Source organism: Crotalus tigris, unplaced genomic scaffold (genome assembly GCF_016545835.1).
Source record: "Crotalus tigris isolate CLP2741 ecotype Arizona unplaced genomic scaffold, ASM1654583v1 scf7180000019070.2622420, whole genome shotgun sequence".
In the NCBI taxonomy this organism is placed as follows: Eukaryota; Metazoa; Chordata; class Lepidosauria; order Squamata; family Viperidae; genus Crotalus; species Crotalus tigris.
In genome coordinates this window covers 654,374-707,789 of record NW_024097360.1, presented here as the reverse complement: position 1 = coordinate 707,789, position 53,416 = coordinate 654,374, and the positions used below count along the sequence as shown (strand labels likewise).

The 53,416-nt window shown below is 40.5% G+C and overlaps 1 protein-coding gene across 5 annotated transcripts; it reads left to right on the top strand.

Annotated features, from left to right (window-relative positions):
- The first annotated feature begins 10,771 nt into the window (after positions 1 to 10,771).
- Positions 10,772 to 31,305, top strand: ANKEF1 (ankyrin repeat and EF-hand domain containing 1). 5 transcript variants are annotated; one of them, XM_039359457.1, is made up of 11 exons: positions 10,772 to 11,729; positions 15,396 to 15,546; positions 15,905 to 16,291; positions 16,438 to 16,637; positions 18,249 to 18,398; positions 20,074 to 20,197; positions 21,864 to 22,689; positions 25,823 to 26,049; positions 27,934 to 28,172; positions 28,980 to 29,123; positions 30,883 to 31,305. In XM_039359457.1, exons 3-11 carry the CDS (start codon positions 15,946 to 15,948, stop codon positions 31,042 to 31,044), a joined length of 2,418 nt encoding a protein of 805 aa, XP_039215391.1. In that variant the 5' UTR covers positions 10,772 to 11,729; positions 15,396 to 15,546; positions 15,905 to 15,945; the 3' UTR covers positions 31,045 to 31,305. The 5 variants fall into 5 exon arrangements, with proteins under 5 accessions (XP_039215391.1, XP_039215390.1, XP_039215392.1 ...); XM_039359458.1 differs by lacking the exon at positions 10,772 to 11,729 and adding an exon at positions 12,287 to 12,399; XM_039359456.1 differs by lacking the exon at positions 15,396 to 15,546.
- Positions 31,306 to 53,416: the final 22,111 nt, after the last annotated feature.

Genomic DNA, 53,416 nt, shown 5'->3' with positions numbered 1-53,416 from the left:
CTTACAGGCTTCCTAAGGCACCTGCAGAACCCCGTGAAGGAAGAAGACATTAGAATGAAAGCATGATGACTTCCAGTTCCGATTCACGGTTACTGCGGTCATGCGATGAGACTCGTCTCTTCACTGGCCCTTTTCCCTTCGCCGGTAGACCCCGAAGGGGGTTGAAAGTCACCCTGGAGGGGCAACCAACGATGAAGAGGCTTGCTGGTGACTGCGGGAGGGTGGCAGCTTCTCCCGTGGCTCCAGCTGACTCCTTAGGGCCGACAGAGCAAAGATCGTCCTGTAAGATGGCCGATCATCTAGCTGCACCAGCCGAAAGTCACAAGAACACCTAGGCGTAAAGAACCACTGCAGATGATCCGGGTGAGATCCTTCCTTTTCCTCTCTTCACCCTATTTTTCTTTTTGCCTGTAAAAAGCCCTCTTTGAACTATTTCCTTCCTTTAAGAGAGCGGCGTTTGACTGTTTGGGAAGAAAAGCTCTGAATAAAAGGATAGAATAATTAACTTTAATGCCTATATTCTATTTTTAACTGGGGTCCTGAAAAAACTCTTTTACAGAGCTTTTTTTCTATATAAAAAAGGAAAATTCATTTTATTGGTGTCTGGGAAAGAGTCTATAACCCACTGAGGACAACCTGTGGTGAAACTTAATACTGCAATTGCCTGCATCTGTTTGGAGATGAGGTTGGTCTGACCTTCAAACTACTATAAAAGGGAAAAGATTAAGAAGTTTGCAGCTGTTAGAAATTGTGGGGGTGGACATTGGTTAATCCTGATTAAATATAGCCTCCACTAAAACATAAAAGGATTGCTTCTAACTATTATTGAAATGGAGAAACCAAATACAACTAAACTGTAAACCTATATTGGAAAAAATCCATGAAGCCACGGAGCAAGTATGCGCTAAAATAAAAGAGATTACTACAGAAATAAAAGTCAGAAACCTCACTACAAACCTCCAAACTGACTTTCAGACTTCAATTGACTACTCCATAGGCCAAAATATACTAGAAGAGGAATTAACTTACGTTAAAGAGGAATCTATATCACCTCATAAATGTCCTATTGAGACTTTTGAGGACCAAAAGGTAACCTTAATCAAACTATACCCAACTGCAAAAACAACAGGAATTGATGTACAAACATGACTTATTGAGAACAATGATAACTTTGATAACCAACTATTAACTATAAAACTAGATAAAACTGAATGTTTTATTCAACTGAACCAAACTTTGAGACTTGAACCTTTAAAGCAACAAGGGTCTAACTACAATGGAGTCAGGCCTTTAAAACAGAGGATGGGATGTTTTTCATTGACCCAAATGACATCACAAGGAATAAAGGGAGATCTATCTGCTGAAATAGAGGATCTGTTATGGAAACTGGCTTGGCACAAAAAGAAAGCCAGAATAAGACTGAAAAAAGAGACTTAAAACTACATGTAATGGGTCAAAAAGGTTTTGTAGAGACACAGATTGCTTTAAGGTTTAAGATTTAGAATTAGAAGTGAGAGGAAAACTTGTGATTAGTAGAATATATATCTGAAATAGAATAAGAATGTACTTTCTGAAATAAGATGTTTATTTTATCTATGAAAACTATTTTGTAATGGAACAAGAACAAGAAAATGGAAGAGGCTTCAGAGATTTGGACTGATTTAACAATTAATTGAGTATGTCAAGTTAGTAAGATGATATTTTGTGTAATAATATGTGTTTCTTAGATATGATAATTATTTGAATGAGATTTAGATTTTACCTAATGGACTGAAAGGATTTTGTGTTTTGTTTTGTTATAGAAATAGATTGACTGATAGACTATATATACATACAGTAATGTTTTTTATTTTAACTAGGTTAATTATTATGTAGTGGAAGAAGAAATAAGAGAGATTTGTGAAAAAAATTATGATTTATTAGATTAAGAATTAGAATATATCTGGAAATATCTGAATGTTATTGTTAGAATATTATGTATATTTTAGAAAGGGTACCCGAAGTGTTAATAATATGTTTATTTAAGATTAATTGGATTATGGTAATTGTAAATAAGTAAAGCTTAAAAACAGGATTTGGATTTATATAAATATAATCTTGAAATGGACTATTTTAAATATGTTATACTATTTGAGGGAAACAGAGAGGGAACATCTAATGTATTAATTTGAGTTATATATATATATGACTTTGTTTTTTGATGATTGATTACCCCATCACCACGGTGTTTCTAGAGCACCTCGTTGTAAAAGTTAAAAAAACAATAAAACTTGTTTAATAAAAAAAAAGAATGAAAGCATGACAGCAAAAATCTTACATGGTTTGATTATCCCAGAAGGAGCCATAGGAAGGCTATACATGCATTCAGTCAGCAGGGTCCTATCAAGTGGAGAAAAACTCACTGGCTTTCTTTGCTCTCTGAACTGTTCTCAAATCAGCAGAGGACAGCTATTGCCGAATAAATCATATGCTAGAGAATGGGCTATTATAACCTTGATTATGAGATGAAGACTACTCCAATTGTATTCCTGTTTTTATCTAAGGCATAAAGCAGGGAAAGACCTTTGCATATTTAGAGCCTCTTGCTCTGTGTTTTGACTAGATGGCCTTATTTTCTCTACCACTCTGGGAATGAGAAGTGAGATTGCATGTAATTTAGGAAAGGTGCATTTGTCTATGCATATGTGGATATTCATGCACTCCTTGACACTTTCTGTATTCATAGATGCAAGATGTATGATGGCCTTTGCCAAAAAGTGGAGATAAATAAATGCTCTTAGCTAGCTGAAAGATACTATGGCATACTTGCACACAGTTGCAAATGTTAATACAATTGCAATACGACCATCAAACACATCAAATTATATATGATCACTCTGTTCTAAAATCCAGAGCACAAAAATAACCACAGGAGCCTGAGAAGCTGCTTTATGTTTTTAATGTATAACTGTACAAAGTGCCATCTTGTGGAAAAATAATGTATTTTTTGTGAATGAATTTAAGATTGTAAATGTTGAAGGAGAAAAAAAAATGGTGGGTTAGAAAACCTGTGGCTTTCTAGATATTGTGGAATCTCAGTTCTTATCAGCCTAGCCAGCATAATTAGTGACCATACAAGTGATAAGGAGCCCAACAACATCTGGAAACTCACAAGTTTCTCACTCCTGTATGTTTGGGGGGAAAAGAAAGAGAACTACATTATTACAATTCTGTTGTTATTGCTGCTATGTATCCTCTTTGTTGTGAGAACCTTTTTCTTTTATTACCTCTTTGTTATGCTTCAACAAGTAAACATCCTGTTGATTTAGAAATTATGTTTTAATAAGAGAAATGTGCAGAAGATGGGGAAAACATAAATAGCACAGACACTTGGTTAATAGAGAAACAATGCACAAAGGGATTTGTATTGAACAGCTAAAACATAGCTTTTAGATAGGGTTATTTATTCCTACAGAATATCTAGGTTCCGTTAATATTAGTGTACTTTAGCATTAAAATTATTCCTAAACCTGCCTCCTTGGCAGGTAAAAATTTTCTCAGGCTTGGACTCTAAGCCTCAGTCAAACAGATCCTTCCATCTGCTCCTCCAGTTCTCCAAGTTCCTTCTTTCTGCTGGAGTCCTATGACCTGAGAAAACATTTCAAAACTGGCATCTTTCGACTGATAGTTCCATGCATTAATCCAGAGCTGTTCAATTTTGGCAACTTTTAAGACGTGTGGACTTCAACTCCCAGAATTCCCAAGGCATCACTTCCCAATTGCCTGATGGACTGAATGCTTGATTGATGAAAAAATAAATGCTTGTTCTATTTCACAGTCATGTGGTTGTGCCATTCAAATGCAGTGCCTGACCAGGGGAGGTTTACCTAGAGAAAAAATAGTCCCTTTTCACCAGATTTACAGAAGCATAGACATTCTGTAATACTTGCATTTTTAATAGTGTAAAATATAGTAGTCCCTCGGGATCACATTTTCCTTAGCAATTTTGTAGCTATAGGAACATTGTGTTACCAGTGCATAATACGCTCCAAGGTAAGAATTGGATGAAAACAGAGCAAAAAAGAAAAAAAATTCATATTATATACAGAAAATCTTTTTTTTTTTAAAGAAAAAAAGGATGGAGTACAAGTGAGTTAGCTAAAGGAATGCAACAGAAATCAGATGCTCCATAAATAGGGGTCCTTTTTTCATGACGAATGTACTGTCTTTAGCACCATTGTAACATTCAGGAATTCAAAAGTAATTTCCTGCTGCTGCCTCCCTCATTCATTCATTTGCTTCAATCACCTCCCCCAGCTTTCTCACTTGTTCAACTCACCACTTCCTCACCTCTTCTGTTGCTGCTATCACTGTCATGTTACTTTGCATATTATTATTATTTTTTTGGGGGGGGGGGAATCATTGGAAATGTAAATGTTGGATAACTGAGTTAATCAGAGGCAACCCTTGGTAGCATAAACCCAGTGAAGACATAAGAATGGAAGGAGTACTGCTCTATCATTATTTTAATGCCCTGATTGCCCATTGCCCATCAGGCAATGATAAGTTTACAGTAGCTGCATGGGGTTTTTTAAATCATGGGAATATTTTTCCTGGAAATTGGAATGCCTCTGCTTTGGCCCTAATTGGATGGTAAATGTAGACATGCACCATCAATAACACGTATTTGAGTTCCCTACAAGATTATGAGATACCGCATCACCAGTCCATCCCGAAGGGTACTAGTAGAGCCATTTAAAATCAGGCAAAATACTGCCTGTGTTTGGCTGCTGTAATTTTCTAAATATAGGATTATATCTTGGGTTTTGCTTGAAATTGCCATTGTAGGATTTCAGATAACATGTTCCAGGCTGTGGCAATTTCGTTCTCAACTTGGATCTTCTATCATATACTTTGCTTTGAAAATTTTGAAATTTTGTTTGCTGCTAAAGAGATGTGCAAACATTCTCTTTTGATTTAGGTCACCTGCAGAGCAGCTTCTTTATTCTCAAAAATTTATGCACTTGTTTTATCAGGATTGTATGTCATTTGGTTTCTGGTGGCCTTGGAAGGCTTCCTTGTTTGAATTCAGAAGCATGGACCAAGACTGGAATAAGCTTGTGCCAATTAATTGGTGCACACTGACATTCAGTCAAATGCCAAACAACAATGAATCTTGAGTAAAATAAAAAGTTTCTTTGTGTGTTTTAATTAATGTATGAATATATTTCTGTGCTCACCTATAAAAGGTATGAAAAGCAGGACAGACATGGTTGAGAGTTGCAACAAACTGTCAAGTACAAATAATTGAATGATATGGGGGGGGGGGAAATAAAGGCAGCTTGTGACACTCCAGATATTGTTTATTATTTATTAATCAAACTCATATACTGTCTGGCTCTCATCATTTCCCAAATAAGGAAAATACAATAATAACTAAATAATAATAAAACAAAATACAGGTTGTCCTCGACTTACAGCAGTTCATTTAGAAAACATTCAAAGATACACCGGCTCTGAAAAAAGTGACTTATAACCGTTTTTCACAGTTACGACTGTTGCAGCATCCCCATGGTCACGTGATCAAAATTCAGATACTTGGCAACTGACTCAGATTTATGATAGTTGCAGTGTCCTGGGGGTGGGGATCATGCGATCTACTTTTGCGACCTTCTGACAAGCAAAGTCAGTGGGAAAGCCAGATTCACTTAACAACCAGGTTACTAACTTATCAATGGCAGTGATTTGCTTAACAACTGTGGCGAGAAAGGTTGTAAAATGGGTCAAAATACACTTAATAAATGTCTCGCTTAGCAACAGAAATTTTGGACTCCTATGAGGACTACCTGTACAAAGACCTGCAAATAGAAATAGAATGACTGTAGCCAAAGAAAGTAAAGATAAGACCAATAGTAATGGGAATTTTGGTGTGCAACCCCAAAGTATCTGGAGCATCACTTGAACACCATTGCCATTGACAAAATCACAATTAATCAGCTGCAAAAAAAAAGCAAGCTTTACAGCTTATATCTTGTAATAACACCTTTAATACCATCAAACTACAACACTATCCTATCCCAAGTCCTTGGGAAAGATTTGATAAGTGGATAAAAATGCCAAATCCTAGCTAAGCATCTAGCTGACTGTGTGATGAACCATAATAATAATAATACCAGTTGTAATAGGCACCTGAAGTGCAATTCCAAAACATCTGGAGCATCATTTGAACACCAGCAACAATGTTTTTTTTTCAATGTTTCTGGCTGATCCAAGACTGACACACACCTCTGGGTGTGGCTGGTGCCTTGAGGGCACTCTCCCTGTCTTTTAACTTTGTATATTTTTGTATGTTTGTTATGGTCTTTTTTCTATTTTTTATTTTATTTCATTTTATAAAAGGAAGTTAAATACAAAACTCCAAAAAAAAATAAAAAAAAACCCACGCAATCAATCAAGACATTTAAAAAGTGCATTAAAAATACACATACACATAAATGTGTATTAATAGAAAAACTGTTGCTGGTCTTCAATTATCCCCCATAATCAAATCCTGATTAATACATTACTACAATATTGGTTTCCACCTCTTGTGAAAAAGCCCCAATTTTAAACTAGTAAAATCTATTTGCAAATTATTGACCTGTCATCTATCTACTATATTAATGACAAAATAGTTAACAGGAAGAACACTAATAATAATAATAAAAAGACAAAAGTTAAAATTTCAAAACCCTCTGTTAACCAAGTGTTATTGTAATCAACTTATAGAAAATTTGCCAGGATATCTTACCTATCCCAAATGGTCCTTTTTATTGGAAACTATTCAGAATCTCTTATGTAGTGAGATGGGTAGTGTATAAATTTGATTAATAACGTTTTCAAAATTAAGCTATTTTTTTTAATGTTAAAGTCTCCACTCACATACTTTTCATGTTAATGAAAAAAGGGCAAATTTAACAAGAATTAAAATTCTCAAAAGTAGAAAAAAAAAAGGAAAGGAAAGGAAAAAAATCTATTAGGTTTCTGATTTTCCCCTTTTGATACATCTGCTGTTTTATAAACATTGGAAGTATCTGCCTTACTAATTTTCATCAGCGTTTCCTGATCAAGAGTGTCTCTTCTGAGTGAAGTTGGAAACCAATCTTCTAGAAAGCAACTTCTAGTAGTAATAGTAGTAGAAGTAATAAGTAGTAGTAGTAGTAATAATAATAATAATAATAATTAATAATAATGCAAAGAAGCTGAAGAAACAGTGGACCACCTGGTAAGCTGTTGCAAGAAGATTGCACAGATTGATTACAAGCAGTGGCATGACAAAGTAGCAACAATGGTGCATTGGAAGATCTGCAAAAAATATCATTTGCCTGTAAGCAAAAACTGGTGGGATCATAAAATAGAGAAAGTCATAGAAAATGATAAAATTAAACTGCTCTGGGACTTCAGAATTCAAACAGACAAGCACCTGCAACATAACACCCCAGACTTAACAATTGTCGATAAGAAAGACAAAAAAGTCTGGATAGTGGACGTGGCAGTGCCTGGAGACAGCAGAATAGACGAGGAAGAACTGGAGAAGATAACAAAATACAAAGACCTACAAATAGAAATAGAAAGACTGTGGCAAAAGCAAGCAAGGGTAGTACCAATAGTAATAGGCTCCTTGGGTGCAATCCCAAAACAACTGGAGCACCACTTGAACACCATTGGCATTGACAAATTCGCTATTAGTCAATTGCAAAAGGCGGCCTTATTAGGAACTGCTTCCATCCTGCGACGATATCTGTAATACCATCAAACATCCACATCTGCCTATCCCATGTCCTGGGTAAGGACTCGATAGGTAGACAAAATGCCAAATCCAGTCTGAACATCTGGCTGACTGTGTGATGATCCATAATAATAATAATAGTTGGAAGGGACCTTGGAGGTCATTGAGTCCAACCCCATGCTCAGGCAGGAACCCTACACCATTATAGACAAATGGCTGTCCAGTCTCTTCTTAAAAACTTCCAGTGTTGGGGCATTCACCGCTTCTGGAGGCAGGCTGTTCCATTGGTTAATTGTTCTAACTGTCAGGAAGTTTCTCCTTGGTTCTAGGTTGCTCCTCTCCTTGATCAGTTTCCATCCGTTGCTTCTCGTCCTTCCTTCAGGCGCCTTGAAGAATAGCTTGACTCCCTCTTCTTTGTGGCAGACCCTGAGATATTGGAACACCGCTATCATGTCCCTCAGCAAAAATCCATAACAGTAAACCCACTCAGCCCAATTAAGAAGCTAAATGCTCTTTATTTTGTATCCACAGGTATTTTTATAGAGATCAAAAGAAAACCAATATATAACCCACTGCAGGAATATAATGCTCCATGTGTATTTATTTGTTTGCTTAATGCATTTATAGACACTTTTTGTCCAGCAAATGTGTAGTTTCATAATTCTCACAGGCCCCTTAATGACCTAGTTGTATGAATTTCTAATCCTGAAATTCTCCTTTTCTGCTCTAGATACACAGATTTTAAGTAGCTGCAGGATATTCCAGTAGATCTTTGAGCAAGCTGGCATAAGATTCTATTTCTTTGCCTGATTTTTACCCTGGTCTCTTAGCGAAGTTCACAGCGAGAATTTAGCCTGATAAAAAGATAGCAGGCCCTTATTTTAAGTTTGTGCTCCAATCTTCTTTTCTCTTTCTGACCCATATTTTTTTCTTTTTCTATTACTTGGCTGTTTATACACAGTGGTATGCAAATAAATAATCCACTAACTTTGTATATAAGAAAGATGAAACTGAGTATTTGTCTAGGTGGCTATTGTTTTTCACTGGTTTTAAAAGCTAAAGTAAGGGCATGCAGTATATATTGTGTAGCAGCAATAGCAGTGCATCTCAGTCAAAAATAATGCAGAAGAGAAAGGAATGTAAGATGAAGCTGGATTTAAGCCAAGTAGTGAGGAACTGGCCAATGAATTAACAGCAGTGCCAACATTTATCAGTAATCCTCTAAATGTAAAGATAAAGATGCCCTCAAACTGAATTCAGCTCCTGGTGATTTTATGGGTACATTTTTTCTTTAACATGAAAGTAGCTTTTTGTTGTCTGGGGATATTTTTTTTTTTTTTGAGACTTTTCAGCTTAGAGTTCTGAGATTTCCTTAGTATCTCTCATCCAAATATTAATCAGACTCAATCCTTCTTATTCGTCAGAAATATTCCAGAAACCTGGCCTTTGGTAGGCAAAATGTCAGCACTGGAGAAAGGGGAAGAACTTTTGCTGATCAATAACTTGTAGATTAGATTGTGAGAGGCTGAGCTTCTAAAAAGCCAGAAATTCAAGTATCCACTAAAAAAAAAAATCTTTCCATTGTTGATAGCAATTCAAACTTGTCAAGCAGGAACCCTCTGCAGTAGTGTTTCTCAGCTTTGGCAACTTTAAGAGGGGGTGGATTTCCAGAATTCTGGGAGTTGAAGTCCATCTCTCTTAAGGTTGTCAAGGTTGAGAAACACGTTGTAAAATAATTGTCTGTCAACCTGGTCCCCTCCAAATTTGTAGGATTTTTAATTTGTGGAATTCCTAGCCAGCAAGGTTCTAGAATTAGTTGTCTCCATACAACTGGTGAGTCCTTTGAAGTCATTCTAAAGCTTGTGGTCAGCCTTATGATTGTGATATGTCCCCTCCCACAAGGCAGGGGATAAATAGTTTTGCCTTAAGTCATCAACCTACAACAGAACTCATCCAGTTTATTTATTTATTTATTTATGAGAATTATATACTGCTTTAAGTGCAAGTACTCTCTAAGCGGTGTACACCAGTAAGCAATATATATATATATATATATATATATATATATATATATATATATTTACATTCCAGCTTTTCAAATGAAGACCTCTATCAAATGGATCATCTCTTTATTTTAACTGTAATGGGGACTTCTTTTAAATGCTTTAAAACTCTTCCAGTTAATTTTTCAGATTTTTTTTTAATAGGTTTGACGCTAAACTCTTCCATGCTTAATTATCCAAGACACTTATATACCAAGGCTCTGTATAAAGTGCTAGTAAGTGGTAACTGATACCTTTATAAAGGGTAAAAATGATTTCCACTGATATTGTACTTAATTTGACAAAATATATAATAGATTGAAATTATTACCAGGTGGTTTGTTTGTTTTTGTTTGTTACAGGGTGATCTTTTGATAGAGATTAAGTAACCAGTCTTTCAAAAAACCAGCAGTGGCTTGTTACTAAAAGTGGGAGCCAATCCATCTTCTCAAGTTACAGTAAGGTTGGTCAGCAAATAAACCCAAGTACCTGAAGGTGCTGAAGCACGTCTTTCATTTAAAGAAGGATACAGAGTTCTTTAAAGATACGGAGTTCTTTAAATATGTTTTTATCCAAAGATATATGCCATTCCAGCCTCCCTTGCTGTGCAAAAGACTGATGGAAAAACATACACCACACAAGATCATTGATTGAGCAGTGAGCTTGTTGTAGGTATGTTTGCTGACTTCGGAGGACACATAGTTGAAGGCAAACATGGAAAGAAGTCCGACGTGCTCTTCTTGTGATAAGTATCACAGGAGACCTTAAAGGATGTGAACTTCCCACAGGACCATGGGAGAAGATTGATATAAGTCTCTTTGTCTCCAAAGGAAAGATCATTGTAAACTATTGTTCCAACTTCTAAATCTCAAAACGATGTGTGTTCAAATTACAGCAGGGAAAACTCCCCGTTATTTGACTCTCCTTAATTAATATCAGAGTACTTTTTTTTTTTTAAAGTGACCCTTTCCTTTTCTCCTCTCACATCCCCTCCTATGCAGGCTGGAATCTAATTGGTTGCGCTAATTTATAGACCGTTTACATCGCTCAAGTAACAATTAAAGCGATCTAGCAGGCACCTCACACACGTTTCCAATTCACTTTGTCGGAGCGCCGGAACGCATTTTTAAACGTTGCCCTGTGTGTGTGTGTGTGTGTGTGTGTGTGTGTGTGTGTGTGTGTGTGTGTGTGTGTGTGTGTGTGTGTGTGTGTGTGTGTGTGTGTGTGCGTGCGAGGAGACGCGAGCTGGGATGAGCTATGCCTTGGATCCCGTTCTCCTTCGAAGAAAGACGTGGATTACCAGAAAGGAAGGAAGGAAGGAAGGAAGGAAGAAAGAAAGGAAGAAAGGAAGAAAGGAAGAAAGGAAGAAAGGAAGAAAGGAAGAAAGAAAGGAAGAAAGAAAGAAAGAAAGAAAGAAAGAAAGAAAGAAAGAAAGAAAGAAAGAAAGAAAGGCCACATTTTATTCCGTGGTCCCCACTCGCAATTGTAGTTTGAGGTTTTTCAACCCGCTCTAGTCTGAGAGAAGCAAAAGTCTTGGATCGCGAGCCTCGGTCCAAAGACCCCCGCTGCCCTGAGCCCACGCGGCCCCTCCCCGCTCCTGGTCGCGGGTGGAAGCCTCATTCCCTCGCCCTCCTCCCCCCGGTCGTGATCGCGGGGTTGGGATGACTTCAGCTCGGCACCCCGGAGATCGGCAGGGCTGGATCTGGCTACCATTGTTACGCATGTGCCGGCGCGCCTGCTTTCTTCCTCGGTTCTGTTGCTATAGGAGCTCCTGGCTAACAATCTCCTCTCGCCTGAATCCTCCGGGTTGCGTGGGCTCCGGTGGTTCCCGCCGCCGGGAAAACAGCCTCGGCTCTCCAGGCTGCGGCACCGCGCCTTTGGACGGAGTCATGCGCGACGGCGGGCCGCCCTGCTCTTCTGGAGCAACGGCAACATTGCAGGTAAGCTGGCTTGCGAGCAGGCTGAACGAAATGCACGGGGAGAAAAGAGGAGGAAAACAAACGGGGCAACAATGGCCGTTAACTTAGGTGATGTCATCCAACCTTCTCCAACAGGGCGCCCTCCAGAGGGGTCTGGACAACGTCTCAACGTCCCAAAGGTGCTTTTTCAGGAGGCAACTGGACTTTCTTGTTTTGCCTTTGAAGACGTTTCGCTCCTCATCCAAGAAGCTTCTTCAGCTCTGACTGGATGGTGCAGAAGGGAAGGATTTATACTCCTTGCAGACAGCTGATCATTTGCATTCATTTAGAGAGTCATTGAGGCCACTTGGAGGTTTGTCCTCAGGGTCACCTAGCCAAGAAGGCTCCACACAACTTTGCACTAAGGTGAACCTGAGGACACAGTTAAAAATCTCCAAATGGCATCAAGGACTCCCTGAAAGAATGCAAATGACCAGCCTTCTCTGCAAGGAATATAAATCCTTCCATTCCCCACCATCCAATCAGAGCTGAAGAAGCTTCTTGGATGAGAAGTGAAACATCCTCAAAAACAAAAAGTCCAGTTGCCTCCTGAAAAAGCACTTTGGGGATAACCATGACCTGGATGACTGAGAATCTCCATAGACACAACGTCTCAACATTCCCAACCAGGTGGGGATGAGGAGACCATTAGGTGAGTGCTGAAGGATAGATATGTCTATGCATGCTGGTGGTTGTCCTCCGATCTCCTCTTGGTGGTGAAGGATTGATTTTGGCATATGGCCTTTGTACAGTGGTGGGATTCAAATATGTGAAAAACTGGTTCTCTGTGTGGATGCTGCTTCCGGAAGTCCATTCTGGGCCTGGGCAACAAAAAATTAGCTACCGATTCTGCCGAAGTGGTGTGAACTGGCTGAATCCCACCACTGCCTTTGTATGAAAAAACGAGAGTTCAGGTAGCTGAACGACCTGCCTTCAGAAGTTGTGAATGCTCCAATACTGGAAGTTTTTAAGAAGAGACTGGAGAACATTTGTCTGAAATGGTATGGAGTTTCCTGCCTGAGTAGGGGGTCAGACTAGAAGATCTCCAAGGTCCCTTATTCTATATTCTGTATTCAGCTAGCGAGTGAACTCTTGTGTTCACAAAAACACATCCTGCTTCATCCTTTTAAACTCTCCCAAAGTCCTACTCAGTTTTCTAATACAAAATGGAAATGTGGGCAAGTGCAGGCATTCTCAGGCATTGTTGTGTGAATAGGCCTGCACTGTGTATCAAGCAGCAACACATAAGTGAACGTGAAACTACTTAGGATGCTTGCTCCATCTTATGAAAGCTTTGTTTATGATATTGGACTTTTAAACATGTTTGCTTTGCGGGTTGAGTTGACATGCTTGGGATTAAATGAATCTGCTTTATTTAGATGCCTTTGTTTTGTTTCTCTGGGTTCTAAATTGTGGAATGCCAAAAAGGCTTTGGAATCTCTAGAGCTGCATTCTACATTCCACTGGTTTGGAAGTAAATTCTGTTGAAGGCATCATGACAACAGGCATTGAAAACAAGGCACTGAAGTAGGTGATCACACCTACTTGTTATAGGGTAGCTTGATTAGTGGTCTCAGGCCATTCATTTCCTGATGTAGATAGGAGATGAAAGATTAGGGGATAAACTGAATCTTTTTCAGAAGTGGTTGTCTAGACATCAGTGACTATTCAAAAAAATCTGAGTACGTTTAACTTTTCCTGGTTATTTGAGCCGAATTTGTGCTTCCTTAAGTTTCTCCCCAAGTCTTTCTCTGGTTTGAATTCCTACTAAAGTTATGTGAATGGTTAAGCTGATTTTTAAAAATGAGTAGAACGTGTTAGATTGAAAACAATAACAAGCCCACCTAAATGCCATCATTTTTGTTATGTGCTACAAGATATAAGCTCAGATTTGAAGGTCTGGGAATTGATGGGTTTGACCTTTATAAAATGTAGTTATTACTCAAATTACTTACAATTTGAAAATATACACCTCTGGAAAGGGGCCAGAAAATTGGTCAATGAAAATAAGGTAAGATGCTAATAGGAACTGGACTGGAAAAAAAACCTTAGAAGTGGAAACCATCTGTTAATATCTATTGCTGCTCTGTGGTGGATAAGGTACATTGTTTGAACTTATTATGCCCTTTAGATACATATCACATAATTTTGTGATGTTAATAGTAAATAAATCACTTTTTATTTTATTTTATTTAATAAAATAAAAGTGATAGCCACAGTAGTAGTGGCTACTGGCTAACGGACTTGAGTTTTAGCACGCAATGGCCTATACTGTCAGATTCATGATTTCCACACCATGGGGAGGGGAGGATATATTAACTCATAGTATCTACGCGAGACCATTTGAATAGCTAGTGCACAGAAGGTATGCCAAGTAGCCTTTTGTGCTTGTGACAAATCTGAGCTGGGAGTACTGTAAAGACTTCAGAAAAATTTACAAGACAGAAGTGTTTCAGAAATAGTTTCAGTGCCATCACAGTCAAGATATTGTAAAGCTATGGCATCTATAGAAAAAGACACCAAAATTGACCAGGAAGTTAGGAAGGACTACGGCAGCTGCCTCACAAGGAAAAGTCACACCTGCTTTAAGATGGGATAGACAGGTAGATCAATGCTTTTGTAGGTGCATTGATAGACAGGTAGATCTGGGATAGACAGGTAGATCAATGCTTTTGGAGGCAGAATCTGAGCTGCCACACAGCCTTTCTCACACCCATCCTTATTTCTACATGCAGTGTTTATTTGTTGAAAAGCCTTATTCTGCAACCCTTTATTTAGAAAAATTCCGTAAAGTTCAGCTTTGTCCTTATTTTGTTAGGTTGACTTTAGCATACATATAAATGGTGCCTTCTCCTGAGAGGATTCAGGGTTGACTCAGCCTTCCATCCTTCTGAGGTCGATAAAATGAGGATCCAGATAATTGGGGACAAGATGCTGACCTCTGTAAGCCACCCAGAGAGTGCTGAAAAGCACTGTGAAGCAATATATAAATCTTAAGTGCTATTGCTATTGCTATATTATTGTGAGGCCCTAGATCAGTGGTTCTCAACCTGTGGGTCGGGACCCCATTTGGGGTCGAATGACCATTTCACAGGGGTCGCCAAACAATGCAGTCCGCCATTTTTCTCCCCTTTTCCTTAGCTGTGCTACTCCCTTTTATTCTATTGGCTTTTGAAAGCCAATAGAATAGACTCTCTTGAATAGAGTCTAATTCTATTGGCTTTCAAAAGCCAATAGGAATTGTCCAGGCTGTCTCTGCCCTGCTGAGCCCGCCAAAAGTCCCATTCTGCAAACGATGCTGCACCAGTTGAGTAGTCCTCGACTTACGACCGGTTGAGTAGTCCTCGACTTACAACTGGTTGGGAGACGCGGCATTAAAAAGGTTGAGAACCACTGCTCTAGATGTAGGATTAAACGCTGGGCAAAGCTTTCTCTTTCTAGCAATGAAAGCAATGTTTTCTCACTCTTCTTTAATTGATGAATCCAGTGAGAACCTAGCAACCCCACAGTGCTCCAGCGATGCTCTGACAGTGGCTTGATGCCTTTGATCTTTGCTGGCACCAGAACTGGAGGATCTAAAAGCTAACAAAAAGGGAACTGATTTACCTTAATCTCACTCTTCTTTCATTGCATCCTTGTGTGCCACAGGAGGGAAGGAGATGCCAGGAGAATATCTGGATAAGGATGTAAACCCATCTCTTGGGGGCTGAGCAGTGCTTCAGGTTCAGAAGGAAAAAGATGCTTCAGAATGTCCACCGGTGCACAAGTAACATCTATTGGCAACTCCTTAAACTAAAATGTACGTTTCATTGGGAAAAGACTACAATTCTATAAGGCAATTTTGTGATCTTGGGAAAAGATGCAGCTGCTTTAAAGGGTTGTAGACTGAGCAGTCCAGCACACTTCAAAGCATCTTTTTTTTTCTTTGAATCCAAAGCCCATACTCCATTCTGAATTCACAGAATAGAAATTTCCCATCAAAGGGGTTGGGACGATAAAGGTGAATCTTGAAGAGCTTAGAATGAACTGATTCCCTTTTGTTTCCTTCCTTCCTTCCTTCCTTCCTTCCTTCCTTCCTTCCTTCCTTCCTTCTTTCTTTCTTTCTTTCTTTCTTTCTTTCTTTCTTTCTTTCTTTCTTTCCTTCCTTCCTTCCTCAGGATCCTTCTTTAAGGGAACAGTTTTCCTTGGGGTATTGAAAATGTCTTTGGCTGACAAGAGGCTTGAAAACCTCCAGATCTATAAAGTTCTCCAGTGTGTCCGACAGAAGGACAAGAAACAGATTGAAAAGCTCACCAAGCTTGGATACCCTGAACTCATCAATTTTACCGAGCCAGAAAATGGAGACAGTGCCCTTCACTTGGCTTGTGTGGCCAACGACATTGACATGTGCAACTTCCTTTTGGAGCTTGGTGCTCACCCCGATGTCCAAGACCGAATGGGGCGCACTCCCGTGATGAAAGCGGCGGAACTTGGCCACGACCTGGCCTTGGATGTGCTCGTCCAGGCTGAAGCAGACATGACCATAGTGGACGCAGAAGGAAAAGGTAAGGCGCATCCCACCTCCTTTTGTTTGGCGGGCGGATTTTCAGGAAGATCAGGCTGAATGCTTCAATTCCCTTAGTGGTCGGTAGTTGTGTTCAGCATGGTGGGCATTTGCCTTTTAAGCCATAGTGCTATGTGCTCTTTCCAGGAGTGCTATTTTATTGCATTCTGCCCACCAAACGGCACTTCCGCTGTGTTCAGATGGTCCTCGAATTTGGAGCGGATGTTAACAACTGTACTTTTGAGGGGAAGCCAGTTTTCGTAGAAGCCTGTGAGCAAGCCCACGAGATCAAAGAGATATGTATGACATTTTTGGAAAGAGGAGCAGACCCCAATGCAACAAACCCAGTAAGAGCATTCTTAACGTTTTAAGCGGGTACATTGGACACTTCCGGCATAAAGCGGTTTTGTTCGGTTAGCTGGCTAGATTTCTTTAAAAAAAACACAATACAATTTCTTTTAAAAGGAGCAGGCTCTATCTTATAAAGGTCAGCCCTTGTTTTCCTACATGGAGGGCAATAGCTCATCCAGCATAGGCTTCCTAAGACACAGCAGTCTATTGGAGAAAAACGAGGCAAAAAGTGCTCTTGTTTGTAGTTGTGTGCGGGTCTAAATCATGCCCTAATTATACTATATCATCCAAGACTCTTAATGCTGTCTTTGGTATTCTGCATACTACGTGGAGTGCTTGGGATGAAATTGTAAAACATTCAGAATCACTTCATTGAAAATGCGGTTGGTAGAATTCAGGACCACTACCATTTTACATGGCAAACATGTAATGTAAGCATTCCTGTTTATAATGTTCCCACATGTAAAGCAGAATCAATTTCTCAGCGTTTGGGAAACAAATACACCAAAGAGAAGGCTGTAATACAGATAAGGGCCATTTTGATTTGGAAAAATGTCATAGAAATATGGGTTGCAGCTTGGCCTCCTGAACTTAACCAGTGGAGAAACAGTTAAATACCCAAGGGAAAGAAAGTTCCTAGAGCAGGGCTTTTCAACCTTTTCACCCATTGTACCGCTTTTACGATATGGCAACATCCGAGTATCACCAGTCACCTAGCAAGGTGTCAAAAACTTGATGACCAAAAAAAAAAAAGAGGAAAAAAGTTATAAAGTACAGGTAGTCCTCGACATACAACAGTTCGCTTAGTGACTGTTCGAAGTTACAATGGCACTGAAAAAAGTGCCCCCCAAGCCACAGCCGAGCAAGACACCTGCCTGCCTGCCCGGCGGCACTCTTCCTCCTCTCTGAGATTTTCATTGTTGTGAGCATTTTTGTTGAGGATTGGCAGCGGGGGTGGGGTAGGGTGTGTGTTTGGTTTTTATTCCCCCCCCCATCTGCTGGGTGGTTGCAGCAGGTTTTGGTCACTTCACATGACCCTGGAACACTGTGACCATCATAAATATGAATCAGTTGCCAAGCATCTGAATGTAAATCACAATACCCTGGAGATGCTGCAACATTCCAGCTGATCGGCGCTTCTTCTGGGCTCAGCAGAAGCGCCAGGATCAGTGCCGAGCTCCATCTGGAGCCTGGTGCTGATCCTGGTGCTTCCGCTGAGCCCTGACAGCCCTGCAGCTCCAGCCATCTCTCGCTTAGGCTTGTGCGGTGCTGCCACTGGTTCAGCTCATTCCCTTCCCCCGCTACCACTTTTCTAGGATGCTCGCGTACCACCTGGCAGGTGTCAATGTACCACAGGTGGTACCCGTACCACTGGTTGAAAAGCCCTGTCCTAGAGGCATGATATACTTCCTGCTAGGATCCTAGTTTGTAACTGGATAGCAATTGATGTAGCCTCTTTATACAGGTAAGAGGAGAAAACGAGCTGACTCTTTCTCTTTGGCAATTCTGAACCCCTGGCAAATGGTTTTTATCAATAGAAGCTTGCCTGCTTTTCTGTCTCCTTTGAAATTCGGAAAAATCTATAATCACGTCTCTCTGATTTGCAGGCAACGGGCCGCACTGCCCTGATGGAAGCAGCAAGAGAAGGGGTTTTAGAGGTGGTCCGGGGTATCCTGGAGAGAGGTGGGAATGTTAATGTTTTTGACAACGAGCGACACCATGCTGCCCATTTTGCTGCCAAAGGAGGGTTTTTTGAGGTATTCTTTCTTGATGCTGTCAGAAGCAAAGGTACCCAACCAAGGATCTCTCTTGGTTCATTACTAATAATCAGCTGTCACTAGAAAGGGGATTCTGGAATACTTGGTTTTTCTAGGGGTTGGTAATATGGGGAGGCTGTCCTAAAAGTGGGTCATAGAACAGAGGGGGGAAATGTGAAAGTGACTGTAGGCCCAGAGATGGATAAAAGATTTGAACTGGAGAAAATTGCATGTAGCTAGGTTGCTGTCAAAAAAACAGCAGCTCTGAAGTGAATTTCCCCCACTCTCCCCATAATGTGTGATTACAGAAATACACAACACTTTAAGACCTTAGGTTGACCCACTTACATCAATGGGTGCTGCTGCGGAAGGAATGGGTTTTGCTACCATTTGTTAGTTTTCCCCCCTCCTCCTGGTAGCAGAACAGACACATTTTCATCACTGTGCAATGCTAGGCGATCACACCTGATGGAAGGAAGAAAAAAAAAACTTGATAGAGAATTACTGCTTGGGGTTGTGTTTGCCCCTCCGTCATCCTGTTAAGTTGATTTCTCCTCCGCAGTCTTTGCTGGGATGTGTCTCTGTTTAAATGTTTAAATATTTCCTGCTGCTTTATTTGGAAGCCTCCAGTCTGAGGATTCTCTTCATTAAGGTTGGAGGTTGTTAGGCCAGGGATTTGTCCCAAATGAATCCCCCAGGAAAAACCCACTTGTTTGTCTGCCTGTTTTAAGTATCTTAGATCAGTTTTGACTTGAAGTGGAACAGTTATGAGGTATGGGGAGGAGCCCACTTTATTTCTTTATATCAGTTTGGGACTTAGCATTCCCTAATGCTGCTATTTTACCCTTCCCCGTATCCTAAATTTGTGTTAAGAGAAATAGCATCCCGGCTGATTTACATCCAGCAAGTTCAGTTGAACTGGTTGCTTGCTCTTAAAATAGAGCTTTGCAATTTCCATTGGCTCTAGGGCTGCACAAAAGTTTTGGGCAGCACCTTTAACTCCACAAAGCTCCAAAAATAAGTAAGAAGAAAGCCGATTTGCAGAGATGAGTTCATATTCATGCAGTAACTTATAGGAAATTAGATGTCTGGCAGAAAGTTCTCCTGGGATTTAACTGGCTAGAGTTTTAAGTTCTAAACGATGTGATCATTTTAATTCAAAGCTACTCAAAGAAATCAAAGCTTGTGTGTTTGATTGGGATAAGAATAAGAGCTTTGGAAATCAGTGTCTTTGTTTCTCTCAGCACACACACACAGTGCAAATATCCATTTAATGAAGAACTTCTCTTAAGGCAAGTAAGGTAGGTCTCTCATATCCCCCCATCTGTGTTTCTTTTTTACAGCCCCCAGAGTCCAGAAGATCAAACTCACCCTCTTATAAAAAAAGCAGAAAAAGTGTGAAAATCCAGTTTTACCCACAAAAGTTTAAAAAGATAAAAAAAACAAAACCCTCTCCTGCTGGAAAAGGATTAACATGTTGCCTGCATGCCAATACACAGTCACCTCTCCCAATCACTCTTATTCCATGTTATAGTGACAGTAATAATTTTTAAATTGTTTCAGTGATCTATGTTTTGCTACAGTTCAAAATAAACTCAGTTTGATTGATGTTATTAGTGTCCACACTTTTGTGGGGGGTTTTTTTGCATTTAATATCATGGGCTTGCTTCCCCAGATACTGAAGATTATTTCTGCTTACAATGGAGATGTGGGCCTTATAGCCATGAATGGAAATACACCTCTTCATTACGCTGCTGCTGGAGGTTTTGCAGAGTGCTGCAAATTTATCGGTCAAAGAGGTAAATTATAAATGTTGGAGAATGAAGAGCGTCTAAAGTAAATGTAGAGTTTCAGATGTCTGATCTTTGAATCCATTGCCACTTATACCAAACCATTGGTTGGCCTTTCTTCCTTTCCAACTATGATCTAATCAACAAAGATGGGAACTCAGTTCCATGTCTATTGCTGATAAAATATTATCCAAGGTTAAATCCCTGAATGAAAGTACAAACCAAGCATGTATTTATGTTGACAAACTCTATCAACTAGGCTACTCTGTCATGAAGTAGATTAAGTCGGGAGAGCAGGGACAGAGTATAACCACAGCCCATGGATATTCCATCTCATTGGCCAAAAGCTTCTTCTAATAGTTTGGTACTATGCTACTATGGCCAAAATACTGTAAGAATGTAATCAAGTGTCACATAGCAGTTTGTCTTCCTGTACTAATGGACTACCAAGACTTCTTGTCTTCTAGCACTTTAGTGTTCTTGCTGAGGTTGCCCAGCCAAGAATGGCTTGCAATTTCATGTGTTCCATAAAGACCATGGACTATCCCAATTTGTATTTGGCCTTGCCCAGGCAGTGGGGCTGAATTTGGTATTCAGTTCAGCTTGAACCAACAATCTGTGGTTGGTACCAAATGCAGCAGATAAACTAACCAGTACAAGGTATAGGGATCAATTAATGTGTCCGTTGAAAGATCTCTACTGGATGTCAATTCATCTTTAAATCACCAATTGCTCGGGACCTGACTATCTAATAGACTGCCTCTTCTTAGCGGAACTTGCCTGGTTACTCAGAATAGAGAAGCAACCCTTTGGAGCCCTGACGTTTTCAGAAACTTAGGTCTTTCTTCTGTATGGGTCTCAGGCTTATATTGCTTTCCTTTAGATAGGTGTTCAGCCCCACTCTTCAGTGTTTAGAACATCTCTCTGTGAAAGTATTTTTTGTTAATTTATTGACTTTTAACATCATGTTTTATATTTTGTATTTTTGAAATCTGCCTTGCAAATGCAAGTGAAAAGGCCAGCTATAAACCTAGCAAATAAATATATGAGTACATAAATACACACACACACACACACACACACACACACACACACACACACACACAAGCTAATTTAGACTTGGTTTGGAACCAAAACATTAGTTCTGTTTAGATTATATTTTGCCAAGAAGGTTTACCAGGTGATTTTCTGTTAGTCTAATGATACTTGCAGAAGGAAAGCTTTTGTGACCTACAACTGTCATGTAAGCCAGGATCCTGCACCATCATGATGTGGGTTCCATATAATATATAGTAATGATGATATTGTGTCTGCAACATACTACCTTAATAATTTCACCAGTAAGCAATAGACAGCCAGTACAGAATTTTACCAGCTGTAATGTTCGCTGCTCTATGTTTCAAGAGTCATTCACCTCAGTGGTTCTCAAACTTTTCTTGATCATGGACCCCCCCCCCCTTTAAATTCCCTTTATGGCCACGGACCATGGCCACATCCCACCAAAACTTAACTCAAGATTTAAATCATAATATTTCTTCAAGCCTTCGTGGACCCTCTGTGATGACATAGCACCCCTCCCAGGTGTCTGTGGAACACAGGTTGAGAACCGCCAATTCACACTATTCCTGATCTCCAGTCACAACTTGTTTTCAATGTATTTCTTCTAAATTTGTAGGTTCTGACCCTACTTGGAGAAACTTAGAGAAGAAGGTTCCAAGACAGGTTGCTAAAGACGGGGGGTTCAAAGCAGCTGCAAAGGAGATACGTAAAATTGAGCGGCGGTTTGCCAAATTTTCCAAACCCAAACCTGGAGTTAAGGACCCCAATCCACCCTGGGCTATCAGGTTGCACGATTGGTCTGGAGAAAATCAGGCGAGCCTTCGGGAAACGTTTGAGGCATACGATCGAGGGGATGGGACTGTGAGCAAGGAAGATTTTATATCCATTATTGAGGAAAGGTATCCGTTTATTGAGCCAGAGCAGCTACAAACAATAGCCCAGGCTCATGAGAAAACACGTGCAGCAGGAGTTAACATTGAAGAATTTCTGAAGGGCAGCCGGTATCTGCAGAAGGCCTTCCTCCTTGGAAGTTATGGTCCAAAGAAGAAGAAGCCCAAGAAAGCAAAAGGCAAAAAAGGAAAATTTGCCATGCCGATGCCAATTTGCGTCATTCCAGAGAGCACTCGGCCTCGTCGGACAGACGGGGGACCCCCAGAATACATGATTGAAACTTATCAAAATGTAACTGACTGCACGCGTTTCAATCGGGATCACCCTCCTGAACATCCATTGCAGGATGATTCCTGGTGGTATATTGAAGACCCACCAAAGACCTTTGCCAACATCAATTACCTTGCCAAAGAGGGGGACCTTTCCTCTATCAAAAAAGCATTTGAGGCCGGGGTGCCAGTAGACATCAGAGACCATTTCTATAAGACTCCATTGATGGCTGCCTGTGCAAGTGGCAACATGGAAGCAGTGCAGTTCCTTCTCGAAAAGGGGTGAGTTAACTTTTTTTTTTTTAGTGGCTTGCCAGGAATTGAAGAATAGAAAAGTTACATTTATACCAATCTTACCATTGGTGACACTAAACCAGGCATGTCAAACTCGTGACGTCATGTGACGTATTGCGACTTTTTCCCCATTGCCGGCAATGGGGTGGTTGCAGTTTCAGCGTGATGCATCCAGCCTGCAGGCCGGCAGTTTGACATGCCTGCACTAAACTAATTGTATAATGAGATAATAGCATTTAACTGTTGAACTTTGTGGGCAAGGAACACAAGGATATTGTATCTAATTTGTAGATCTGAAGATAAACCCTTACAAATATTGGCAGTAGTCACCTTTTTGATAATTTTCAATGTGTATTTAAATGTTAATTCACTTTTATTGTTGGTGTTGTAAATTTTTTTATAAATTTATCTTTTTCAAAAGGTCTGTGAATTTTATATTATCTCTTGATATATATATCAAGCTCAGCACTTGTATTAAACAGTTTTTAGTTTGATTTTATCCTGGTGTTCAAATTTACTTACTTTTATTACATACATACACACACACACACACACACATACACACACACACATATTGGTATATGTATGTTTATTGTATATGTTTAGGTAGGCAAAGATCTGGGTAACTTATTTGGGAGGGTTCAGGAAATTTACTGGTTTTAGTTGATTAACTTAGTTTCAGCTTGACTGTCAATTATCTAGTGGAGATGCTGATTCTCAGACCATTGTGGATTCTGTTAATATTTTAAGGCAGACATGTCAAACACAAGGCCTGGGGGCCGGATGCGGCCCGCGAAGTGGTTTCATGTGGCCCACGAAGCCATCCTGGAAACAGTGAGGGAATGGTCCCCGCTGCCTTGGCCCTGGCCCAGGCTGGCTGGGAGCCAATGTACAATTTTGTGATGGCCATCTATGCTGAAAGGCATTCATTCTTAGCTCCATAAGCCCCTCCGCACATGGCCTGAGAGGAACAGTGAGGCTCCTCCAGTGGACCATGCCTTGGCACTTGCCCCGGTCCCACCCCCTTCTGCCAGAGACCTCAGATCTATCCCACTCTTGCCCAGGCCCCCACAGGCACTCTTGATGCGAACGATGTAGAGCTGGCTATGCCCACCCAGTAGGCCACACTCACTCCATCCACGCCTACCCAGTAGGCCGCACCCACCCTGGCCACACCCACCTGGCCCCCTGAGGGCAACCGCAATGCTGATGTGGCTCTCAATGAAATTGAGTTTGACACCCCTGTTTTAAGGGAAGATGGAAACAGTATAAAGAATAAAATATATTTGGATATAAAACTTCTCACAGTAGGTTTGTAGGGTGGTGTGATGACCACGTGATGACCAGGGCATTGTGGATTTAATGTTGGACAGAGCATATTTTGAAGCTTGTTGGGTTCCTTATTGAACTGCAAGCCTATCCCAGTCAGTGGCCATAACTGTTGTGGAATCAAACCAAGAATGTAAAACCAAGATAAGGGCGTAGAGTTCTGTAGAAGCAGGCATGGCGTCTGGTTAAGCTGTGATATTTTGTTGAACATGCTTCCCTTTCTTATTGGTGCTTGACAAATTTGTCATTTAGTCCACATTGGAAGTGATCTGAATTTGTGCCCCTCAAAGTAGCCTGCTGCGTTTATTTATTTATTTATTATTTATTTTCATGTCTGAATTGCTTTTTTTCTGCAAGCATCCCTTTGTAGTGCTGGGAACTATGGAGAAATGTTCCTAGTGGACAAAAGTCAAGCTCCTCAGGGGTGTGTATGGCCTCCAGATCAGTAGTTCTCCTGTTCCCTGAAAGTGAATTAAAATAGTGTGGCAAAATAAATAAGATCCAGGATTTGGCAGAAAGAAGAAAAAATTGTCATGAATAAGTTTTAAAGAGTAATTGGATAAGTCAATAACAAGGATGAGTCCAGCAATCAACTCATCCTCAAAACCTTTTCTGGTTCCAGAAATAACGAAAGGCCTCAATTTTTCAGTTCTGGCTATGTTTCTGTCTGTAGGTGTGAGGGTTTGAATTCAGGAAGAGGCTGGAACAATGTTCATTGGTCCTGCCCTCAGTGGCTTTTCAATATGCTCTTCTTGCCCTTTGTTCCAATGGTGCTTTTTCAAAAGGCAACTGGACTTCGTTTTTTTCCCCCTGAAGACATTTCTCTTTTAATCCAAGAAGCTTCTTCAGTTCTGATTGAATAATGGAATGGAAGGTTTTATATTCCATGCAGGAAGGGTTTATATTCCATGCAGTCGTCTGGTTGTTAGCAGAAGAATAAAAGACACTGGCTAGAAAAGCAAAGAATATAAATCCTTCCGTTCTCCTCCATTCAGTCAGAACTGAAAAAGCTTCTTGGATGAGAAGCGAAAACATCTTCAAGGGAAAAATTGAAGTTCAGTTGCCTTTTGAAAAAGCATCTTGCCTTTTGCTCTTCAGTCTTTTCAGATTGAGCGGGCAGGTCCAAACAGGGGTGTACTCATATTTGCTTGGATATTTAAGTACAATTTTACCTGTAATCTTAGATCCAGCCTTATTAGGGCCATGGAGTGCGCAGAGAACTGTGAATATAGCTACCTTTCAGACGTGACAGAAAGTTTGGGGAGAACAAGAAGCTGATCAAATATCAAATATAAGAGGTGAGCCAATTTGGGTTCAAGCTTTGCATGCAGCCCTAAATATGGCTTACATCTCTTTAAGATCATACCTAAGGCTATTTACATAGTTTGGTAGAACTTCATAGACTAAAGTAAGCTGTAATCTACAGCGTTTATGCTGTACTGTAATACGGTTAATTGCAGTTTATACAACAATACATTTCTTTAACTTTGGTGCCATTACTTTTGTTGTTTTAATCAGACTGCCAATTGCTTTCACCGAATGATTCATTGTTTCAAAAGGAATTAAAACAATCCTTCTCCATTTCTCAGTTAATTTAGTTGGGATGCTGAGAGATTAGATTTTTGGCATTATTTCAACCCAGGAAGAGCAATTCAGTTAAGAACTGCTATTTGCCATCTCTGCAGCCCATTAATACTAGACTCCTTTGCCTAGGATCAGTTGAAGAATACAAAGAACCGGCTTGAAAAGTGTGAATGTACCTTACAGAGTCCTTATTTTCTCTTACGTGCAGGGCGAGTGTGAATACCACAGACAATTTCATGTGGACTCCTCTCCATCATGCATGCCACGCAGGGCAGCAAGACATTGCTGAACTCCTTGTGAAAGCTGGTGCCACAATAGATGCCGTTACAATCAATGATGGAACCCCATTGATGAGAGGTATCGAGAGCAGCCGTTTGGACACCGTGCAGTATTTAATCAACAGTGGTGCTAAGGCTCAAATGACAAACCGAAAAGGTAAAGTTTTGCATTGTTACTCAGTGTGCTATTGCCTAAGGCAGGGTTCTTCAAATGTGGACCTTTTATGACTTGTGGACTTCAACTCCCAGAATTCCTCAGCCAGAGTGTCTAGCTGAGAAATTATGGGGATTGAAGTCCACAAGTCATAAAAGAGATTAAGCAGAGATGAACAGACAGCTATAGAAAGGAAGGGTGGTTTTTTTTCCCCTTATTAAATAACATTGCTATCTTTTATGAAGTTAATTGGGTTTCAAAGTATCGATTAACAGAATAAATAGATGGGTTGACTTTTTTGCTTTATTCATTTTTTTTTCCTGTCCAGCTGATTTTTAGTGGCTGCCTTGTAGTTTTAATTCCTAGCATTTGTCTTGCTTGGTTGTAATGCTTTGGGTTTTGTTACAGTTTTTTTGAAGAATAGCATGACAAGGGAAGTGTCCTTATCAGTAGGGGAAAAAAAAAACAATCAGGAAGAGGGTCATAGGAAGCTGCTTCATTCATAATAACGCCATTGGTGCATCCAGCAGTTCGTCAACTGTTCTCAAGAGTTTCAAGTAGGGAGTGGGGAGGTTGTTTTTTTTTTTTTCCCAGGCCTATCTGGGCATTCCTACGATTGAACCTGGCATCTTTGGAATGGTTGTAATGTTTGCTTGTTTTGCACTGCACTCACAGCAGTTCTTAGAGAGCAACCATCAGTGCATGGTGCAATGGGAGTTTCATTTTTCAGCCAGCTTGTCACAGTGCATGACACTGATCAGGGCTTAGAGGGAATGACTTGCACAAAGCCACCAGCAGGCACTTGCGTTTCTCTGCTTCTAGTCCAGCAACTTAACCATCACATTGTACCAGCTCTCATTTTAATTAGTTATTAATCTTTTTGCTTGCTTTAGCATTGAACTTCACAGACTCTCTTTAGAGCGTAGCCCTGTGGGCAGCTGTGGTCACAGGGACAAATGTGATCTCCTCCCCCCCTCCCCCAAATCATAGTCTTCCAAAGTTGCTTGCGTAGTATAATTTTTAATGTAGTGGAGGGAATTTTATGGAAAAACTGGCGATATTAACATTAAATACGGTACCTTCAATGAACAAAGTGTAATTTAAATAATTCAAGTTCAAGAGAGAGCAGATCATCCCTCTTGTGCCTCTGATGCAAAGAAAATGAAACAATGATGTGGCCAAGGAGAACCTTATCGGAAATCTGATCTGATTTCTTAGTGCAGCATCCATACAAAATCAAAGCATATTTATTGAAAAGCCAGCGCTATCTTGTGATAGTACAGAAGCTGCGAAGTTCAGGAAATGTGTTATAGTAGTCAACTTTTTCCTCCTCCACACATTAATAAAATTGCATTTTGAAGAATAGGAAGTCTTTTGTTTGTTTCAAAAGGGGGATCAGGAGATAGGGGCTGCATCAAAGTCTTCTTGGCAAAAAAAAAGGCTTTCAAGTGATGTGATGGAAGTCTTTGGAAGGGAGCTTCAGGCATAAGAAAGAAGAAGGAGGAGCAGAGTCATATAAATAAGTGTGGCATCTTTAGGAAAGCTAAGGTTGGTGAAGCTGAAGGACCGAAACTCATGGGAAGGGATGTGCCAAGATTCTTTAGCAGTGAGATAAAAGCTATGGAAGATTTGAATGTAAGAGGGAAGAAATGATGCTGGGTTGCAAATGGACAAGAAACCAGTATAGCAATTTAGGGAGAGATTCCACTCCAAGTCATCAGAAGGGTGAGTTACTTTCAACAGAGTTGAGAAGGTCATGGTATGATGGTAGAAAACCAAAGTGGAGATAGTTCTAGCAAGTCTAAGCCAGAGGCACAATATTTGTTCAGTTCTACATACAGAGAAGCTGTGAATGTTCCAGCATTTACCCTAAGTTTTATTTAATAGGACAAAACTCGCTGGAAATTGCCAGGGCCTATGCAGACAACCGACTGATCCACTTCATTCAAGATACCTTGGACCGCTTGCCACAAGTCACAGAAGTCAAAGGGGATAAAAAGAAAGGGAAAAAAGGGGGCAAGCCTAAAGCTCCTTCTCCTACTCCTACTCCAGCTCCATCAGCCCAGGCTGCAGCTGCTCCCAAGCCAAAATCCGAACAATACTCAAAGGAGTCGGTGAAAGAGGAGGTATGATAACCAAGACTCTTTGACTTGAATCCATTCATAGATTTGCTTTTTTCACAATGTTTGAAAAATCACCTTAAGAGAAATTGTCTGGAGGGGAACTCCTGTCTCTAGTATGATGTCACAGGATTTCCTTTGGGGTTCACCAGAAACAACCCCCTCCCCCCGTGATGCTCATTAAATCAATCCTTCTGAATCACGGAAGGACCACAATAGAATTTCTGTCCATTCTTCTCTGCTTGAGTCCCTACAACCATTCCAGGAAAGGATCTCCGTGTGCTGAATTCAGCAAGTGACCCTGCTTGAAACCAGGGCAGGGGAATCCAGAAATCCTGCCCTGTGGAAGCTTAAATAGATTACATGCCAATAAAGTAAATGCTTTGGGTTTTGTTACAGTTTTTTTTGAAGAATAGCATGACAAGGGAAGTGTCCTTATCAGTAGGGGAAAAAAAAAACAATAAGGAAGAGGGTCATAGGAAGCTGCTTCATTCATAGTAACGCCATTGGTGCATCCAGAAGTCTGTCAACTGTTCTCAAGAGTTTCAAGTAGGGAGTGGGGAGGTTGTTGTTTTTTTCCAGGCCTATCTGGGCATTCCTACGATTGAACCTGGCATCCTTGGAATGCAACCGGTCTTCTATTCCCTTTTCCCAATAATTAAAGAAGAGGCAATGTTTAAATCAAAGCACCCATCTCAAGTACCAGCCATTTAAGCGACTGGCTTTTGACTTTAACTTTTTATTGCAAAAAATAAGAGATTTGGCGTCATGAAGCCTTGAAAATCCCAATATAATTTGCATTGTGCATTTCAGATGCTACAACCCCTTGATTCTATTGTTGAGAAATCACTCTTTGAAGAAGAGAAGGAATCCCTCAAGGATAATGTAGTTCATCTGAATTCCTTGATAACCAGAGGAGCAACAAAGAAACTTAATATCACTTTCACACCACAGAGAGTAAGTACCACTGTAAAACAGGATTAGAGTTACACGGGTAGTCCTCGACTTACAACAATTTGTTTAGTGACCGTTCAAAGTTACAATGGCACTGAAAAAGGTGACTTATGACCATTTTTCACACATAACGACCATTGCAGCATCCCCATGGTGATGTGATCACAATTTGGATGCTTGGCAATTGGTTCAGATTTATGACGGATGCAGTGTCCTGGGGTCACATGACCATCTTTTGCGACCTTCTGACAAGCAAAATCAATGGGGAAGCCAGATTCACTTAATAACCGTGTTACCAACTTAACAGCTGCAATGATTTGCTTAACAACTGTGGCTAGAAAGGTCATAAAATGGGGCAAAACTCGCTTAACCAATGTCTCACTTATCAACAAATTTGGGGCTCAGTTGTTGTCTTAAGTCGAGGACTACCTGCATTTTCACTGAGCTCCTACTTTTGTGGAATATGTTCCTGATGGATGCTCATATTTACTAATTCAGATCATTGTATTTCCTGTGTCCTATTCAGTTTAAATTTCTCATTTGTTCCAACTCCGGTGGTTCAAAATCCTAAAATTCTACTGTCATTTTATTGGGATAATAAAAGCATGCTGCCTGCAAAATTATAATCTCAGGGATAATACTACAATTTCCGAGTGCTCTCCAGATCTTGAGGCATTCATGATAGAAAGTTGTGTGTGCCAAAAAATAAATATGGTAGATATACCAGACAATTAAAGTTCTTGCTCCTTTCATGTATGATACCCATGAAACACGTGTAAAAAGGAGATGGGGTTCTATTTGCATAGTTGTGGCCACCATTTTTACATTTTTTTTAATCCACTTCTTCCCCTCTGTGGATAACCTATCCAGTTCTGCAGGAACACTTCTGATAATCAGAATTGTTAATTTTCCCTAAGGCAGGGGTAGGCAACCTTGGCTCTTTTATGACTTGTGGACTTCAACTCCCAGAATTCCTGGGCCAGCTGGCTTAGGAATTCTGGGAGTTGAAGTCCACAAGTCATAAAAGAGCCAAGGTTGCCTACCTCTGCCCTAAGGGGACTTGTTGGGAAAAGTTATTCTAGATCAAAGGATAGTCAGATAATTATTATCATCAAACCAAATCTTGACCTTAAAGAAATTTGATATGGCCCATGATGGCTATACCAAATGTGATTAAAAAAATCCTCCATTTATCAAGAAAATACCTTCTCCCAATTCATAAGCTCGTCTGTAGTTGAATATATTTCTTGCGCCATGGTGGCGCAGTGGTTAGAATGCAGTATTGCAGGCTAATTCTGCCGACTGCCAGTGATTCTCACCAGCTCAAGGTTGACTCAGCCTTCCATCCTTCCGAGGTTGGTAAAATGAGGACCCAGATTGTTGGGGGCAATAGGCTGACTCTGTAAACCACTTAGAGGGGGCTGTAAATCACTATGAAGCGGTGTATATATAGTAAGTCTAAGTGTTCTTGCTATTGCTTTGAGTATACTGAATATAAAGAAGGAGCAATAACATTATTCATTAGTGTTTATTGATAACATGCTGCCAATATTATAAACTGCCTGCTAGGGAATTGGTTAATGAGACACACTTGCTGAATAGACGCTCATCAATCATATTCTCGAAGATAGGTTTGATGCCAATAGACTAAGAATTCCAGACAGTCATTGTAGGACAGTCTCTCTTTTTTTCAGAGCAGATCAATATAATTCCTTAATATATCATGCTGCATGTTGATTAAGAATTGCTTTTCTTTTTCAAGACCTGGAGTCCTGAAGCAACCACAAAAGATCTTCTCAAAAAGAGGGAATTACATCGGCAGCGTTTCACCTATGAAGTGGACTTTGATGATTTCATGATGCCCTTCAAGAAGAATTTCATGGAGAAAGTCCGTACACTGCAACAGAGCGCTGCTTTGCATTAATCACGATGGATGTTTAAAAAGTGAATGGGAGGGGACCTCCCTCTCAAGAAAAAATGCTTTTGAGAGGCTTAAATCATGTTTTTTTTCCTAATTATGGCAAAAGTTTTATTTTCTTCTTCCTTAGTTTCAGCACAGGGCATCTTAAACCAGAGAAGTTTTTGTGCCTAAAAATTGGAAAATAATCCATCTTTTCTGTAATATGTTGCACTGAATCCTGTTGGGCTAGGGTTGCATATTAGTTCCAATAAATAACTAATTGGTCTCTCCTGTTTAATTGCATCTTAATTCATCCCATTCCTTAGGAAAAAAAATTCTCTCTAGCTGTGGAAACTTGAAGCTAATTATTTCTGGTGCTATAAATCTGAGTGACTGAATAAGGTGTCTTGATAGTTCAAATCTAGGGCAGTTGAAGGATTTGTGCACATCCACTGAATTTTCCTTGAGACTCACACCCTGGAAGACTACTGTAAGATAGGTCTTTTTTCTGTTAAGGTATATTTAGAACAGAAAGGTGCTTGGTTTTAACAATGCAGGAGAGAGGTTGATTTTGACCACAGCCCTGTGCCAGATCGTTGTAAACAGAGGAGAAATTGTTACAGGTTTTTGAGGGGGAGGAGATTTCAGTTGTTTAGGAACAAGTTCCTACACGTTCAAAAGATTTCTTTATTGCCTTTCATGGCTGTGGTAAAATTGGGGTATTTTCATATTGTTTGGGTCAGTCAGGATATATCAGTAATACCAATAGCAAACTGAGATGGTTTTGTCTGTGCTGTATTTTCCTGTACCTTACTTATTTCACTGGCAATGAAATAAATTAAGATTAGCAATAACATGCACTTTTTTTTTTTTGCTAGAGTGAGTCCCTAAAGTTAACCAATCTAAATGTTGCTGAATTACAAGTTTCAGCAGTTCCACCTGGCGTAGCTAAGGGCAGGATTACTGGGGATTATAATTCAGCATTAGTGGAAAGGAGAAGGAAGAAACCAAGGAATCCTCATTAATTGAAACTGAGGGTATTTTCCCCAAATTGCCTTCTAGATTAAACCTAAATGAAGGCAAAGTTCTGCAACAATACTGTATGCTTTAGCGTTGGGCCGAAAGAAACCAGCACAGTTATGATTATGGAGAAGCTAAGGAAAATGTGAATTGTTTTCCAAATCTGTCTTCTCTGCTGCCTGCTCTTGCTCAATAAACCACTAAGCATTTTTAGTTTCCAAAACTATTTTAAGCTCAAATACCTTTGCTCTGTTTTTACACCTATTTTGTGAACCTGGATTATGACTTGGATTCTATGGTTTGCTTTCAGCCATGCACGTTCTCACCTGCAACAATTGTTCTTATTTTAGTAGTAATGTTATTAGAAATTACAATTAAAAAGATACAAAGAAATACAAAATTAAAGAAATGAAAGGATAAAAAAGAAAACAGAAAGTGCAGAAAAAGTTAGAAAAAAAGAACACAATAAAGAAAAAGAAAAATATATAAAGAAACAACTTCATCCTCTACAACAAGTATATACAATTTTAGTAACTTATCACCTTTTCTTAAAACGCAACAAATATTCCTTCTTCCCATATCCCATCTCTTATCTGTTAACACATCCTTAAAGCCTTATTGTTCTATACATATCAGCAAAAGTCCATTAAGGATTATCAGATAACATATCTAAAATAGATACCTTGATCAAATAAACCAACTTTATATTCATTCCCTTTGCCTTTAACAATCTCGATCTTGAGTGCCTTAAACTAAATCTCCCAGAGTTTGATTTCTTTTCATTTTTTTTTCTTTATCCCTTCTAACAAAATTCTTCAAAGCTTTTAATAAGTCCCCTCTGTAAATCCAATATAGGAAAGTGATCCAGGTCACTCTTGGTTTCTTATTTGTACAGGCAGTCCTCGACTTACAAGGGAGCCCAAAATTTCCATTGTTAAGCAAGACTGTTGTTAAGTGAGCAGCACCCCATTTTATTTATTTATGAGACTTATATACCGCTTTAAGTGCAAGCACTCTCTAAGCGGTGTACACCAGTAAGCAATGTATATATATATTTACATTGCCCCCAACAATCTGGGTCCTCATTTTACCTACCCCGGAAGGATGGAAGGCTGAGTCAACCTTGAGCCGGTGAGATTTGAACCGCTGACCTGCTGAACACAGTCAGCTAAAGTGGCCTGCAGTACTGCACTCTTAACTGCTGCGCCACCTCGGCTCTTCCACAATTTTCCACAGTTGTTAAATAAATCACTGCCATGGTTAAGTAAATCATGAAGTGGTTAAACGAATCTGAGTTCCCCAATTGACTTCGCTTGTCGGAAGCCAGCTGAGAAGGTTACAAAAGGTGATCACATGACCACGGGACACGGCAACTTTCATAAATATATGCCAATTGCCAAGTGCTCGAATTTTGATCATGTGGCCATGGGGATGCTGCAATGGTGATAAGTATGAAAAAGGGTCATCAGTCTCTTTTTTTCAGTGACATTATAACTTCAAATAGCCACTAGCCTGAACGGCTGTAAGTCAAAAGACTACCTGTCTATCCTTTTTAATCATCAAGACATCAGGCAAGTTCATTTGTATGTCCAGTGTAACATCTTTTCCCCTTCATTCCCTATAGCCTGTCATTTTAAAATCATAAGGAATAGTCCAAGGCAACAAGTTTAAAAATTAGACTCCAATTTTGTTGGGAGCAGATAATTGTAGTTTGCTTGATAGAGCCGTCATATTTTTTAAAGTCACGGAGAAGTTGTACATCTAAGTGCTGTGTGCTTTCTTGAGAATTCTATGTCTTATAAGCAGGCCATCATTAACCAACTTCATGGTGCTGGTGTTTAATTCAAATATAACCACTACAGAGAATCCACTTCAAGAGCAATAAAATATTCTTTTAGAGAAAGAGTTTCTTGCCTTGGTTTTTTTCAAAACGAAGTATAGAAATAGGCACAACATTGAACAAAACCTGAGTTTCTGGTATGTAATGCAAAATAACATTACTTTTTCCATTCTTTTCTTGGTTATATAAATTAAATCAATATTTTGTCACAAAACGTAAGGGAATGGGGTATAATCATTAGGAAGAACCAAAGGCATATATTAGATAAAAAATATATAAGGCCCATGGAGGGGGAGGGGGAGGGAGAGAGGAGAGAGGGAGAGAGAGAGAGAGAGAGCAGAAAAAATGTAAAATCTTAAAAATGAATAGGAGCATTAGGAAAGTATAGGAGAATATTGGCTATATAGAGAGGCTATATTTATATCTAATATGGCAATGTGGGTGCATGTTGAGTCTAGTTTTTTAAGAGTTGAGCCTGAAAACAAGAAATCATCATCTGATGAATTCTGAGCACTGCTGCACAGGACCTGGCAACGTCATATGTTATGGTAGGGTTGATATCTGAAGGCAACTAGGAGATGCAACCTTGTCTTATGTGGAGTTTGGATATTTATGTAGTAAAGAGGGAATGAGCCTAGTGTGAATGTCTCCGTAATATGAATATGCTCTTGTTTCAAGGCTGCTCCAGGTGGAGAGTCTTCCTATATCAATCCTCAAGAAGAGCTTTATATAAAAGCTATAAGTGCACCTTGGAGATGTCTGGCCATTCATATTTTAAATAAAAATGAACATTTATACATTCGTCAGGGTTTTCCATTTTTTCCCCTTTTACACTTGTTTATATTTGGAGATTGGGAAAAAAAATGGCCCCAAGCTATATAGAGTAGAGAAAACCCTGCTCTAAAGAAAAAGGAATAGAAGAAGGAAACAATGAGAAGTAGAGACGTGAGTCCCGTGTAGTACGTTAAATCCACTGTTAAATCTCAGCTTAACAATCTGAACTTCTACTTCAAACCAAGCTACACTCTCTTCAAGGGTCTTAAAAGAGTGGGTGAGTATAGAGCTCCCAGATGCTCTAATCTGCCATGGATGGCATGCCCATTCTTTAAACACAGAGAAATTGCATCTCAATATTATGAGCATCAATTTTACAGGGAAGTCTTAAATGTTTTATGTTTATTTTTAATTGGCTGGCTGCTTAATCACTTCGCCGAGAAGCCACTGATGAAAAACTTTTAATTGCTTGTTTGACTTAAGATGAGCATTGTATAATACCTAAATAACTCACTGGTGTGTAATAAGTACCATAAAGAGCATGTGCGCATTTTCAAACCTCCCTTTTTGCTTTTCCCACTCCCCATTCATTATTTTTTTTTTGCAGATGGCATTTCTTCTAATAGCAAATTCATGCAATCAAGTATTTGTGACAGCACCGCAGAAAAAACAACTGCTGAGAAACAAATAGGAAGATGAAAAAAGGAAAAATAACAGCCAGTGATGCTTGAATGTGCTCTGGGGTCTCCAAGGAAAATATCAGTTGAAAGGCAAAATGAAAATAAACTGGGGTAGGTAGTGAGGGAGTGAAGAGAACATTAATTGATCTATTTGGAACTTTTAATTAGTCATTCTGGCTCTGCTCAACATATATGCAAAAGCTAATTTGGTGCAGTGATGAAAGTGCTGGCCTAAAAACCAGGAGACTGTGAATTCTAGTTCTGCCTTAGGCGTTAAAGCTGGTTGTTTAATTCTGAGCCAGTGACACTCTCTCTCTCTCTCTCTCTCTCTCTCTCAATCTCTCTCTCTCTCTCTCTCTCTCTCTCTCTCTCTCTCTGCCCAACTCACATCACAGCATTGTTGTGAAAAAAAATAGGAGGAAGAAGGTTCACCGACTTGAGTTGCTTATAAAGTAATAAAGATGGGATAAAAATCTAATAAATTACACAAGGGCACCAGGTTACCTCTTGATGTCTTTTGGAAACTTTGGATCTCTACTTTCACTAATCCCACCAGCAGAATCAGAATGGCAAAGGATGGTGAGAGTTGTCCACAGCTTTTGGAGCACACCAAGTTACTCTTGGTTTAGAATGACTTGGATAAAAACATGGCCAACTGACCAAATACCATCTTTCCCAAAAAATAAGACCCACCCAGAAAATAAGCCTTAGCCCGATTTTTAGGGTGTGCTTAATATAAGCCCTACCCCAAAAATAAACTGAGGGGTTTGGCGTGGCCAGCATAGGCGGCGAGTGCATGGGGCCCAACAGTGTCCAGCAGCAGCTGCAGCCTGCACAGCACAGATAGTCCGAGAGTAGAAGCAGAGGCGGGGTAGAGGCAGGCAATCCGGACACACGGCATAACTACCTGGCTCGTGGGAGGCTCACATGACAGCACCAGCAGCAGGCAGAAGCAGAGGCATGGAGGGGAGGTAGACAAACCAGATGCACTGCACAACTGCGTGGCTCACAAGAAGCTCGTGCGGCAGTACTAGCAGCAGGTAGAGGCCTGGGGGGGGGGAAGGCAGGTGATCCCGATGTGCTGCCCACTCCATCCCACCATTTCTTGGCTTGTCCATGGCCGTGCAGTGTCAGGATCACCTGCCTCCCCCCCATGCCTCTGCCTCCACCTGCTGCTGGTCCTGCTGCGCAAGCCTCCCATGAGCCAGGTGGCTGCACAGCATGTCCGGATTGCCTGCCTCCCCATCTCTGCCTCCATGTTTGGGCTTACCTGTACTGCACCGAGAGGCCAGTGGGCTACAGCTGCCAGGGGGTGCGCATGTGCCAGGGGCTGGGGTCCCTGGCCGGGCTGATTACCCTGATACCGTGTTTTCCCCAAAATAAACCCTATTGCGTCTTTTGGTGAAAAAAAAAAAAATAAATAAGACCGGGTTTTATTTTGGGGGAAACACAGTACCAGTTTTAGAACACTAACTTTAAGGTGCAATGCAATGTCTCCTTGTGGTGAGATGGGTGGAAAAGAAAGAAAGAAAGAAAGAAAGAAAGAAAGAAAGAAAGAAAGAAAGAAAGAAAGAAAGAAAGAAAGAAAATGGTTCTTTGCAGCTCCCCCTTTTATAAATGCTGCACTACCATATATCATTGATCTATATTCATGTATTTATACAACTATGGAAAACACAACTATAAAATTCAAGTCAGGAACTTTAACCTGAAGTTACATAAATTGAGATGAAAGCAGGGAATGAATCAGAGGCTACCAGAGTCAGATACCAATTGAGATAGTCCAATACATAGTTTACTGCAAAGGAAATATGTGCAATGTTTTAATTGGACCGGCATTGGCTGTATTAAGACTATAAGGGGAAAGACATGGAAAAGGGGGAAAAGCAGCAGACAGCACTTATTTTTAAGCACTTTCCTCCCCCATTGTACTGTTCAAAGACATCCAAAGTAGCTTTTGTGTGATCATTCTGAAGGGGAAAAAAAGACTCTGCAATAAGACTTACAATGTGAAAGACACATCTCACACTCACACACAAAAAGGATGATGGGGGGGGGGGAGAAGAAAAGCTCAGGCATCCCATCTTAAAATGAAATGCTATTTCTCAAATGGCACTGCACTGAATTTAAGCAATTAAGAAAGGTGGGGCTTGTTTGTTCATTTCAAAGGGCTCATCAGAGATTGCTTTCTTCCATCTTAGCGTCCTCCTCTGCTTGAGTGAGAGGCGGGGGGGGGGGCAGTTCCTGTTGAGAATGAAGCTTCGTGTGGATCTCTCGGTGGCGATGCTGAAGATAGAAGAACACAAGAGGCAAACAGGTCCTTTCAAGTTGCAAGGTGCCCTCTAAAATGCTGGACCCAATAAGAGGAGAAATGGAATCTGAAGGATAGAAAAGGCCCAAGTATCACAATTGTTATTACACTTTCCCAAGAGAAAAAGATTGCGAGTAAGATCTCTTTTTGAGAGTCCTCAAGAAATGGCGTACAGATGCCTCCTACTTCAACAGCTACATTTCCTTGTTGTTTATGAGGGAGATAGATGGTTCTTAGGGATCTCTCTGGATAACTCATCAAACCAGTAGAAAATATTCAGGAAGGGGGGGGGGGAGGAAAAAGTAGGTTCCTTCTTTACTAATTGCTTACTAATAGCCCAAACTACCTGCATTAAGGAAGGTTATGGACATGTATATCACATGCAACAACAGTTCTAAGTAAAAGAGGAAGTAGCAACCTTGGTTTGGGGATCAACAGGAGAGAGCTAACTCCAAACTTCAGTGGCTGTTGGAAAGGATGTTTCCCTGGCATCCCATACCTCTGTGAAGCATGTAACCTTTCCCTTGGCCAGACCAGCATTTTGGAGACTGGATGATACAGAAACAGTGAAAATAGTGATGGAAATGCCTTCTTTCCTAGAGGGAGAATGGACAGAGAGAAATGGTAATAATAATAATAATAATAATAATAATAATAATAATAATAATAATAATAATAATTAGTAGTAGTAGTAATAGTAGTAGTAGTAATAATAATAATAATAATAATAATAATAATAATAAAGTTGGAAGGGACCTTGGAGGTCATCTAGTCCAACCCCCTGCTCAGGCAGGAAACCCTATACCAGGGGTGTCAAACTCAATTTCATTGAGGCTGCATCAGCATTGCGGTTGCCCTTGGGGGGGCGGGTGTGTGTGGCCAAGATGGGTGCAGCCTGAGTGGGCATGGATGGAGTGGGTGTGGCCTACTGAGTGGGCATGGCCAACTCTACATCATTCACGTCAAGGGTGCCTGTGGTGGCCTGGGTAGGAGTGGGACAGATTGAGGGTCTCTGGAAGAAGGGAGTGGGACCGGGGCAAGCACCAAGGCATGGTTCATTTCTTCATTCCTCACAAAGGGTGACACCTCCCCAGCATGCACCCAGGGGGCAAGGCTGATGCGGCAGGGGCTGGTTCCTCGCTGTTTCTAGACGGCATTGTGGAGCTAAGACTGAATGCGTTTCACCATAGATGGCCACCATAAAATTGTACATTGGCTCCCAGCCGGCCTGGGCCAGGGCCAAGGTAGCGGTGCTGTTCCCTCACTGTTTCCAGGATGGCTTTGTGGGCCAAATGAAACCACTTCGCATGCTGCATCTGGCCCCCGGGCCTTGTGTTTGACATGTCTGCCCTATACCATTTCGGACAAATGGCTGTCCAGTTTCTTCTTAAAAACTTCCAGTGTTGGAGCATTCACCACTTCTGGAGGCAGGTTGTTCCACTGTACTTAGGCTACATGCAAATAGAAATAAAAAGCTTGATGAGATATGTTAAACCTTTGACCTTCAAAGACACTTGGCCAATCATACAAATGAATTTGAAATTAAAGCAGCGGCAGCAAAATAAAATAAAAAATAAAAAAATGAGGTCCTGAAAGCCTGGGTGGTTCTGTCTGTCCTCTGAAACAAGAGCTTCGTCTACGATTTTCAGTGGATGTTTTAAAAGGCAAGCAGATCTATGAAGAAAAACGGGACAAGCATTTGATCCCTTTAAACTTCTCTTGCCTTAGAAAATCAGCTAGATTTTCGTATTGGTGACCCCATGTGAGAGAAACCTGCTCCCTGAAGATATTCTGGTGCTCTCAGAATTCCTGTGGAGAGCATACAGAGATTGGCCTTAAAGAACAGTGAACAGAAGACCAGTTAGCAAACAATCTGACAAATGCAGCTTGAGCTCATTCCGAGAAACCCTCTTGAGAAAATGCCTCAGACAGGCCCATTCCTACTTCATATGAAATAAAGTGAGGAAGCACATTCAGACTCTGTTACTATAGCTGTTCTAATAAAAAAAAAAATTGATCTCTATGGGGTTAGTTCCTTAGTCTGTTCTACCCTATAGGACTGACGCCTCTAATGATGTCGAAAAAAATGCCATTTACTTGCAATGGCCCGTGGGCATGACCTCGGGCGACAGGAAGAGAAGCTGTAGCCTGGACAATCATCATGCAAACCAAGAAAGAAGCATGGCGTTTGCATTAGCAGTTGTCCTAATGGCGCCATCAAACAACATTTCAAGATTGAAAAGAGACACAAAATCTGCCGTAAACCCACCTTCAGGAGCTGCCCTCTGTATTTTGATTACATCAGGCCCCTTGCCCTATTCTTATAACAGGGTTTGGATAACTCATCATAAAAAAAGGAGGGGGGAGAAAATCCTTTTTCTTTCCCTGCTCCCTTTCTCCTACCCACCGAATCAATCTGTTATTGATTTCTTCTTGCATAACAAAAGCAGATGCTTTCTGCAGATCAGCTCTTCTCAAGCTGATTGTTATACTTTCTCACTGACAGGCTCTGAGCAGGACCTTGGCACTGTGAACTGCTGCCAGCCCCTTTCCCCAGCACTGAAGCTGAACTACATCACATGAACGGGAGAAACAAAAGTAACCTCCCTTTTTCATTAAATGGATTCTAATAACTGTGCCTACAGCAGTGTTTCCCAAACTTAACAATTTTAAGGCATGTGGACTTCAACTCCCAGAATTCCACAGCCAGCAATGCTGGCTGTGGAATTCTGGGAGTTGAAGTCCACATGCCTTAAAATTGTCAAGTTTGGGAAACACTGGACAGGATGGATTTCTTTTTTTTTTCTTTTTTAAAAAAAGATGATTATTGGAGGCACACAATGATACAGGGATCATTGGTAGTGTTAAAACAAAAAATCTGGGAGCCTCAGGCCTCAGCTGATTCTCCACTGTAAATCTATTCCTTTATTTGCTGATTAAAATTGGTTTGCATTGTTGTATCTCAGGGTTCCTACTCCACATTTCGGCTCATTGGCCCCTTCATGCAATTTCAGATTGCTTATTGATCCTAAAATTTTATTATATGAAAATAATGCAATACATACTGCTTTAACAGTACTACAAATAGCAACCACAACAACAGTAAAAGGAAGTTCCATTGATTCTTGGAATTCTACATTGACCACTTAGGAGAACCCTATCCTAAACAGTTCTTTTGCATCAGGACATTCATGCCACAAGAACAGGAAATAACTCCAAATACAAAAGCCCAATAAGGTATAAAAACCCACTATTCCCAGCTACATGTGGTCAGCTTTCCCAGAGCCACATTTCTATCTGGCTCTGCTCTTTAATAAACTACAACCTTCTTTCTAAAGCAGTCTCCATTTTGTTTATTCCTGGCTTGGACTGGATCCTGATGAAGATTTTTCTTTCAACACTGGGAATTGAAGTCCCCAGGTCATAAAGGGGCCATAGTTCCCCACACCTGGTTTAGGCTAAGGTCTCCATGTTATGCTGAGTGGATGAGCAGTTTTTCTTCCTTAAAGAAAAACTTATGAGAATTGTATGGTAAAGTATATATGGACTGTTCCCAAATAAACTTGTTTCTTTATGCGCTTCCAGCTGGCATTGATCTTGGAAAATGAAGAGGGGTGAATTAGAACAGCACCTCAGAATACCCCAATTTTTTTGGTGCCCACGCTTAACTTGCAGAATCTAAAGGTATCCTTTTGTTGGGAGAGGTAGTAAAGGCATGGAGTGAACATGAAAGCTTGGCTAAGTTGGCTTTACTTTGACTAGTCCAGGCATGCAGCCCTCTATCTGTTTTGCACCACAGATCTCCAATTGCCTGCCATGGACGATAACAGGAATTGTAGTCTGAATCACTTAGTGGTCACCAAGGTTGCCTGTGCTGATGGCCACCGGCAGCAACTCTTCCCCACCCCTTTGGTCTAGTCAGCTGATAACAGTGGACTGAAACTAGGGCATTTCCAACCTGGGATGAGAGCCAATAGCATCATAGCCTATTCCAGAATCAGTTCTAAAACTGATTCTGGCCCCACACCATCATGCGTGTTTGTGATGCGCCTGAAATGGTACATTAGAAATCATTCTATTTGCAGTGGACTTCCCCCCACTGCCCCATCAGTGAAATTTCTTGCCTTATCCAGCCTCAAAGCTCTGCAACTTCAAATAACAGGATTTCTCTCTCTCCCCCTCCCACCCTTTTCCTTGCTTCTGTCATTTTGTGATGCAACATGAGCAAGAGGCAGGAACTGTATTCATTCCCATACAGAAAAGCCTATAACAGTCTTCCTAATGGCATCTGCTTGAAATGTGGCAAGGCAAACACATTAACTCTCCATGTGGCTTGCAGATCATTTTAGAAAAGCAGCAGCGAATTAAGTGCTTCTTTATCTCCTTTGGCAGGTACTTCTCTTTCCTACCAAAGCTTTGCCGTTAATTTAATCAGCACTCATTTATGGAGTAATGAATTGCCCAGATTTTTCCCTCTTCTTGCTGTAGATAACAATGGAAAGTACAACTGGTCGTATCTGCTCACTTTTGTTTAGGCAATAAAAAATAAAATTACCTTCATATCATAACTCTCTTCCAGTGATTTCATGGATGCAATGATGTCATTTTCTTGGTAACAATATTGATGTGCTTCACCATTTTCTGCTTCCTGAATGCTCTTTTTCCTATTACAGGTTTATATTAGAGACTTCTAATGATAAATTGCCTTGTCTTGCATTATTACTATGCTATGCTGTGCTGTGCTATGCAGTGGTGGGATTCAAATTTATGAACAACTGGTTCTCTGTGGATGCTGCTTCTGGAAGTCCATTCTGGGCCTGGGCAACAAAAAATTAGCTACCGGTTCTGCCAAACTGGTGCGAACTGGCTGAATTCCACCACTGATGCTATGCTATGCTATTACTATTACTATTACTATTGCAATAGCACTTAGACTTATATACCTCTTCACAGTGCTTCACAGCCCTCTCTAAGCAGTTTTAACAGAGTCAGCATATTGCCCCCAACAATCTGGCTCTTCATTTTACCGACTTTGGAAGGATGGAAGGCTGAGTCAACCTTGAGCCAGTCATTATATTATTATAATGTTCTCCCCTGGTATTTCCTAGTTGACTTCCATTTAAATAATACCCAGGGCCAATTTGTTTGGTTTTCTGAGATCAGCCAAGTCAGCTAGTGCTGTCACCTAATTCAGACAATAATGGACCAAGAACAAGAACAAATTCGAGCGAAATGAATTCTGTGATTTGCCATAGACAGGGTTTTCCACAGGGTATGATCAAAAAATTAATATGGTGTTAGTATGATCAAAACTGTGCCTATTTTTTAATGAGCATTGGAGATCCAGGCACCACATAAATAGAGGCATCACATAAAAAACAGGTGTTGCAACCACTTTTTGACTCTGTAATCACAGCCCGCAGCGAACCTGGCTGTGCAGAGTATTGACTGCATGGAAACTGACGATATTATTAATTTATCTTCTCTCTTATTTTAAGTTATTTAATAGCACAAGTAAGGAAGAAAGAAAAGAGATACAAAAAGGTTCTTTAGGGATTTGAGGCTTCATGGTTACAAAGCACGATCATTTGGGATAATAGTAAATTAATACTGAGATCAAAAGCTATGACAGATGTAGGGTACAAATACCGAACATCTAAAAAAGCTGAAAGTCCATTTTATGCCTAGTTGTGTTAATGTCATATGTTTGGATTGTGCAGTTAAGCAGATAGTTGGATAATTAAAAAAACACAAATGGAATAATAAATTTCCTAAATTATTATTTGCTTCCAAATACAGTACCTTATTTCTTTTTTAACCTAATGGATTACTAATCCTGGAAATTCAATCTAGTTGCACTAAACAATAAATTATAACACTTGGTTGAATTCTAGTGATAATCAACAGGAGAGGGATTGTAGCTGAGCTGGTGATTTGCTAGGGCAGAGGTCCCCAACCTTTTGGGCACCAGGGACCGGTTCTGTGGAGAGAAGTTTTTCCATGGACCAGAGGAGGCGTGGTTTTGTGTGCTGCCTGCATCTTGCGGATGGAGCTTTGCTTATTTGTGCGGCCCAGTTGCTGGCATGCTGCGGCCCAGTACCGGTCCACGGACTGGGGGTTGGGGACCCCTGTGCTAGGGTTTTTGTGTTGAGGGAGCTTTTCAAGTGTTTCAGATCAGGGATATGCAGGTACAAACCTAGACCTGAATCTGTGTCATTGGAGTTATATGCCTGATAAGAGTTACTAGTAGAAACTCTTAAGCCTTGGCAAGAAAGCAACTGTCTATAACTTTTAAATTTAGGAAAGAAGCTCAACTGGTGTATATATATATATATATATATATATATATATATATATATATATATATATATATATATATATATATATTGCAAGGGTTCTTTATCAGCTTGTCAGAAATTCCTCCAAAACCCCTAACACTTGTCCCAGCCCTGCTGATATTCGACATGGGCTGAAATTAGCATTTACAAAAGGTGACAGCATATGAAGAGCATCTGCCTCCATTCTACTTCAATGAAGCCAGGAATGTGTTTCTACTTGGCTAAAAAAATAAAAATAAAAAAAAAAAATCTCCACAGGAGTTTATTGTCCCCAAAGCCATCTGTCTCTTTGAAGTCTTAAAAAAATAATCAATCACTCTTCCTTGGACCAAATCCAGAATAAATGCTTCCAGGTTTTATAACTTTTGACACTTCCTCACCATCCCCACCCCCATTCAATATGCACAGGTCAACTCACTATTGGTGACTCTTTTGTTTGACTTGGCTTTTTGATAGTCTTGTTTGCAAGGCTTACAATGTAGAAGTTAAATGGGCCTGCAGGTGTCCTAACTATAAACAGAACCAAGAAAATAAACTGTGAAGAAAAAGAGGGGGAAAGACTGAAGCACAGTTGAAAGTCTAATGTTAAAAATTCTTCTCTGTGAGTCATAATGACAAAGGAGTTGCCGTTGGTATTTTACATTACTTACACAATTCCTGAAAATATATGCTGGGTCATTTTCACCTTCTTGTAGCTTAAGCAAAAGAATGAAAGCTTGGTAAATGCTGAAATACATTTTTTTTAAAAAAAGACTGGAATGAAACTGCACTTTTTGCAGCCAAGACAGACTCAAGGAAATAGGGGGGTGGAGCAGACTTGGTACAATCAAGTCATTCCTGAGCTGTTTCAGTGCTGACTTCTTCTGCTTTGTTTTCATTCTCTAGTAGCTTAGGGTAGAGACAAATGTTTTCCTTGTCAGTGAAAAATCACCATTAAAAGCTTTTTATACTCCTATTTCAAATCTTTTCCCTACTGTGGCGGTGGTAGCCATGTCTTGCTTTTCTGCAGGAATCAGCAAACTTTTTCAGAAAAGGGCCAGGTGGTAAAAATTTTAGATTTTGTAAACCAAGAGGTAAAATCGAGGATATTATGTAGGTTATTTATATCAGAGGTCCCCAACCTTTTGGGCCCCAGGGACCGGTTACACGGTAAGAGGTTTTTCCGCGGACCGGAGGGAGCATGGTTTTGTGTGCTGCCTGCATCCCGCGGATGGGGCTTTGTTTGTTTGTGTGGCCCAGTTGCTGGCATGCTGTGGTGTGGTACTGGTCCACGGACCTGAGGTTGGGGACCCCTGATTTATATAACAAGACAAAAAACAAAAAATAGTTTTGATGTGGCCAAAATTGCAAAGCAGCAGTGGTCCAGGTGAGCTTGGAGGTTCTGCCAGCCTCGCTCTCCCTCTCTGTCCCTGGATGCAGCCAGCAGTTCTGCAGGCCAATGAGCATGACAGCCATTAGATCAGCAAAGAGGTATAATGGTATATGAGAATGACCTTGGAAAAAAAAGGAAGACCAACAGATTATGCAGTGATCAGATAAGAGGCAATAAGTCCATAGAAGGAACATGCATCTAGCAAAGGTCTCAGAAGGGACATCCCTAGTTTCTTGGACTGGAAAGACAAGGAGGGAAAGATTTATCTTCAGACCTATAAGATTCTGTTACTATAACCTTAATAAAATTAGAGCTAGTACTTTTGGGTGTGCTTCTGGACCAGACTACTTCACAAAACTGACAGGGGCCACCTGTCGGCAACCACAACAGAAGATTTCTGCCTACCCCTTGGCCCTGCCCACTACCCAGGAGCTCAACTGAGCCTCAAACCTGGCAATATATTGCTCGTTCAACTAACCATCCTTATCTTATATGCCATACAAAAAGAAATGGTGAGCTGGATTTGACCCATGCCATAGATTGTTGATTGTTGCTTTATTTCTTCAGTGTTTCTAACCACTCAGAGAGCATGTGCCAGTTTGGTAACTTCAATATTGACTAGATGCGTCTACTCGCTGTCTCTAAAAATGAATGAAATCTATTTTAGACTGAGATGAATGTAGGTAACCTGGCAACCCTAGCTGTTTGTGGTTCACACATGATCTATAAGAGTATATGGAAGTGACTTTGGGAGAAAGAGCCACAGAATAGACAACCGTTGTGTAAAAAAATACCTCAGTTGGCCTAATGCAGGGGTAGGCAACCTTGGCTCTTTTATGACTCGTGGACTTCAACTCCCAGAATTCCCTAGCCAGCATGGCTGGCTCAGGAATTCTGGGAGTTGAAGTCCACGAGTCATAAAATAGCCAAGGTTGCCTACCCCTGGTCTAGTGGTTAAAGCACCAGGCTAGAAAGTGGGAAACCATGAGTTCAAGTCCCACCTTAGCTCTGAAAGCCAGATGGGTGATTTTAGGTCACTGTCTCTTAGCTCAACCTACCTCACAGGGTTGTTGTGGGGAAAATAAGAGAAGGAAGGTGTGCTGAAATATGATCAGCACTTAAGTTATTTGTACAAATGATAAAGATAGGATGCATCCACAGAAGGGGGAGGCATGAGAAGCGATTCAGAAGAGCCCCTCACTAGTTTTTTCAAAAAGTAAATAGAGAGGAGGAGAGAAGTAGTTTTAGACTTGCAAGATGCTGTCAATCTTAGAGTTAATACTCGTAATTGTGCTTCTTGTGTGGACTACCTCAAAGGGTTACTATGTTCAGAGATCACAACATATCGCAATGACATGCTCAATATTCAGAATGGGACTACTTGCTTTGATTTTTATGCAGAATGCCAGGCAATAATGCCTCCCATTCACTATAACCACAGCAGATATGCTCAAACCATCTTAAATTAATTCTGATATTTGGCCAAAATACTGTAAGGAGAATGTAATAGCAACAACAACAACAACAACAACTTTATTGTCACTTTCAATGTACACCAATCGGCATACATCAAAATGAAATTTCATTGCATACATCTCTCAAAGGGTCACCACCTCCAATATACACTCCTTGTTCATGGCCAGCTCAAGTTACAGATCTTCCATTTTAGTCTCTAGGGAGCGAACAATGGCAAACAGGACAACCTCGCTTCCTTTCCTTTTTCTCTTCTTGTCTCTTCCACCTTTTCCTTAGAGGGGCCTGGTTTCTTTTCGCCCCTGGAGAACGCTGCCACCACCACCAACTCCTCCAAAAGCCTCTCTCCCATCCTCTGGGCCTGCCGACAGCCTCATCCAGTTCCTTCGCTCCCTAAGCCCCGGGACCTCTCCTCCTCTTCCTCCTTTGGAAACAGCCCTTATTTGCAATAGAATCCGTCGCTGGGCCAGCAGTCAGCTCTTGCTGCTGGCAGAACAATTTCAAACAGCACCAACGACTTTTAACGATCTTAAAGTGGGAAAGAAATAGAATAACATAGAATAAAGAAGAATAAAGTAAAATAATAATAATAATAATGAAAAATCACTAAAAACAAAAATCTTGTGTCTGCATAATCTCTGAAAGAAAGCTGTGTTAGCCAAAAGCTGTATTAACAGTACGTGAATGACCTAATGCATATTTAGAAACATTGTATAAAAGTAAAAACTGCCTTCATTGTATTTCCATGAGAAATGGACCTAACGTGTGAGAAACTATCTGAATGTTACACAAAGTAGATTCCATATACAATGTAAGATTCCATCTATGCTTCCTTTGTTCCTGAGAAAAAGAAACCTATAAAGCTTTAGTTTAGACCCTCCCCCTTGTTCAGAAATTTGTTGATTGTTAAATCACTTCTGAACCTTTTGCGCAAAAAATAAAAATCTCTCTTTCACCCTCGGAATTTCATAAAAGTCCTTTATTTTTTTAAGGCTTTATTTTTCCACAAGATTTATGGCGACTTCTCCGCCGGGACATTTTTAAGGGCTTTTAAGAAAAAGGATTTAACCTTCCAAGACGGATTGCCCTGGTGGGGCCCCCTCTCCTAAACGACGACAGCTCCAAAGCCGGCTCCGTAGCTCTTGACTACGAGGAGAACTCGACGGGAGGAAAGGGAATTAACCCATCAGCGAAGCATTCCTGTCTAAGGATCCGTGAGGGTGACAGACAGGTCTTAAATCAACAAAGGAGTCTGGAAAACACCTGCAGGCAAGTATTGTAAAACAGGGAAAAAACCTGATCCCTTTTGGATTGGAAGAAGGGATTGATCATCCCTTAGAAGGCAAAGGTGTCATCCTTAAGCCTTCAATAGGCAGGATTGTGTGGGAGGTTAAACCATTGTAGCTCATGCTTGAGCGATCAATGGTAGTGTATTAGAGAGATGGGTGGGAAAAAGTCAAAGGAGAGCGTTGACCAGACGCCACTCCAGTGCATGTTAAAGAATTTCAAAAAGGGTTTTTCTAGGGATTATGGAGATCCAAAACCAAATCCAGCCATGTTAAAAAGATTCTGTGAATCTGAGTGGACTGCCCTAGGCGTAGGGTGGCCAAAAATGGGATCGGCGAATCCCGAACCCGTTGTACGGGTTCATCAAATTGTGACTGGAAATGGTTATTGGGACCAGTACCCCTATATTGACCAATGGAAAATCAACATTGCACAGAGACCCAGATGGTTAGCAAAATGTCAGATAGAGTGTGCAAAGATATATTTGGCAAGCCAAAAAGCCAAGCCTCAAACAAAAGCTAAGATTTTCAGCCAGGAAGATAGGGAGGAAATTGCCAGACCACCCCCCTATGTTCCTAGAAGAGAAGAAGGGAGAATAAATCAGCAAATTCCACCCCCTCTGCCTGAAAGAGAAGCCCAATTTCAGCCAGAAGCCGGTGAGGAAGGAAAATTAGCAACAGCTGGATCCCTTCAAGAAACAGATAAAAGCTTGAATAATTTTGAAGAAAACAAGACGTCAGTTTCTAGCCGAACCAGAAGCAAGTTAGAAATAAAAACAGAAGAAAATATAGCTCCTCTAAGAGAGGTGTTGGTTCCTGGACCAGATAACACTAATATTTCAATGCTACAATATGTTCCTTTTACAACCACAGACCTTTTGAATTGGAAATTACATTTTGGATCATTTTCAGAAAAACCCCAAGAGATAATTGATTTATTTGCAAATATCATTCAAACTCATAATCCTAATTGGGATGATATCCAACAGCTCATCGCTACTTTACTAGATGTTGAAGGCAGAGAAAAATATAAATTAGGAAAAATCAAAGTTTTAGCCAGAAGGCATCCAGAAGGAGGAGTTAATTATGAGACACACAGAAATACAGACACTGTAGAAATGAGACCAGACTGGAATTCCAATAATGTCCAACATCAGACTTTGTTAAAAGCTTATCAGATGTTATGTTTAGGAGCTCTAAGGGAAGCAGCCATCCGCCCAGTTAATTATTCTGCCATAACCAATGCTTGGCAGGAGAAAAATGAATCCCCAACTGCTTTCCTTAGCAGATTAATAGAAGCTTACAAAGTAAATACAGGTCTTGATATGGAGACGGCTGAAAACCGCCCACTCCTAATTGAAAGATTTATTACCCAGAGTGCCCCAGATATACGAAGGAAACTACATCGGACAGAAGGGGCCTTAGGGAAAAATATAGCAGAGATTACAGAAATCGCAAGGAAAGTGTTTCGTAACCGTGACAGGGAGGAGGAACGCAAATCAGATCAAAAAGAAAAAAAGAAAGTTGAAATGTTAGCCGTGGCATTGGGAGGAACATGCCTAGGACCCAATCAGTGTGCCATCTGTAAACAAGAAGGACACTGGCAAAGGGAGTGCCCCCAGAGGAATGGCCAACCCAGGGGACAATCTCGCCAGTATGGAAGAGGAAGAGGAAGAGGATTTAGAGGGACTTTCCAGAGAGGCTTCAGAAAGAGCTTCAAAGGAAGAGGGCATCCAGTTTATCCCAATCAGACAGAGGAAAGAGAAGAAAACATGATTGGCTTAGCTGACATGGAATGGGAAGACTGAAGAGGACAGGGTTCTATCACCCCACCCCCAGAGCCCATTGTTAAAATACAGATGGGAGGACAGGTTGTCCCGATGCTAGTTGACACGGGAGCCACCAGATCTGTCCTAAATAAATCTATTGGCAAGCAATCAAAGCAGACTATTCAAATTCAGGGAGTATCTGGAGAAACTCAAATCAGACCGCTTCTGGAACCCCTAACATGCCAAATGGGACAAGGAGTCATTAAACATCAGTTTCTTTACGCTCCAGAATGTCCCATCCCATTATTAGGCAGAGATTTACTCACAAAACTTAAAGCAACCATTTCTTTTGACCACGGAAAACAATTAATGCAAGTGCGCCACCCAGTGGAAGAAATATGGCGTTTAATGATCGTAACAGAAACAGGAAAGGAAATGGGAAATTCTAATTGGCAACAATTTAATGTCCCACTCCTGTGGGCAGAGGATAATTCCCCTGGATTTGCAAAATTTGCCACACCCGTTATGGTAAAGCTAAAGCCACAGGCATATCCTGTTAGGGTGCCTCAACGATATTGTATTCCAGAGGCTGCCACTGCCATTCAAGAATTAATCCAAAAATACTTGGTAGCAAAAATCATTAGAACAATTCAGTCTCCCTGGAATACTGCAATTCTACCTGTTCGTAAGCCTGACGGACAGTGGAGACCAGCACAGGATTTACGCCCCGTCAATAACTTGACCCTAACCCTACACGCAACTGTTCCTAATCCATATATTCTTTTGAGCACAATACCTGCATCTGCTAAATGGTTTTCAGTTGTAGACTTAAAAGATGCATTTTTCACAATCCCCTTAGCTGAGAGTTGTCAGCCAATCTTTGCATTTGAATGGGCTAATCCAAAAACACAGGTTAAAACTCAATACACCTGGACCAGGCTACCACAAGGATTTAAAAATTCGCCAACTTGCTTTAGTCAAGCCCTAGCCCAAGATCTTGCTTATCTGAAGTTATTCAGACAAGAGGATTGTTGCCTTCAATATGTCGATGATGTCTTAGTAACTGGCCAAAGCAGGGAGGATTGCTTTGAAAACACGTCCAGACTGCTCCAATTGTTACAAGACTGTGGTTATAGAGCTTCCAAAAAGAAAGCACAATTAGTTCAAGAGACTGTAATGTATTTAGACTATGAACTTTCACAAGGACAAAGAACTTTGGGCCCCCAGAGAAAGCAAGCTGTGTTACAGATTCCCATCCCACAAACAAAACAGGAAGTTAGAGCCTTTTTGGGAATTACAGACTTCTGTAGAATTTGGATTCCTAACTTCGCTCTCACAGCTAAACCATTGTACCAAGTTTTAAGGGGACCAGAAAAAGAACCTCTTTTGTGGCAAGAGGAACAAACCCAAGCAATGAGACAATTGCAACAGGCTCTCACCACAGCCCCCACCCTAGGACTACCTGATATATCTAAGCCTTTTTCACTTTATGTGGATGTAAGACAAAATGTAGCTTTAGGGATCCTTACCCCAAAACAGGGAAGTTGGAACCCCCCTGTCGCTTATCTGTCATAACACCTGGACATTTCTTCACAAGTCTGGCCCCAATGTTTAAAAATTCTAGCAGCAGTTATGCTATTACTGCAGGAGGCAAACAAGTTAACCTTTTCAGCTCCAGTGACTGTTTATACTAGTCATGCCTTGCAGACAATCATTGACAATAAAGGACATTTATGGATAAGTAATCAACGAATGCATAAAATACAGGCTCTTTTATTAGAAAATCCACAAGTTACACTGCAACAATGCTCAACTTTAAATCCAGCAACTCTAATGCCAATTCCTGATTCAACCAAACCTGTTCATAACTGCATGCAAACAATAGAACTACAATATTCTTGCAGACCTGACCTTACAGACCAACCCTTGCATAATCCAGACTATCAATGGTTTACTGATGGTTCTAGCTTTATGGATAAAGGATGTAGATACTCTGGTTACGCAATAGTTTCTCAAACTTCTACTGTTAAGTCAGCACAGTTGCCTAGTCAAGCCAGTTCACAGTTTGCAGAATTATATGCCTTGACCCGTGCATTAGAAGTAGCAGCAGGAAGGACTTTAAATGTATATACAGATAGTAAATATGCATTTTTGACAATACACGCACATGCGGCTATCTACAAAGAGAGAGGATATTTGGATTCCACAGGCAAAGTTATCCAATATGCAACTTTGATTAAAAGACTTATCAAGGCAGCACAATTGCCATCCAAAGTTGCAATCATCCATTGTCCTGGACATCAAAAAGACTCAAGCCTTATTACCCAGGGCAATAGGAAGGCAGACAAAGAAGCAAAAAGAGCTGCATTAGAAGGTCCCCCTCTCCAATCAGATGTCACAAGGTTCATGTAGCTAGACACTTACTTAGAACAACTTGATCCTACATATACGAGGGAGGAAACTCAAAAATTACAACAAGATGTACAAGCCAAACTAGTTAAAGGCTGGTACACTTTACCTGATGGACACATTGCTGTTCCTTTGGCACTTGCTCGCCCACTTATTTTTCAGGCACACAAGCAACATCATTTGGGAAAAACTGCATTATTACAGCAACTTGAACGATTTTTTTATATTCCATTTGCTTCTTCGCTAACAGCAGATGTTTGTTCTCAATGTAACATTTGTGCCCAAACCAATGCATGCCAAGGACCAGTAATACCACCTGGCAGACAACCAATCGCTTATTTTCCTATGGACTATGTCGTTGTTGATTTTACTGACATGCCTAGAAGTAAGAAATATGTAGCATTGTTAGTAATAATTGATACCTATTCAGGATGGATTGAAGCATTTCCAACTGTAAATAAGAAAGCTATACAGGTTGCCAGAATATTTCTTAAAGAAATTATTCCCAGATTTGGTTGCCCTTCTAGGATTTCATCAGATAATGGCCTTGAATTTGTACACCAAATCAATCAGACTTTAGCCCAAGCATTAGGAATTAAGTGGAGATTTCATTGTGCTTTCCGCCCTCAATCGGCTGCTAGAGTGGAAAGATCCCATAGAACAATTAAAACACTTATTACCAAATTTTGTTTGGAAACTCATCTACACTGGCCAGATGTTTTGCCTATGGTTTTGTATGCAATCAGACTGCCCCCCCGCATTAAATTACAACTTAGTCCTTATGAGTTCATGTTTGGCCGTCCTCCTTGCCTGTTTAAACCTGACAGTCAAGGCTGGCCTGACTTGGCACATAAGGGGGGAGTAGATCAACAGAAATTGTTACATCAATTACAGCTTCATAATTTGGCCGTTTCAAAATTGCGCCATTATATGATGGAACAACAACCCCCTCCAGTGGTTACAGCAACACATGGGTTCAAACCAGGAGACAGAGTGTGGGTAAAGCACTGGAAATCAGATCCCTTGAGCCCAAGATGGAAAGGACCATATACTGTTGTCATGTGTTCTCCTTTGGCAGTGAAAACCTTGGAAGGAAAGTCTTGGATCCATTGGAGTAGAGTGAA

Excerpts from the sequence above, each read along its gene's own strand:
- ANKEF1 (XM_039359455.1), top strand. Across the intron at positions 26,050-27,933 it reads TCAAATGACAAACCGAAAAG|GACAAAACTCGCTGGAAATT; the intron begins GTAAAGTTTTGC and ends TTTATTTAATAG. Across the intron at positions 28,173-28,979 it reads AGGAGTCGGTGAAAGAGGAG|ATGCTACAACCCCTTGATTC; the intron begins GTATGATAACCA and ends TGTGCATTTCAG.